General features: G+C 48.9%; 4 protein-coding genes across 5 annotated transcripts; 3 read left to right on the top strand and 1 right to left on the bottom strand.

Moving 5' to 3' along the window:
- The first annotated feature begins 27,925 nt into the window (after window positions 1-27,925).
- On the top strand, window positions 27,926-30,842 carry npy8ar (neuropeptide Y receptor Y8a). The gene has a single exon (XM_036530004.1). The coding sequence runs from the start codon at window positions 27,926-27,928 to the stop codon at window positions 29,051-29,053; it is 1,128 nt and encodes a 375-aa protein (XP_036385897.1). The 3' UTR covers window positions 29,054-30,842.
- A 9,517-nt stretch (window positions 30,843-40,359) lies between these two features.
- Window positions 40,360-46,321, bottom strand: march5l (membrane-associated ring finger (C3HC4) 5, like). Of its 2 annotated transcripts, none has more exons than XM_036529139.1 (7): window positions 46,219-46,321; window positions 45,344-45,440; window positions 42,863-43,065; window positions 42,608-42,738; window positions 41,988-42,171; window positions 41,315-41,478; window positions 40,360-40,751 (listed from the first exon to the last, which is right to left on the bottom strand). In XM_036529139.1, exons 2-7 carry the CDS (start codon window positions 45,370-45,372, stop codon window positions 40,578-40,580), a joined length of 885 nt encoding a protein of 294 aa, XP_036385032.1. In that variant the 5' UTR covers window positions 45,373-45,440; window positions 46,219-46,321; the 3' UTR covers window positions 40,360-40,577. The 2 variants fall into 2 exon arrangements, with proteins under 2 accessions (XP_036385032.1, XP_036385030.1); XM_036529137.1 differs by having other exon boundaries at window positions 46,232-46,321.
- Window positions 46,322-47,548: 1,227 nt separating this feature from the next.
- On the top strand, window positions 47,549-53,899 carry actr1 (actin related protein 1, centractin). The gene is made up of 11 exons (XM_036529326.1): window positions 47,549-47,730; window positions 49,026-49,090; window positions 49,216-49,291; window positions 49,729-49,854; window positions 50,255-50,379; window positions 51,005-51,221; window positions 51,861-51,953; window positions 52,338-52,512; window positions 53,035-53,096; window positions 53,177-53,217; window positions 53,759-53,899. The coding sequence occupies exons 1-11, from the start codon at window positions 47,683-47,685 to the stop codon at window positions 53,859-53,861; spliced, it is 1,131 nt and encodes a 376-aa protein (XP_036385219.1). The 5' UTR covers window positions 47,549-47,682; the 3' UTR covers window positions 53,862-53,899.
- Window positions 53,900-55,813: 1,914 nt separating this feature from the next.
- kctd9b (potassium channel tetramerization domain containing 9b) lies at window positions 55,814-62,866 on the top strand. The gene is made up of 12 exons (XM_036529287.1): window positions 55,814-55,944; window positions 56,540-56,661; window positions 56,916-56,959; window positions 57,109-57,208; window positions 57,635-57,693; window positions 58,013-58,141; window positions 58,431-58,498; window positions 59,071-59,166; window positions 59,339-59,488; window positions 60,823-60,928; window positions 61,084-61,217; window positions 61,747-62,866. Exons 1-12 carry the CDS (start codon window positions 55,897-55,899, stop codon window positions 61,861-61,863), a joined length of 1,173 nt encoding a protein of 390 aa, XP_036385180.1. The 5' UTR covers window positions 55,814-55,896; the 3' UTR covers window positions 61,864-62,866.
- The last annotated feature ends 7,831 nt before the right edge of the window (window positions 62,867-70,697 follow it).

The following is a 70,697-nucleotide window of genomic DNA, read 5'->3' as shown; positions in this document are numbered from 1 at the left end:
CAGTTAGATATACATGCTGGATATGCTCTTGAATGTTAAGTATATGTTGGCCTGTTGTAACTGTAGCAGGCTGTGGTGTGAAACCTGATTGACTGTGCATTTGACAACACAAGTCTTTCTGTGTGTAACTGCTCAAATCCTTTTAAAAATAACGGCTGAGTGCCGCTTTAATGAGCTTCGGCCGTTTAGCGGCTGATCTCAGGCCAGCACCCAGGACAGATGCTTCTGAAGTGTGTTTCGTGCTCTGCAGTAGGAGGGGCAGAAATGATTGACGGGTCTCAGACAGGAAATGGAAGAGTCAGGACCTCCTGATGACTGCCTGCAGCTCCAGTCAGTTCTGAGGAGCTCGATTTCAGCGGCTCCCTGACATCTCAGGCACAACAAAGCGGGTCAAGAGTAATCACAGCACAGGGAGAGAGTTTTCCCCGTGTAAAGGCAGCCGTCCTCCGTCCTGGCCTCTGATCGGGGACGGCCGGCGAGCGGCCTGCCAGACACCTGTCCTCCTCTGCAAAGCGCAGATTTCTCCCGGCGGGGGGGCCAAACGCACGCAGTGGGATCAGGTGGGAGAGGCACCTGTCCTGACTGGCACCTGCAGGGAGGGCGATGAATGATTAACGCAGAGCAGGTGGGATACCTGTCGCTCCGTCTCTGAGCTGGGGGAAGACGGCGTCTGAGCCAATCAGAAGACAGGAGTCAGGAGACAGGAGTCACTTCCCCGTCAGAGGCGGAGCCGGCCTCGGTGCTGACCCCTGGTGGTCAGGGGGAGAATTTATGGAGTGTGTGGGACACAACCAACCTGCCACCCACTGGCAGCCTCAGAACAATTAATAAGGAGACAGAGAATTTACCTTTGAACTGGTAAGTAACCTGAACTTGGTTTTCATCTTTTTTTCACTTGTTTATGAGCCCGATTCAGCAGCTGATTCCTTGTCAGCCTCACTGTGTGAATATTGGATATTATGGATGTGAATGTGAAAGCATATCAGAACTGAAGCACAAAAGCTGTGTGTGCATTCATGAGGTGTAACCGATCCTCCTCCTTAGTTTAAACAGGGGGACTCTGACATCCTTCCCTACCTCTGTTCCTGCCTGCTGTGAAGAGGCCTAATGACCAGCCACTCGTTAGCGTAATAAAGCTGAGCACCACCGCTTTCCCTGTTGAGTCATTAAGATTCATCTAAGAACTCCAGTGTCCATTAGGGCACAATGCCTCTGATGTCTAAGATCATAAGCTGTGGAACTTGTTATATAGCAAAGAACCAGTGGAGTGTAGCGGTCTCAAGCAGAGAAGCTCTCTGGAATTGCCAGGCAATGGTCTGCCGTAATGGCCAGGCAAACGTCTCCGTAGTGTTTAACGGATGATGAGCTGAGAGGCTCCCTGGCAGCACAGCGGGCTAGGGCACCAAGTGCAGGCGGAGTCCCACAGCTCTGACCCCGGCGGAGTTCACCTGGGCGGAGTTTCACCTGGGCGGAGTCCCACAGCTCTGACCCGGGCGGAGTTCACCTGCCAGGGATCTTTCAGCACCGCTGCCAGCACCATCTGGTCTGTCCCGGCACACGTGAGTCACTCAGATGACATCAGGAAAATGTCCCTATGCTCTATTCTCTCATGGTGCACTGTGGGACTTGTAGTGTGAAAAACAGCTGCGGTTGGTCTGTGTGTGTGTGTGTGTGTGTGTGTGTGTGTGTGTGTGTGTGTGTGCATTAGAGGATTGCATTTGCTACGCCTCATTGCTCCAGTTGCAGAGAGTTAAACACATTGTAATGACTGTAGCTCCTAAAATGTGCAGTCAGAGTTACTGCCAGAGGCAAGCAAGAGAAGGCACACGTGCTTGCATAATAAGACACAAATAAAAGGTAGAGTGAGAGACAGAGAGAGGAGAGGGAGAGAGATGGAAGAGGGAGAGCGGTAAAGAAAGGGTGAGGGAAAGATGGAAGATAGGATGTCACGATGACATGACCCTGACGATGACCCCAATGTACCCTCGATTTTGAAGTTAGGGGTGAAAAAGGGGGAAATGATAAAGAACTGCCTGATGCCCTGAGGAAAGGCTTTTACACATGGAGTGACAGCCAGTTGTGGAAAAATGTATTTTATTATTTATTATTTGTATGTGAAGTGTCTCTTCCTGGCCGTCTCCTTTTTTTCCTCCGTGTCCTGCAGACTGCACTGTGAAGCCCTCCTGCTCTCCCGAGGTTGCCAGGTCTGTCTGTTTGTCTCAGGCAGAATCCTGCAGACCGTATATTGTGAGCCCCTCCTGCTCTCCCGAGGTTGCCAGGGCTATCTGTCTCAGGATCGGAGGCCAGACTGTGCCGGCCTCAGTCTGTACTGTTCCGCATTGTTTCTCTGTCAAACTCTCCCAGGTGACAGGTAGTCTGTCAGGGTGTAATGGCTTTTTGGAGGAGGCTGATATCTGTCTCTCTGATGCTTAACTCTGATGCTGTTGTGTTCTGTTTGGAAATTCAGGTTGTTCTCCCTCTCTGACAGGTTATCACTGATGCATAGGAATGGAGTGTGTGTGTGTGTGTGTGTATGATTGAATGATTCATGGTTCATATTACAGGATGTTTTGGCTCTCGCATTTTGTTGAATCACCTCCTCTTGCTGATGTATTCCTCCAGGTTCCACGACCACCCGCCGCACCTGATGCAGGTTCTGCATAGCGGCGGCTGGCTTGGCGGTAAACTGCAGGGTGACGGCAGGGTGGGTGAGTGAGCTCAGCGCTGTGTGAGGCGCGAGGTGTTAGAGGGAGTGACCTCAGGGAGAGCCGGGCCTCTGCAGGGCAGCGGGAACATGGCGGGAACGTTCAGTTCTGCCACCAAAACACAGGGTCACCAAGGCTGGTGGGAGAGGGAGAGAGAGGGAGGGAGGGGGAGAGAGGGAGGGAGGGGGAGAGAGGGAGGGAGAGAGAGAGAGAGGGAGGGAGGGGGAGAGAGGGAGGGAGGGGGAGAGAGGGAGGGAGAGAGAGAGGGAGGGAGGGAGGGGGAGAGAGGGAGGGAGAGAGAGAGAGAGGGAGGGAGAAAAAGAAAGAACGGGAGAAAGGGACAGAAGGTACAGAATCTGTCCTCCATGGAGAACAGACAGTGCTCACACTGCCACCACCAGCAGGCTGGGACTTCATTACAAAACGGGAAGAAATCAAAAATTAAAATTAAAATTAATAAAATTGACATGAATAAAATCCACTCAGAGAGGGATGGCACATACAGCACCATCCTTGAGCTCTTCAGGTTCACATCTGAGACAGTTTTGTCTGTGATTGTGTAACAGAATAAGACTGATGGAGTCTGCTTATGAATGTAACACCACTGTTTCCTCCAAAGGACGTATGAATGTGTTGATATAGACTTTAACAGGCGCCATAGCCTGTGGTTAAAGGTGCATGCTTTCAGTTTCCTACCTGCTTGTGAAAGGAACGGTGAAGGAGTTTAGTTCCCTGGTAGCCTCTATAAATTTAACACCGTCATTTCAACACGCACCACCTTTTTCTGAGGGTCTGTCTCCTCCTCCCGGGACCACAGAGGGGAGAATGGACAGACGGATGGCTCCAGTGTTAAGTGAAAAATGCATTTCGTTTGGTCATTGAAGTGGGGCTGGTGGAAAATGCATTTTGTTTGGTCATTGAAGTGGGGCTGGTGGAGTGGGAGCTGCCCTAAGCAGCTGTGCATGTCTGCAATGGCTCACTGCCTCTGCTCTCTGATTGGTCCAACCTTGAGTTGCCAGATTGAGTGCGTTTTTCTTTGATGAGAGGATGACTCATGGCATTTAAAACTCAACTGCCATTTTGGCATGCTTTTTAATTTAATTTAAAGTTTTTTATAATTTATTATTATTTTTTTTTTTGTTTAACCTGAAGCAGGATCACAGCATCCATCCATAGAAATGCATTGCAAAAATCACCCGCAAGCAAATGAACATGAAGTCAGGGTCTCTGGGTCTACACCATAGTAACCAGGTGCCCTGAAACTCCAGTCATGAGGTAACTTCAGAGTGTGACTTTTAACATTTATTTGAGTGGATTTTTTCATGAACTCTACAGGTAGGTGTGAATCTGGCAACCCTGGACTGGTTGAGGGAAGGCAGGCAGGCAGCCCTGGCTCTGCAGGCCTCTCCTGCCATCTGCCCCACAGATTAGATCACTGATGCAGAGCGTTGTGGCTCTGACAGGCGGCGGCAGCCCCTCGGACAGCAGTGTGCCGCTCTCTCTCACTGAGCAAATTCCCGGGCGAGTGGATCCCCCAGAGTAACGGCAGTACCACAGTTTCACCACTAGATGGCAAATGCACTCATGTCGCTGATCATTTGTACAAATTATTTTGCAATCAGACCAAATTCCTTGTGCTACAAAAGCACAGTTAAACAAACAACAAACAAAAGAGAATGAGGGATGCATAGGAGGAGACAAAGGTACCGTCCCAACACGCTTACAGCAGAAACTCTGAGAGGGAATCAAACAGTTATTTTTAAATAACAGCCTTGCCTTAGTGGGAGATTCTGGCTGGTGCAGTTGTGACAGCAGCCTCACTGTGCTGTCTGAGGCCAGGGAAACAGGCCAGATGTGAAGCTGTGATTGTAATTAGAAAAAATGACCCTCCTACAACACGCCTGACACCTCCCCTCAAACCCAGAGTGGGCAACTCTCCAACAGTCACCAGGCCACAAAACACTCTGCGATCAAGATGACCGGAGACCTGCAGTGACAGCACAGTCACTGGCGCTGCTGACCGCGCGTTCAGTAATGCTCACGGCTAAACCTCAACGGCACAGGTCACAAAGGCCGCTTTCTGTCTGGACATGAAAACACAGCCACGATTAACCTTCTTCCAAAAACTGATTATGGGCTCCCACATGACTCTGACTTCCTGACTGAAAATGGCATTTTGTTCAGTTTTGATGACTGTAGGCTGTGAATCACCCTCTTGGGTTGAAGGAAATTCAGATCTGATATTTTAACACATTCATTTTGGTCCCTTGAACAATGGGATGGAAATACATCTTGAGGGAGTGAGATTTTGGGAGCGTATTTTTAAAATGTGCAGTAGACAGTGGCAGCTTAAGTGTCCAGCACACCGACTGAATCTCTCCATCTGTCTACAACCACCAGGGTGACACAAAGGAACTTCACTGCTACTATATTTTAAAAAAACTGAGTAAAAGGATGAGCGGGTGAGCAGGTGCTTGAATTATTAATGTGGCTTTTGAAAGCAGAGGAAGGAGGAAGGAGATGCAGAAAATTCATCTGAGTTACTGGAGGAGAAGCAGGGAGTTAAATGTGAGCCGAATTGATCCCAGCTATCACCCGGGCTGCTAACTCAATTAGGAGCTAATAAAGACCCATCACAGACTCCTGCAGGGCAGGTCTGGCCTGACGGGGAGGAAACTCTCCTTTCATACCCGTCTGCAATGGTGAAGCAAAAACCACGTTCCCCTGCCCCTGCAAGAACACACACACACACACACACACACACACACACACACACACACACACACACACGCACACGCACACTCACACACGCACACGCACACACGCACACGCACACACACACTCACACACGCACACGCACACTCACACACGCACACACACACACACACACACACACACACACACATACACACGCACACACACACACACTCTCACACACCAACCCGAGGGCTTCCTTCACCTCACAGAATCGCTGTTGAAGAGCTCCAGGGGGATGCTGTCTGTAAGAAATGATCAGTGGGTTGTGTGACAGCTGTCACTCAACTTGTATGCTTACTTGGGACATGGAACTCATTTAGGAGTCTGAAAAAATTTTGCAAATAACACCCCTAGGAAAGAGCCCAGTAAAACAGTCTCATTGCTTACTTAAAAAGGAACAACATGTCCAACAGTGCACTTTCCCTGGGTTTTTCTAGCTGGTTTTTCAGGTTGCGCCCCGGTCAGTGCTGGCTGCAGAGCTACAGATAGAGCCAGAGGATCTGCTGGTACTCGACCAGTATCCCAAACACATTTCTGATTGTTTTGCACAATTAACAAACAAGCAAATTAAAATGTGGGCCACCTGTTAAAATCGGTGACATTTTAGTCATGGTATAAAGTATTCAATCTAACCCAGCCTCTTTGCCATAACTTAACATATAATTAACATATAATTTAACATAAAGAGCACAGCAGTAAAGCCGCTGGTGGCCAAACCTTGCAAGTTTACAGTGCCAGTAAAACTAGCAAACTTGCTCCTCGCTAAAAACTGTACATCGTACAACATGTACGTTGGGGTGCAGGTGAGCAGCAGGTGTGGCACTGTGGTACAGGTGTGATGGCCCAGGGGCTGTGTGAAGGGGCAGATTCTACCGCAGCAGTGAGTGGAGTTACTCAGAGTGATGGGGTTTCCGTGGTAACAGTCTCTATGACACCCTTTAGATGAAAGGCACAGCAGCGGATACGATTGTTTGAGGTCCTCGGATTGTAGACTGGAGCTGGTCCTGTTTTCACCAATCACCTTCTCTCCCTGTTCACCACAACCTCTCACCTGTCATCTGAACAACCCCCGAAGGTCTGCTGAACTCCTCTTGAGCCTTAGAGCCTCACAGTGAGCAGATGGTTTAACTCTTTGGTTACTGCACATTTTGATTTCAGGTTGTTATGGCCACACAGAAATGAAATACATAGCATATCTGCAAAATATGTTTTTCAGCCCAAGAATATATTTCAAATATAATTAAAATATGCTAATTCAAATCAGAAATACATGGCAATGTACCAAAAAAGCAATAAAAATGGCACATATTTTAAATATATAGACTGGGCTAAAAATATATATATGTAGTTGCCATGGTTATTCCATGAATGAGTTATTTATGTACTGGCAGTTTTTGCTGTGGCAAGTAGTGTTTTGTTTTTTTTTTTTTCCGAGCTCAAATATATTTTCTTATTTTCTGCTGTAAAATGTAATCAGATCTGGCAGACATTTTTTTAATATTGGCTCTCAGTGGAGAGATAAAGGGTGTCTACTGTTATGAATGCTATTTTTCCCCTGTTAAAATTCTGGCTGGCAGGACCCTGGCTCTCAGAGCTGGAGCGTCAGGCTGTTCTGTGTGGAGGGAGCTCGGAGGGAGAGGCTTCTGAGTGCAGGCGGCTCTGTGCTGATGCTGACGGCACAGGTGCGGGGAGAGTGCAGGCGGCTCTGTGCTGATGCTGACGGCACAGGTGCGGGGAGAGGCTTCTGACTGCAGATCACTTGCACATGGACAGCGTGCATTTCTCTCCTTTTTCCAGAACACAGACACACTGGATCCATCCCCCCCTGCCATCTTTTCTTTCTATATGTGTTTCTGCAGTCCCAGCAGGGTCATGGCCAGCCGTGCTCACCGTGTGCAATGCTGCTGCACAGGGGGGCAATGGGGCTCTCAGCTGCCCCGGGTCCCACAGGTGTCCTCCCCACAGGTGTCCTCAGAGCAGCCTCTGCACCCGAGTCGCTCAAGGGTCCCCCCGCTCGAAAAGAGGTGCCGCCGGCCCTCAGAGCCAGGATCAACAGACTGAGCCGTACTCTCTGTCCATCTCTGCCTCCGTCTCTGTCTCCCTCTTTATCTTCTTCTCCCTCTCCGTCTCGGTGGCGGCCTGAGTCTCAGAGTCTGCGCTGGAGATTAAGCAGGGGGATGATCTCTGGCATTCTCTCGCTCACAAAGACAGAATCAAAGACAGACAGAATGAAAGGATCGACTGGGGGAAGGAATAAAGGATGAGAGGGAGGGAGATATGAACACACTCGACATGGCCGCTGTGGAGGAAGACGTGCTTTGTCACAGTTACACGTCCACATTTTCATCTAAATTCTGTCCCTGAATTTGGCACAGGGTGTTCATTTCAAAGGTTCAAGCTAATTTCCCGTTCAGCGGTTAATTTGGCAAAAGGTTCATTTCAAAGGTTTGTGTTAATTCCCTGTTCAGCGACGAATTTGGCACAATGTATTAATATTCAACATTTGGATGAGTCTCCTGTTTGACACTGAATTTGGCACAAGGTGTTTATTTTCATGGGTTGAGTTAATCTCCTGTTTGATTAATTGCTTCAGCAGTTTTGTGGTTGGGGTGTCTGTCTAGACACCAGAAGGCAGTAAATCATATCCACAGAGAGGCTTATAAATGATGTCCAGGCGCTTCTCCACTTGACCTTCAGTGGAGGTTTGTAATGCCTCTAAAATGGATTGGAGTTTTTACACCTGAAACCACTTCCTGCTGCATGATTTGAGATGCATGATCAGCCAATCAGATGTCCCTCTTTTTATATCCAAGGGACCAAGGTGAAATATATGATGGTAGTTGTGAAGTCTCTGTGAATGTTTTCATTGAAATCCTATTGCAGCTTTCATTCCAACTCTGTTGGAGAGACACTTGCTGGCTGAAGTCTGAGGGAACATACAGTGATTGTATGTGAATGATGATCATTGAACCCCAGTCTATAATGAGAGATGTTAGACGAATTACTCATAACTACTAAAGAATACCTGAAAAAAAAAGGCAACAGAGAAAATTTAAGGTGAAGGTTAGGGTTAGGGTTAGGGATAGGGATAGGGTTAGGGTTAGGGATAGGGTTAGGGTTAGGGTTAGGGTTAGGGATAGGGTTAGGGTTAGGGTTAGGGTTAGGGATAGGGATAGGGATAGGGATAGGGTTAGGGATAGGGATAGGGATAGGGTTAGGGATAGGGATAGGGTTAGGGTTAGGGATAGGGATAGGGATAGGGTTAGGGATAGGGATAGGGTTAGGGTTAGGGATAGGGATAGGGATAGGGATAGGGTTAGGGATAGGGATAGGGATAGGGATAGGGTTAGGGTTAGGGATAGGGATAGGGATAGGGATAGGGTTAGGGTTAGGGTTAGGGATAGGGTTAGGGTTAGGGTTAGGGATAGGGATAGGGTTAGGGTTAGGGTTAGGGTTAGGGTTAGGGATAGGGATAGGGATAGGTTAGGGATAGGGATAGATCATGCTTGAGTTGAGGTACTGAGGTGTAGCCTCCCTCTTTGGCCTGTGATAGAGGATGTCCAGCTTCTCCACTGTTCTGACTGCAACAGGAAGCTTCTTCCACCGCACAGATGCTAAGACAAAGAGTCCCCATTATCACCTGTGCCTCTCCCACTCCCTTTCTCTCACACTCCCTCTCTTTTTCTCTCTCTCACTCCCTCGTCTCTCTCTCTCACCCCCTCTTTCTCTGCTACTAGTTCTGCTATTCTGAGAACGCACAAAAATAACTCACAGAATGGGATTGCTCCCAGAAACATAAATGCTGCTCTTATACTCACATACACACACATACACACACACTAATGCAAACACACACTTACCATGTCACAAACACACACACACATGCACGCTAATGCAAAAACACACTCACAAACACATACACACACAATCACATTAATAAACACACATTCACAAACACATACTAATACACACATACACACCTACACATACAAGTACAAACTAATACACACACTCACAACCACACAGTAATACACACATGCAAACTTTAACAGACAACACACTCACAAACACATGCACACACACACAAACAGTGAAAATGACTTTTGTCAGATTTCAAATATTATTTTGGCACCCTGAGAATGACAGTAATAACTGTAAACCGTAACAGCAGAGATACCTGTGTCTGTCTGGGAGCGGTCACACCAAATCATCCTTCCTTTCACTCAACACGCTCCGCACTCCCTTCCTCTAACGCACTCTGCCTCTCACAGATCCTGCAGTATCTTTCTCAACAGCCACTGCTGGGTCAGATCTATTTTAATCATTGGAGCGATAAATACTAATATCCCCCGAGAGCGTTCCTATCTGCCGATATCGTGGGCGGTCACTTTTTGGTGACATCACCACGGTGGATGGAGCAGAGGGGTCATGATGTCGTCCGTCTCATCAGGGCCAGTATTGTCTGCACCTCCTGCAGGGTGGGGTCCTGAGTCTGCAGCACCCCCAAAAGCACGCAGCCAGCCCCACCCTCTCACGCCTGCACCCCGCCCTCACAGAGTAGCGCCCTGTGACACCCCTGCCATGCAGTGCGTTCGGCACCAGAGTGTTTAACAAGAGACCCTCGCTGTTGCAGGGCCAGAACTGAGCTTGCTAAGCCTGTGTTTCTGCCTTTGAACACCGCCATGCATGGCCAGGGCTTTGGAAAGTTTCAGTCAAAAAAGGAGAAAACTGAGAAATGTTGAATTGTTCTGCAGGGAAAAGGTTTTTCTTCTGTTTTAATTGTGATTCTGGAGATGTTGGATGCGATCTGTCTGTAAGCTGCAAGTTTAAATCCCTGCTCACCACTATTTAATGAAACATTCTATTAGAAAAGCGCTTTTTCACAGACAAGAGCTGCTCTTTGTGATTTGCCTCTTTCCACAGTCAAGTTCAGCCTGTTTGCAAGAGCAATTTATTCTCTCTTTCAAAGGGTGGACTCAGAGGGGTTTCTCTCTCATTATCTCTCCTTCTCTCTCTCCCTCTCTCTTTTAAACTCTATCCCTCTCCACCTCTTCTTATCTGTCCATCTCCAGCACTTTCCTTTGTCTCTGTCTCCCCCTTGTCTCCTCCCCCTGCCTCTCTCCCTCCCTCTCTTCTCCACTCCCTCTCTCCTTCTCCGTCTCTCTCGCCGTATGCAATTTGATGTATTTCTGGCATTTGAGAACCTCATTATATGAGCAAATTGATGCAGTAGTCGGTTCTGATCAATGCGGCAGTGCAATTTTCCCTCGTCCCATTTATTCTAAAGTGCACTTTTGCCACCGGTGAGCTGTGCAATTTACAACAAAGGCTGGACCAAATTGGAGGAAAGAGGGACTCTCCAAAGAAGATTAGCCACGGTTTGTCGCCTTTTGTTTTGTTTTTCTCTTGTTTTTTTTTCAGAAGAAAACAATGTAACATGGCAAGCAGAGATCTGTGTGACCATGAGGAGGAGAGAGGTCATCCGAAAAATTCTTTCAGGAGGAAATGTCTGGCAGACTAGTTCACCTCGTGTGACTCTGTGTAACACCTTAAAACACAGAGGGTGAAAAATATGGAGACATGCTGAGCTGTACTAACACAAACGGCAGTTCTGGCAGGAGAGAGTAATATAGTGCATCTTCCACTGGCCGAAGGCTGCCTATGAGCTATGAAGCTATGAAAAATAGGATACAGACCACCACAGAGTGTGTGACTGAGAGTGTGTGAGTGACAGCGCGTGAGATTGTGAGCGAGTGTGTGTAAGTGAGAGCGAGTGTGTGTAAGTGAGAGTGTAGGTTTCCCCAGAGATCCCCCTGCTCAGTGCTTCTGCCTGTGATCCCCACAGCCCTGCTGCTACACTACCCCCCCCCCCCCCCCCCCCCCCCCCACACGCAGTCACACCAGGCAGGGTGAGCTCTGAGAAGCCCCTCTACATGCTATGTAACCCCCGGCCTCTCTGGGGCTGGTCGTGTCCCTCAGAGGCAGGAGGTGCAGGAGATGTGGGAGATGCAGGCGACAGGCAAAAACCTCACGTCGTTCTCATACTGAATGTGAGTCATTGACACAGCCCCCCCCGCCCCCCCCGCGCTCTCGGAAGCTGCAATCTCGTGGGACAGACGAGCGTGGGGCTCGTGTGAATCTGCCGTGAGAAGCCACCTGCGTGTCAGCAGAGCTGTCTCATGTCCCACGCCTTTCCACGTCACTAACACGCCCCCCCACCCCCCCCCCCCCCCCACCGGCCGACAGACACAGGACCCTGGAGCTGAGCCAGCAGGTCTCCGTCAGAGGAAGCAGATGCCAAGCGGGAGCAGCACAAACAGGCTGTTTCCCCCTGCCTCCCTGCAGGAAATGCCAGCATCGGTGTTTCTAAACTCTGGGTCCTCACTTCAACAGGCCACCCTGATATTTTTCCCCTCATGTCCACAATGGGAAAGGGGTTTAATGACGTAGCCTGGTTCCAGCTCTACAGTGGGAAAGAGGAATAATGAGCCAAGCTGCAGCTCTACAGTAGAAAAGGAGATAAAATTAGCATGCTACCTGCAATGGACTTACTGCCGGCACACAGAGATAATTAAGGGGTAATAAAGAACTTCTAAGCTAAATGATTAGGGATTACCTCCTGTGAGGCTGTGAGTGTATACAGATTTGCATCTGCATGGATTATATACTGAACATGGTAAACAATGCATATTTTACACACAGACTGTTTGCACAACATATACATGTATACATACATAAATTCATTCCTACATACATACATACAGTACATATAATATACATTTTTAGACTGTGAGAAATGTCTAATAATGCAAAACATCACATGAGTGCGTCAGTGGAGTAAATCAAGAAACAGGCCAGTCTGAAGCAAAAATTATTAGGACGACCTCAGCCGTGGTCACACTGCTGGGCTGTGGTGGTCAGCTCCCACAGAACGAGCACTTCAGATGGTGGTTATAACCAGGCAACAGAAAGCCCTGCGGGACCCTGGTGACAGACCTGAGGAACGGCCAGGCAGCGGCTGATCAGCACTGAGTCCACAGACTGCAGGATGTATTTGATTTGAGATAAACCTCTCACAGAGAGGCTTTTCTGCTGGATTCACTTCACATCTGCCCAGAACTTTCACACTCAAATAAAAGCCTTATTTTATATTCAGAACAAACACTCATTTGTTTGTGGAGAGTAGAAGCAGAAAGAACACAATCAGTGTGCGAAATACGCGGTGGCAATTGGGGGGGGGTCCCCCCTACCCATACCTGCCAACATTTAGGTTTCAAAATACGGGAGGTTTTGTCAGCAGCGGGGGGGGGGGGTGAACGTGATTACTTCAGTATGTACAAATATGTGACTAGCATCATTACAAAGCTCTGGTTCCACTCTTTCTTGTGATATGTGTTCCATATCTATGCAATGACAAGTTCATGAGTAATTCAAACAAGAGTAATGGGTGTGGAGATGGACGCAGAGCTGTATGCAGATTGTAACTATGATTAAATTTGATGTAAATTCAAAATTATTTTTCTCGCCAACACTTTGTCGCATAGACAAGCAACTAGCATCATTAGCGATGAATAGGCTACTTCATGAGCAATTCAACCGAGAAGAAGGGATGTGAATTTCAACACAGGCTGCATCTGTCAGGCTTTAAGGGTTAAAAGACATTTTTAGTGACAATTGCAAGTGAAAAATAATTTTTTAAAGAGTTTTCCAGAGACCCCCCAAAATTTTGCTGTTGAGGCTTTCAGGGGATTTCAATTGTCAATCGAGGGGTCTCAAGGCACCTCATATTTCATACCCTGAACACAATCCAATCAGGGCTCTGATACCTGCTAAAAAAAGACCATGAGGCAAAGACATCTGTCATTACCACAGTCCCTGGGGCACAGAGGTATTGCAGTTTAAACTGCAGCAATACAATCGATTCTGCTTTTATTGCTTCTTGGAAAAATACACAGCAGTGAAAATTGACATCTGGCCTCTTTCATAGTCAACATTCAACCAGCCTGCGTTGAAGGACATCTTACAGAGACCATTCCTTAGCAAGGAAAGGCTCTATTCTCTGAACCAACACAATCTCTCAGCATGCTGAGTCTGACTGGCTCCGGTGTGGCACATGGGGGGGATGCTCAATGATGTATGAATAAAAAAAGACAAAGAAAATACACAGATAAACAGATGCCTTTAGCCGTGAGAGGATGCAGTCTCAGTAGACAGTCTTTTCCCAGAACATTTAGATTCCAAACAAACCAGACTATACTGACCACTCATTGTCATTTCACATTCCACAAAATATGACCAATAAGATATTGTAAATGAGTGGATATGATCCATGTTCATCTCCTGCTTGTTTCAGTTAAACTGTATTCACCTTTTTCCAAGAGCACCCAGACAGCAGCAGTCAGAAAAGCTCTTAGTTTAATGGCAGTAATGGGGACAAAAAACACACAGCAAACATACTTCATGAACGTAAAAAAGAAACAGAACATAATTCCTGCCTGTATGTGTGTGTGTGTGTGTGTGTGTGTGTGATATACAGATCAATGACTGGCCCTCAGCCCAAAGGTGTGGGTTTCTAAATTCAAACAGGCTTTAGTAAATATTAGCTTGGATACTGAAAGGCTGAAACTCTTTTTAAAACGCAGGGTCCTGGGGATCGGAGGAAGGGACGTGCTGTCATGTATCATCTTACTTTCTGCCACGCGGCTGAACACAGGAAATGAAGAATAGTGTTTTTGACTGCAGAGGGATTCTAAACTCCCATCCACCATTATTTCACCGGCTGTATTTCAAGGCCAGACAGAGGCGGTGACCCTGCTGTGATTTCAGTTACGTCAGCCCGTCTGCTAGGGGTACAGATAGGAGATCCACACGGTTGTGGGGTTGAATCCCAAGAGGCGCACGGGCGTTACACCGAATCTCAACTGCTGTAAAAACAATAATTCTGCCGGCACAGTCGGTAGCATTGGTCAAAGCAACCAGACTGTGAAATTTTTAAATGGTGTCTAAGAAGATCTGAAGAGGTATACTTGTAAAATCATTACGATAATACATACTGCGACTTTGAGACTAACACTCAAACGCAATAAATGACATTATCCCCAAATTCCCAAAACCTCTGCGCGCACCGAAACCTCCATCTTGTGGTCCACCCACAGGAGTAGCAACGGCCATGCGTATACTACTCAAACGCACAGCACTGCGTCCCAAACACCGCTCGGTGAAATAGATTGCCAAATAGCATGCCTTCATCTTACTTAGAGACTGCTACTGGCTTCACCGAGAGCTCTTTCTGAAGGCAGAGATTAAACTTGCGTTTGTAAGCAGCTTCCCTTGGGAAATGAAGGAAATTAACCTACTGCTTCTAATTCGAAGCTTTTGAACTGGTGTGTTTGGCAATTTACTAAAAGGATAGACGACAGTGTGACTTATTTGTGTTCTTTGAAGATTTTTCAGATAAAGAAGTGATCAATAAGAGCAAAAGACAAGCAAATGCTTAATGTAGACGGTGATTGAATTATTGTTTTATTTCTGTCCCACGAAATTAAATTAAGAGGAGGGGACCAATCATATAATTGAGGACGAACATTATGTGTTATTAAGAGGTCGTCATGGCTATAGCGCAATGCTCTGCTTCGTTCAAGAGATCTGAACCAGATCAGCATCCATGAATGCCCCCAATGACACCGTAACTTTGGAGATCTATTTTCCGGAGTTTCGCTCACTGCCTCCTTTCCGTGCACACCACATTGCTACGGCGTATTAGCGTAACTGCTCCGCGATGGACTGACGCGCTGTCCAGGGGCGTGTTTGTGTGTCAAGGTGTTCCACGCCATTGACGGATAAACTGACAGTTACTGGGCTTTGGGCGAGGTTGCGCATTTCACTTTGTTTCCCTTTGATCGCCTGCGACACGGAATCTTGCGAAGAGTAAGACATGCAAAAGAGAGCCGCGTCTCTTTAAGATAATGCCGTCTGCGCTTGTGTGATGCGCCCCCCCCCCCCCCTCCCCTCCCCGTCGCTCTCTCCCCCGAATTTACCTGCGTCTCAGAGCTTGCTTGAAAAGACGCGTTTTCATCCCAGACGCTGGAAGCTCCCTCGCTCTTACCGGGCGACGCCGGTACTCTGTCCGCACGAAGCCGCATTCAGAGGCGCAGACTCGCGTTTTTTGGGAAATAATTTTGTTGTGAAAGGTAAGTTGCAACATGCAGGCGCCTTTCATTCACAGACCGCACAGCAGCCTTGTTAGCGTTTGTTTTCCCTCAGGCTGTTTGTTAGCGTACCTGCGTAAACTGCTGTTTTGAACAGGTGTGAGTGCGCTGTGAGCAGACGGCTGTATTTGTGGGATGAAGTGTTGTTATAGGACATTGAGATACATGTATCTCATGTTGTTGTGACAAAATATGAAACTGGTAATCTTTATAGCTTAATTGATTCAGCAAATTTGTGAAAAATAAAGATTTTGTAGAAAGGAAGTATCTATGACAGCGGGGTTCTCCGTGAGGGTCTTGCGGCTGATTGACGAGGCTGATGAGGATCTTAAGGCTAATTTTATGATTGTTGCGGTCGTAGAAATTTGCTTGTGTTCAAGCTTAATGTCAGATAACTCAGGTTATCCTAATATAAATCTACATAAACACTTTAAATCATGTTAACAAAACCATTAGTTTTAAGATAGTCGTATGAATTAATTAGAAATGTGACACCTGATTTTTTTTCCAGTTAAGTTCTTTTTTAAATACGCCCTGACCTCCTTCGCTTGCCACGGCTGAGTTCGCTATTGGCGTCATCACAAATGTGAATGACTTTGTGTTTGCCATTTTCCATTCCATATAATTATGTTTTGTTGATTGCTCTCTCTCCAGCCGTAAAGTCGAAGCCGCCATGAGGAAAGTAATGTATATTAATTTTCAAATGCATTTACTGTATCCTATTTAAATGTCTCACATGTTCCATAGATTTAAAGATCAATGCACTTCAGCAATAATGCCTATATTAACAATGGTTCAATGTTTTACATTTTGCCCGTCAGAAGAATTATGCATTTTGCAGCACACATTTATAGAATATGCTATTAGTTTTCAAGAAAAGAAATGACAATGACAACAATGTAAGGTGCTTTGTTTCATGACCAAGCACAGGGGTAAGATGAGGTAAAAAGGAGCATGTGACATTTGATGCACAGAACATGTGATTTCTTTGATTTTATAGGCTGTTGGCTAGGGCAGCATCACTTTTCATGTAATGGTGAAACGGTGACCTGCTGGTCCACGCAGAACTGTGGCATGTCCTGGCTGCCACTTCAGGATCTGAATGTGAGGATCCTTAGAGAGGACAGCTGGACTGATCTGCAAGTGTCCTTCTGTCTGTAGCCCTTATCTAAGAGCAGAGACAGGCTCTGCATTAGGAGACAGCGTTCTGCGAGGCAGCTCTGTAGATCATTGGTGTTAGTTACACCTGCTGCAGGCTGGGGTAACTCCAGACAGCACCCAGCTGGTGTAATTAAACGTACTTATCCCTCTGTGATTAGTGATGTGTATTTAAACATGGTTCCTTAACCACTGCAGGTATAATGTGACCAAAACAGAGGTCTGTCTGTGCAGGAGACAGAGTGACAGAGTTTTACGCTGCATGTACCTACAGGACAGGCTACACTGCACTGCAGCATCACGCATTTCTATTTGCAAGAATTGTACTTTACTCTGCTTGTACTTTACTGTACTTTAATACTTTATCTCCATCATAACAATTAATTTTGAGATCTCATAGGTTTCATCATATGAGTTCTGGTGTGTTATGCATTTACATTACATTAAATTACATGCATTTAGCAGACGCTCTTATTAAGAGCGACTTCCATCACAATAGAATATGTGTATGGATTCAATATGTGTATTGAAAACGAGCAACTATGTCAGACCCGGCTAACAACACTCCCAGACCAGTGAGTGTGAGCATAACACTGTTCAAGCCCTACCACAAGTTAATATGACAAAAGCCAAGTATACTCTATATGATACAACTCTCCCTAGAACACAAATTCATAATACATCATAATACTACACGTAAAATTACCATCAAATGCAAGAAGTAGCAGGTTTTAGGGGGTGGGGATAGAAGTGGAACCGAGATGCAGTCTGAACAGGTGGGTCTTCAGTCTGAGTCGGAAGATCACCAGTGATTCTGCTGTCCTAACCCCTGTGGGGAGTTCATTCTACCACTGGGGGACCAGTACAGAGAGGGGTCATGGCTGAGAAGAGTGACTCTGTTGGTTCGGGACAGTCAGTTGCCCTGTAGATGCAGAGCACAGCGGTCTTGAGGAAACCTAGGGTTTGAAGAGGGGTCGTAGGTACATGATATTTTGTTTATTAGATGCATGCTGCAGATTTTTTTCCCTGCTGTTGTGTGTGAGTCCTGGAATGAGAATAAGAGGTGGAAATGAGTTAAATGTGAATTTTACACTCACACTAGGGAGTATTTGCTTTGTTCAGAGAGTCACATTTAACAGCTGACCAGGACTCACAGCGAGGCAGAGACCCTGTGAGCGTTCCAGACCACACGCTGGACTACAGACACGCCCTTTTCTTATCGTTAAACTTATTATGCTCTTACACTCTTACATACTATAATCATATGTTAAATCTGTTCTTTGAGAAAAATAAAATTAAGCTGAAGGTTACAGCAGCTGCTCTGGATGTGAACCCGTGAACAGCCATCCACGAGACAAAGCAATAGACATGGCCTCTGTTATCAGATCTTCCAGAGTACTCCAGACTGCGCTCAGCCTAGCCCCCCTACACCCCCCCCCCCCCCCCTTCCCCACTCAGTCCCAAACCGAGCTGCCGTCTCAGATGAGAATCTGCTCCCTGCTTATCAGGCCAGAGAGAGGCGGTGATGGATGCTTTAATTGCAGGGCTGCTTTCGAGCTGGCAGGAATGGAGATGACTTTTGACAGGCAGAAGGTGACTAAAGTCAAGATCAATAACGGTCTGCGGAAAAGGTGCAAATAACGTAAACCCACAAGAATAAAAAAAAGGGATAATAACTGTGACTCATCACAGAGCAGACGCGCTGTACAGGGTGCGTTGCCTGACCTCTGTGTTTGTCTCCACACCAAAGCGCAGAGGCAGCGGCACTCTGTAAGCATGTTAGACACTCAAGGACACGTCTGAAAGCTTCACAGTTTGTGTCCCTTTTCCAGGAAGCTGTTAAAAATAATACAACCAGGAATCCCGCTGGCAGGCTGGTTGCAGTATGATATTCTTCATTGATCTAAATGATTGTTTGTTTATTTGAAGTAGGGACCCCATGCTCCTGCATTAGAAACAGGACAGAATGAGATGGGGATCACCTACATGTGGGTGAAACTGGCATCTTGATTCATATAAACATCAAACTTAAATTAATTGCATTCCATTGCATTCTTGGCATTTAGCAATGCTCTTATCCAGAGCAACTTACATCAGTTACAGTTTTTTTTTCTTTTCAATGTTATCCATTAATACAGCTCGATATTTATTAAGCCAATTGTGGGTTAGGTACCTTTCCCAAGAGTACAGCAGCAGTGTCCCAGTGGGGAATCGAACTGGCAACCTTTCAGTTACAAGTCCTGCTCCTTAACCGCTAAATTAATCTTACCAAGTTCAAGTTTATGGTGAATCAAAGTTCTCTGCCTCGCTAATTTCTTGCTGACCAGCTGTGTTAGAGTCTTGGCCCTCAGCAGGTGCTGTTATACCGGATGCTTTGTCATCGTTTGACACAGAGGGTCAGACCTCTGACCAAGCCCCTCCCACTGAATCGCTACATTGAATACTGATGGGCTGGCTAAGTCATGGGTGCTGGCTGGGTTCTGCCATGGACTGTTTGTGGAACTGACTCTCAACCAGAACATTTTTGAAGGAGAATTTTTGAAAGAAAATCCCTTTGCTTTTCTTCTTCTCCCAAGGACTTTAATGTTTGTGCATCAAAAAAAATCACGGAAAACTCTCGATTAATGTGGGAGATGAAACATTGTTCAAATACTCAACCATGTGACTAAACATTGATTGGGCACAGAATCTGAATGCTTGTTAATGTACAAATGAAAACTAAAGAAAATAGGACATTTTGTTCTTCCTCAGTTGGATTTATTGACTATCATTCTTTTTCCATCACTAACAGTGTTAGTGATGGCAGATCTTTTTCACAGTGAGCCATTATTCACACAGACACCTGGAGTTGCACAAAGCGCTTGATGTAACAACAGCAAGCCTTGATTATTTGAATATATGATTTTGGGAGCTGTGGAATATTCATATTACAAATTAGTCTCCGTATATATGCCTAGTTATTACCATGCAATGTTGCGATCAGTAAAAGCATGCAATTGATGTTCCAGCTGCAGTTCCTGATTCCTATTTTAATACAATTACACATTCTGTTAGAATGTACCAACATTGCTACAGTGGAATGCAAAGGAAATGAGAATTGTATAGATTCTGGAGTTAATATGCACGACGGTACTACAACGCACTAATGAAAGCCCGCATGGAGAGCGTCAGAGGAAGGGATTTCCTGGCTGGGAGCACAGTCACTGTGAGTGATCTGAGAACAGCTGTGTGAGAGAGGCGGTGGGGACAGGATCCATAAATGAATAATCTCGGTGAGAAACGAGTGATCAGTAACACGAGCAGGCGGGCAGGGCCGAGAGGGGCCTGATGGGAAGGGAGAGGCTTTCGGAGACCCGGGAGTGACGTTGGCGAGGACCCGGCGCGCCTCCAGACGCCCTGTGTTATTAGTGTGTGGGATGAGAGGCGAGCAGCGGGGTGCAGCCTTTCGGGAGCCCCCAAACTGCGAGAGCACAGTCTGTTTAGCATGCAGTGCAGAGAGCCTCCGCCGTACACCAGCGGCTCGCTCTCAGAGTGATGAAGGGGGCTGATTATCGCAAGCAACAGAGAAAAAGCCCACACTCTCCCACTGCGGTGTGATGACGAGGGAGAATGAATCTGTGCACTTTTTTCATGCGTTTCGTTTGGAGAACTTGATTGCCTGGGCTGAGAGTGTAAGGCCCTCTGAACACCCTGTGCCTCTCAGAGCTGCTCCCCTTCTGTGGGAGAAATGAGCTCACGATTGTCTATCTTCCCGCGTCTCACTGAGATCAGCGCCCTTGTGTGTGTTATGTGAGGGTTTCACCATGTTGTGTCCCGAGGTGGCTGTGCGGTGTTTCGCGACGTTGTGCATTATTTTTTGATGTTGTGCTGCGTTGTGTCGGGTGATGTAGCGCTCTGCAGCGTTGCGTAACATTACAGTGTACAGTTGTACAGTGTTGTATAGCATTGTGTAGGGTTGTATATTATTGTCTGGTGTTTGTAGCATTCTGTGGTGTTGTAAATTAATATGTGGTGTCTTGTATCATTGTGCAGGTGCAGTGTAGTGTGATGTTATGTTGTATTGTGTAGTGCTGTGTAGATATCCATCATTTTGACAGTTTTTTTTTTTTTTTTTTAGCTGTTTGTAGTTGTTTGCACGCTGTTTTTACAGTTGTGATGCTGTCACTTTCTGTCACTGCTGTGAATTTCAGCTCCTGGGAGAGCCAGTGGGACAGCGTTTGATAGTGTAGCACAGAAACCCACAGATGGACATATTTACAGGGATTAGCAAAGATTTGCAACAGGAAGGACACTTCACATGAGACAGACTTCCCAGAAGACACATCCGTGACTCTGCTCTGGACTGTGTTGAGGATGTTGAAAACGGCATTTTCTAAAAACGAAATAGACAAACTGAAACAAAAGCATATGAACTGGCTGGATATAATCGTCAGTGATAGAATGTCAAACCACATCAGTTGCCTGAACTTGACGTGTCTGGTCTGGCACGGGTATCTGAGGCCGTGCTGACTTGATGCTGATGTTGGGGTCACGTCAGTGTGGGGATCCCCTCCCCCAGGGATCGGCGTGTGTGGATATTGGATACTGTTTTATTCCACCGCTACATAGTGGTTTCCCTCCTGTCTACCAGCATTTCACAGGAGCCATTTTGGCTATTCTCTGTGACTCCAGATGAGATGAGGTCTGGCCACCAAAGGCACATGCTGGGATCAGAGGGTATACTGCTGTGAGCCGAAATGGTGCAGGACCCAACACTAGTCAGGTAGAGGATATAGAAGTGAATCTGAAGTATTTTCTTTCTTATTGCTTTTTTATACATAAGATAATGTGTCTAAACCCACTCGTATCCAAGCGGATCTGTCCAGCCAGAAAGGGAAAACACAACAAGCATGCATTTTCTACACTAAAACATTAAAACATTCTTAAGTTTGAATTCTACTCTATCTGAACAAAATGGACAACACCAAGAAGTAAATACTGAAGTAAGTTCACAAAGCCCTTGGTAGCCTATTTCAAGAGATGTGGTTTACCTTTAATGCCCAAGTTGAATAGCAAGATAGTTTTTTCAGTCCTGAAGACAAGTGCTGCATGTGAATGAGGTAGGGTGTAACAGAACCCCAATCTTAAAACGCAGTTAGTCATCTGTACGCTGAGAACAGCCTGGGGGGGGGGGGGGGGGGGGGGTCTGAGCAGTCTGACCTCCCTCCAGGTGGTTTAATCGTTTTTGAATCAATTGTTTGCTTTTTGCTGTGATGTTTGGGGACAGACTTTTAACTGAACGGCTCAGGTCCCGGCTGAGACACTGCAGTTGTACCCTCGAGCAAGGCGCTGAACCTGAATGACTTGGGTGAGACAATCCAGCTGCACGCTCTGCCAGTCACCCCAGATGAGCCCATCTGCTGAGGAAAGGGAGTGATGTTTCTGTCACTGCGGGGAAGGGACCTGTGCTGGAGAGGTGAGCCAGAACAAAGCCATGCCTCCCTCTTTAATCCTCCCCTCCTGTAGCTTTCTCCCAGTTTCATCATCCCCTCAAAGTTTGGGAGAGTCTCCGGCTCCAGCTTCCGCACGCTTCTCACTCCATACATGGCATAAACGAGCTCCAGCTAACTGTTAGTCTGGATGATTAAAAAAAAGAGACAATATCTCGTTTTGCATTCAAACATCATAGGCTGTTTCCTGTCAGGAAACTCAAGTTTAAAAGTGCTAGATCTTTCTGTGGGAAATGCCTCACCTTGTTCCACACTGGAGAGGTTTGGCCTCTGAGTCTCGGTTCCTTTTCTGCACTGTAATAATGAAAAACCAACAACGACGACGATAACAACAACAACAACAATAATAATAATAATAACAATCAGGAGCCAACAGCTTATGACTGTGAAGAGCAACTTTATTAAAGCAGTTGCCGTGGAGACGGTGTAATGGGCTCGTTATTGAAAAAATTTAGGGTGATTGAAATCTTGGGAAATAATGGAGCTGGGATCGTTTAGAGGCGAGCTTTGTCACGGAAAGCCATCGCAGTTATGACTGTTTTTCTGTTATTGTTGTTATTGTTGTTGTTTTTTTATTTATCAAGGTATGGCAGAGGCCCGCTTCTCCTGCAGCAAAATATTTTAATTTGCTGGAAAAAATTCAGGAAAAAAAAAAGTCAGGAAAACATTATGACAGCGAGCGTCATTAAGGTTTTGAAATTAGCAGCAGAAATTGCTTTCCTGTGAGACTGGCCGCGGTGCTGTAATCATTGCGTACCAGCAGGGCCTGGCCTTCGACGGCGAGCGAGAGATGCTCTGCCGTCTGCCTCCGTCTTCCGTGCCTGGAAACACCGGCCACCGTCCTCTCCCCAGGAATATGAGGGACTGCAGTGTGTGTGGTGGGTGGGTGATGGTGTGAATGTTGTACAGTGTTGTATAGCATTGTGAATGTGTGACATGTTTGGTATTATAAATTCCCCTGTGAAAATCTGATAGCAGTGCATGGTACTTTCATCCAGCTTTTAACTAGACCAGCAGTCATTTAGTGTAAACGGCTATAATGTTTAACTGCTGGTGCTGGCATAAGTCAGGTAAAGGGGAAGGTATAGGTCACCTTATAGGTGACAGTCAAAGTGATTTGTCGTGTGTTGTTTTGCACATCACTGCTAATGCAGAAGTGTGCGTTTTGATTTGGTGAAAAAGGTCACATGTTCTCTCTGGCCAATCACACAGAGCAGAAGGGAGCAAGAGGGAAGCCAAGCTGTGATGATGGGTTTTTTTTTTTTTTTTTAAAAACCCATTTCATTTCCGAACAAGCGATTTGATCCTGAAATTGTTGCAGCAGCCAGTCACACTGAACATTGCATACAATCGACCCTTGAGCCCCAAAACATTTCCCCAGCAATGTGCTGCACCCCAAACTCCCTGTGATTGGCTGAGAGTGGAGAAAGTAAAGGTGGGCAGAGGAAGAGGAAGGTGGGCGGTATCTGCCCCCCGCCCCCCCAAGGCATTGGTAACACCCTGCTGCTGACTGGCAGCCAGGAACAGGCGTCGGTTCAGAAACAGGCAGCAGTGCTGAGGAGGAGGTTCAGCTGCAGAGAGCAGATTAATCCAGCCGAGGAACCAGCCAGGCCCCTGCAGAGGGGACAGCACTCACCCCCGGGCTCTGCTCAGCTAATGGGAAAACAGCTAATGCTAATGGGAAAACAGCTAATGCTAATGGGACAAAAGCTAATGCTAATAGGAAAACGGCTAATGCATCAGATTTTTTTTCCAAATCTCTAATTTTTACTTTATGAGCTGGTAATGGGCTTGAGATTCAGTTGTGTGTGTGAAAGTTTGTGTGTGTGTGTGTGTGTGTGTGTGTGTGTGTGTGTTTATGGCTTGCTTTTGGAGTAGTTACTCTGGTATTTTCTTGTGGACATGTTTTTTTTTTTACATGGATATTAGCTTCCATGGTCAGGCAGGCCTCCATAAGCACTCTTCAGCTGGGTATCACCCAGAGTCAGCTCACTCACACGGTCTCTGGGGCTCCTAAAGAGCGGCTAGCTTCACTGAGCATCATCACCAGGCAGAAAATGATGTTTTGTGTGTTCATTGATGCAGATCTATTTAAAAAGCTGTGAACAGCCAGAGAAGGGGTGATATCAGTCTCCCGTCTCCCGTGCCCCATCCCCCGTACCCATTTTCCGGTTGCCTCAACGTTTCTTTTGAGCCAGTCCGGTGGCGATGAGCTGGTGTTCACAGAGGAGAATAAAGTGCAAATCCGTTGATTGTCTGCCGAAAACGCTGGCAGGCTTTCAGCCAACAGACAATAGGGAGAGGCCAGAGTGTTACAATTCTCAAACTGTGCTTTATACAAAGTAGGCAAAGTAGGTATGACATTATACTATAGTTAAATGATAAGAGCCGGGTGATGGATTTAGGATCAGGGGAAAAGGTGAGGCTGGAATTAGGGACAGGATTAGATGTAAGATGAGGGCTATTCAGGTAAATTTTGTGAGCTGTATTAGTTACATGCTCAGAACATGCAGATTCAGAGTAATTACATATTAGTTATATTATAGTTACATTTTAATAACGGATGTAAATTACTTTTTTAAAACAAAGTATTATTCTGTATATTCACAAAAATTGTAGATGTGCCTGCTAGCTATAGTCCACCTTGTCAATCAGTGATAGTGGCTGCATAACATAGTACCACCTAGTTTTCTAGGCTGTCTTGTTTCAGATTAGCACAAGTTAACTTGTGGTTGGGCTTGAATGGTGTTCTGCTCACACTCACTAGTCTGGGACTGTTGTGCTGGGGAGGGGGGGGCAGGTGTGTCGGAGTGTCAGATCTCCATGGTGCCAGCCTCCTGGAGAAACCGCTGGCCATTGTGGTGAGCCTGGCCGGGAGGCTGGCTTGGCCGATTCAAAGGAGGCATGCAGCTGGGTGAGGTGCGCTTTGAAGTGCTATTTATAGAGCCTGCTTTTGCAGGGGTGCAGGAGGTGTGTGTGTGTGTGTGTGTGTGTGTGAGAGAGTGTGAGTGTGAGTGTGAGTGTGAGTGTGAGTGTGAGTGTGAGTGTGAGTGTGAGTGTGAGTGTGTGTGTGTGTGTGTGTGTGTGTGAGTGTGAGTGTGAGTGTGAGTGTGAGTGTGAGTGTGAGTGTGTGAGTGTGAGTGTGTGAGTGTGAGTGTGAGTGTGAGTGTGAGTGTGTGAGTGTGAGTGTGAGTGTGTGAGTGTGAGTGTGAGTGTGAGTGTGAGTGTGAGTGTGAGTGTGAGTGTGAGTGTGAGTGTGAGAGTGTGAGAGTGTGAGAGTGTGAGAGTGTGTGAGTGTGTGAGTGTGTGAGTGTGTGAGTGTGTGAGAGTGTGAGTGTGAGGGAGGGGGTGGTGTTCAAAGCGTGGGGGTATCACGCCAGGCCTCTCAGATCTCAGACTGCAGAGTGCTCCCTCTCACCCAGCCGGGGACACGCAGGTGAGGCCAGTCGCTGATGTCACCATCACTGCCACGGGTCAGAGGATCAGAAACGCCCCCGAGGGATGGCATGAGACCCTCGACACCGCCCCGCAGGTGGCATTCACCTGCACCAGGTGTTGGCAGGTGAAGATCTGGGGACAAGGGCGCTGACTGACGCTTCAGAACACATTAGACCCTGCGCTCTGCTACCTCTGACTTGTATCTAAAAACGTCTGCTTTTCTTACAGACGCAAGTCTCACTTCATCTGATGTATTTCTGTTCTGTACCTGTCATCATTCTGCAGTGTTTAACATCCAACCTAAATAACTTCTCATTTGATTTCAAATAATGGGGAGTTAATAATTAATTCAAAAGATGTTTTTGGTTGGTTTGTGTTGGAAAATGCCCACAGTTATATGCTCTGCAACACTGTGATTTTAAATGGTGAGAGAGCGAGACAGAGAGTGAGAGAGAGAGAGAGAGAGAGGGAGAGGGAGGGAGAGAGAGAGAGAGAGAGAGAGAGAGAGGGAGGGAGACAGACAGAGAGAGAGTGAGAGAGTGAGAGAGAGAGGGGGGAGAGGGGGAGAGAGAGGGAGGGAGAGGGGGAGAGGGGGAGAGGGGGAGAGGGGGAGAGAGGGGGAGAGGGAGAGAGAGGGGGAGAGAGAGGGAGAGACAGACAGATGAAAAGAGAGATAGGGGGGTTTAAAAGCAGTGCCTCAGAAGAAAGGCAGAGTGAGGGAGGTTTCTGGAGAGAGGTGTATTTATCAGATTACAGATATGGAGGAGGCTGAAGCCTTCAGCCCTGCTGTGTGGACAGTATTTTTGGTGAGGGAGAACCGCACGCTCGGTAACACTCCTGCCAGCAGAGCGTTACCCGGTTCTCTGGCACGGGGGTGTTACACAGTTCCCTCTTGCAGGAACACGCTGCCAGGATGACCCAGGAGAGCGCGTCTGCCCCGCTGCGCTGGCCGTCTGTGCTGTGGCTCTGTCATAAAACCAGCGGTGTCGCTTTGCATCGGGTTTAAATATTTCATATTTAAACTGTCCGCTTCTCACTCCTTCCTTTGTTGTGATGTCTTTGTGTAAAAGGGTGTAAACGTGATGCTCTGTGGTGAGAGAGGATTTTCGAAATGTCACACCTGCATTAGAGGAGGTGAAAAAACGGACCTGTTTCTCGGGCTTTTTCAGTCGCTAAAGAGCCTGTTGAATGTTTTTTTAGCTCCCGTTTGTGAAAGGAACAAAACTAGCAGCAAGGACGAATCCTTTCAGGGGATTTAAAAAGATGACCTTTTAGAAGAATGCCACGTGTAAGATCGCCACTGTTCCCTTTTTAAACAGTTGAAATAATTAAAACAACCTTTACTTGTGCAGCCTCCTGAGTGCGTGGGTGGATGTGTTTTCGTGAATGTGAATGTGTGTGTGTGTGTATGTGTGTGTATGTGTGTGTGTGCGCGTGTGTGTGTACCCATTTCTGTGTGTGTTTGTGTATGTGTGTGTGTACCTGTATGCATGTGTGTGTGTGTGTGTGTGTGTGTACCTGTATGTGTGTGTGTACCTGTGTGTGTGTGTACCCATTTCTGTGTATGTGTGTGTGTACCCGTGTGTGTGTGTACCCATTTCTGTGTGTGTCTGTGTGTGTGTGTGCGCATGTTTTTTCGTGTCTGTGTGTGTTATAGACTTGTTAGACATTTGCAGTATTACAGACGTGCGGTCTGGGACGCAGTGGGAGATGATGGATTGTTGCTGTAAAACAGGTATCCATCAATTATCTGTCTCTGGAGGATTTGGGCACACAGAGAGGGAGAGAGGGAGTGAGGGAGAGAGAGACAGTGATGGAGAGCACTCCTGCTTCCAGCAGACAGCCTTGGCTCTGAGCGAATGAGGTCTAAATTACCTGCCACTGAGGTCCAGAAACAACTGTCACATTCCTCACTCCGCAGACATTTCATCTGTCTGAAAACTGTAAGCCGGCCTGTCTTTCCCTCCTCTCAGCTTCTTCATATTTAACAGTCTGTTGTCTGTTCCTTCCCGTGCAGGAGTGCGGCACTCAGAGGAAAGCAACCTGTGGCCCCCACGCAAAGCATGATGGGATATCCACCCAGCGGGAGACAGCAGAGGAGGAGAGCGTAGAGCCGCGTCACCCATCGCTTCAGACTGCACACCTGAGGGACACACCTGTCCCAGGATCCATGGAGAGTGCCCTCGCAGGTGCCCTCCCTGGCAACAGGAGTGTGGAGGGGTGGGGCGAGGCCCCGTGGGGCGAGGCGGGGCTGTGCCCCCCCTCGGTGAGCGGGACCACCCTCCTGATCGTGGCGTACAGCACGGTGATCGCTGTGGGCCTGATGGGGAACACCTGCCTGGTGTTCGTCATCTGGCGGCAGAAGGAGAACCGCAACGTCACCAGCATCCTCATCGCCAACCTGTCCTGTTCCGACATCCTCATGTGTGTGGTGTGTCTGCCCGTCACCGTCATCTACACGCTGATGGACCGCTGGATCCTGGGGGAGGCGCTCTGCAAGGTCACGCCCTTCGTGCAGTGCATGTCCGTCACCGTCTCCATCTTCTCGCTGGTGCTCATCGCCCTGGAGCGCCACCAGCTCATTCTGCACCCCACCGGCTGGACCCCCGCCGCCGGGCACTCCTACCTGGCGGTGGCCGTCACCTGGATGGTGGCCTGCTTCATCTCGCTGCCCTTCCTGTCCTTCAACATCCTGACCAATGTGCCCTTCCACAACGACAGCCTGCCCTTCAACCCGTTCAGCGACCACCTGATCTGCATGGAGCTGTGGCCGTCGGAGAGGAACCGCCTGGCCTACACCACGTCACTGCTGCTGTTCCAGTACTGCCTGCCGCTGTCGCTCATCCTGCTGTGCTACCTGCGCATCTTCCTGCAGCTGCGGCGGCGGCGAGACATGGTGGAACGGGCGCGGGAGGCGCGGCGCGCCAAGCGGCCACAGCGGGTGCAGCGCGTCAACGCTATGCTGGCCGCCATCGTGGTGGCCTTCGCCCTCTGCTGGCTGCCGCTCACCGTCTTCAACACCGTCTTCGACTGGAACCCGCAGGCGCTGGCCACCTGCCAACACGACCTCATCTTCTCCGCCTGCCACCTGACCGCCATGGCCTCCACCTGCGTCAACCCCGTGGTCTACGGCTTCCTCAACAGCAACTTCCAGAAGGAGCTGAAGTCGACGCTGCGCCGCTGCCGCTGCTGGGGGGCGCCAGAGAGCTACGAGAGCTTCCCGCTCTCCACCGTCAGCACCGACGTCACCAAGGTGGCCTCCCAGAGGCAGGGCTCCTTCAGCGTGCGGGCAGAGTAGCGCCCCCCGGAGGAAACATGGGGGAAAAACACAGGGAGGGAGAGGGATGCGGGGACTGTTTCCTTGGCAGTGTAGCGGCAGCTGGGTGCTGAAGGTGTCCGGGGTTTTCTCTTTAAAAGGACCGTTATGTCAGTTTACTTTAACGTGACATCAGCAGCGTTACTGGTCAATGTCCCTGGACAGAGTGGGACCAGCTGGCTGCCACGATCAGCGGTGGTGGGGCAGGGGGTTCAGGGGGTGTCCTGCGTTTCGTCTTTAAAGAGATTTTAAGATATGTGTGCTCTCGCCTGACGCCAGTGCCGCCCCATGCAGGCGACACCATCCAGCCGGGGGGACGGGCACCGGTCCCGCTGACTCAAACCCGTCCTCGCCAAAGCCGCGTCGCACCCTCAGCTGCCACCTGCTCCCGGGTGTCCGTGGGCCGAGTGACGCAGATGGGGGGTGCAGGAGGATCATGGGTACAGTGCCAGCATGCGGGGGAGGGATCAGAGACGGATGTGTTCCCTCCTGGCAAAGACCCGACAACAGCGTTAGAGAGTTTCCGCCACCAGAGACCACGGCTGGCCGTCGCACCCGGGACCGTGAGCCAAATAAAGACTACTATTCCGGAAGCAGCCCTCTGAAGAAGCGCTCAGATGGGACAGTTTTCACCAGACTGCTGAGGGCTGGGAGCCAGCAGGATCAGCGTGTCCCCCTGTAACCCGGAGGGCGGGTAAGTGGGACGGCGTCCCCGCTGGGGTCTGCAGTGTTATCTGTCCCCTGCCTGCCGAGGCAGACCTCTTCCCCGCGCTCCTCTCCGGCTACCCTCGCTTTGCGCTGTGATCACAGCTGCTGTCTGAAACACGGCTGGACTCTCACATCTCCATCACTGCAGCCTCTGAAGCACCACAGAGCTCTCCTCAGCCTTTCCACATCGTCTGCAGCAGATCTGTGGTGCTGCAGAGTTGATACAAAAAATCAAAAATGTCTCATCGTCTGAGAGAGCTTCTTCTGTCTGCTCTTCTCACGCACTGACAACGTCTTGGACTGAAATTACAGACCAAGCTCTCAAAGAACAGTGCTTCTTTGGCTTCCTGTGGCAGATTAGTGTTGCCTCTGTGATTGGCTGAGTCTCGAGTCTCCACCCAATCAGAGCCCTGGACCATGAATACTTTTTTTTCAGGAGAAAATCACTCATTTTTTGCACTCATCCCAGAGAAATTGTCTGTGCTCCATTCCACCTGAGCGCGCTCTCTAGCTGCGTACGGCGCAGCCAAAGATTCAATTTCAGACTCCGCAGACTGACGTCTGAAATAAATGGGTCATTAGAATTTAAATCACTTTAAACCTTGCATTTTTCCATTTTCAGCAATTGTGCAGGAGAATTGCATGGCTTTTAGTCGTCAGTGCCATTACCCGAGGAAGCCTCACGGGGCAGTACTGAGCTAAAGGTAATTCCCAGAGTGACATTGCAAGGAGAAGGGGAAAATTATTGCCAGCTGATGTACCGCTTTCATCCGCCACCAAGATTGATTAGAGCAATTACCTCGCTCTCCGCCAGACGTATTTCATTCTTTGCTGCCCTCGGGCTGCTGATCTGCCTTCTGCCACAAAATGTTAGAAAATGCCAATCTTGTGTTACATGTACTATGAAAAGCTACTCCACCCTGCCAGGTTATGCTATTAGCTGTACAGTAAGCGTTTGATGTTCACTGTTCTGTTCCCAGCTGAAAGGAACACTCCGACAACGTGGCCGCGCTGCTGTGATGTCACAGAAACATTGTGAGATCATAACCGACCGTTATTGGAATGTCACAGGAACATTCCGCGTCAGCTGGATGTGTGTAACTCTGGCTCTCATTAGAATCTGTTTGCTGTTTCCTGGAAGGTAGAGAGGCTCATATCTCTATGTGCTGCTGCCTCACTGCAATCTGGGAGCAGAAAAGCAAGCCTCATCGTTTTTTGGGAGTCCCTGGTCGACGCTGAGCAGGACTCTGAACACGGCCTGGGACAGCGATGAATGTACCTGCAAAAACTACGAAACTTTTCACTCGAAGCCAAGACTCAGAGGCCTCGCCTCATCTCTCTGGCCTTTGTTTGGGAAAGAGCCCCATATGCAGAGTGTGTACAGTATTGTGTTTTGTATTTGAGAACAGTGACAGTGTTGCCTTGCTTTGTGGATGTGTCATGTTTTAACTGTGTTTTTGCTGACTGACCCACTCACACAAAGCATGATGGGTAAATCTGCCATCTTGACTTGTCTGTTGTTTTTTTTTCTGGATTTGTTCCTGTAAGCCCTGCAGCTTGTTGTGATTGGTCCAGAGGACTGCACTGAACATTGCCTTGCATCTTTTGTGCAACGGTGGCCTTAACACCACAGTTCCGTGAGAATACAGGTCTGTAATGCATTCTCTCACTCTGATGGGAAAAAAAAACTCCAACTAGCAATTACATTTGATTAGGTCACTTTAATGTCCACAAATGACAATATATTTTCCACTGCCCCTACAGCTAATAAGAAAGGCATTCAGATAATGGCACAATACATAATACTGTTTGAGATGTGTGATGTAACAGTAAAGCTCAGTAGAACAATAACCAATAATTACAGACAAAAAAAGTCCTTTCATCTTTCATTCAGTATGTTAGAAAAAGATAAAAGATAAAAAGCTTTTGTGTATGTGGGTGTGTGTAGGGGTGTGCGCCTGTATGTGTGTGTGCGCGCGTGTGCACGTGCGCGCGAATGACTGTGTGTGTGTGTGTGTGTGAAAGCTTTGATCCATCACTAAGCAGAGGCAGAATTCCCTTATGACTGCATAGTTAACCCTCTGTGAGCTGTACACGTCTCACCCCGCATCACACGGCCTCGAAGCCGCTGCGAAAGCTCAGTCTCCCGCTGTGATGCTGGCGTGTCTGCAGAATGAGCATGATGAGCCGGATGTGCTGGGTCTGAAACGCAGCTCTGTCACCCAGCTTCCTCCCTGACAGAGCTGGGTCTCCCGCTGTGATGCTGCCGTGTCTGCAGAATGAGCATGATGAGCCGGATGTGCTGGGTCTGAAGCGCAGCTCTGTCACCCAGCTTCCTCCCTGACAGAGCTGCAGCCAGTTCTGCCCTCTGGCAGGGCTTGCCTGGCTGTCTGAGACACTGCCACACACGTTTTAGCTTACTTTAAATACATTAGTGCGGTGTACAAACATGAGTATGAAAGTATGATAAATGTGTATTTTCCTCTTTCTAATAAACAACCCTCAAATGCAAGAACCCCCCCCATCTCTCTCTCTCTCTCTCTTTCTCTCTCTCTCTCTCTTTCCCCCTCTTTCTCTCTCTCTCTCTCTCTCTCTCATTCTCCCTCTCTCTCTCTCTCTCTCTCACACACACACACACACACACACACACACACACAAATCCAAAGCATTTGTTAGCAGATACTGTTATTGGCCATGCTGAGCATTGGTGTTCTCATTCCACAGAGATTATTCCGGGCCATTTGCTTCAAGAGCTTGTAATAATGTTGTTGTTCATGAGTGAATTTCCCTGATTTAGTCCTTACTCCTTAAGTCCTTGTACCCTATGGAGGGTCGTTATCAAAATTAAAAATGGAAAGTGAAGCTGAAACAGCAAATGAGGGAAGGAAGTGGTAAAACTGGAAAATAATCATTTTTGTTTCTTTTTTTAGTTTTTTTTTCCTTTTCTCTCGTTTGACATTCTTTTCTAAGACGGTTGTTATCCTCCTTTTAGAGTTTCTTTTGCAATTGAATTTTTTCAGTTCGTTGTTTGGATGTCTTTTGCTTTGTCGGTATTGATATTTCTTTTGAATTGTGGTAAGAATGGCCCTCCACAATTTGTAGAATATCTTCTCTTTGAAACAGATGTAACTTCACAAGACAGAAAAACAAGCGATTAAAACCCTTGTATTCGGAGAAGGATTTACTTTGTATAGGGGCCTGTACTGTACAGTACATTTCAGACCTGTATTTGTGTAAATATAAATGTATGTTATCGAAGACTCTGGCTGCGTGATTTGTTTCCGTGGTGTGCTTTTCCCTGGTTTGGTCTGGTGTCTGTATCCCCCTCCCCGGGATTCAGGATAAGCTTGATCACAATGTGTATTAGAATGTTTTCAGGCATTAACTTTGTCTAAACCTCATGAGCGTCACCAACTGGTCCAGGGGACCATGACAGCCCAACACAAAGCCCTTTAAAAATCAAGATACTTGATGCTATGTCAGATGTAAGTTCACCTGCCAACCAGACGGGAGGTCAGGAGGCTCAGGAGCTCAGGAGGTCAGTGTGGTGAGGTTGATGGTGCTAACGCCCATCTGTCGCCCCCTGTCTGTGTAGTAGAGTATTGCTGATAATGCAACAACTCTTTTGTGTCTGGCTGGACTGACCCAGGTGTGCACTCACCTGTCCCTCAACACAAACACACATGCCAAAAGTCAGGTGCTGCAGTTTATGATTATTATTTGTTTCAGGGAAAAAAATCCTAAGATATTGCTAGCATAATGCTTCTCAACACATTTTTTTTTATATTCACACAGACAGAAATCCTACAGCCTGTGTTGATGATGTCACAAACCTTGGTCTTGTCCTGCTCCACCTGAAGGCCTTCTCCCTGTCCTGGCTGATGGAGGCGTGTCCTGACCATTCATCTCCATGCTAAGGGCAAATGTCTAGACCCGTGATAACGTGTGCAGGATGGCATGGCCACAGAGACGGAGGAGAACGAGAGCGACACCACGCCCCTTCCTGTGCCCCCTCTGTGACATCACTTCCTGGCTCGCAGGCCGACTGGTGTCCCTGTTTCTGCCAGATGAAGCCCCGCTGGCTTGGCTGTCTCTCTACGCTCATGAAAGAGTCATGAGCCTTAAAATATTGAATCCAAAGTATTCCTCCTATTTTTGGTGTACTGCAGATGAAAGGAAATCGCAAGTGAACTGGCTTCCACTGCCTTCATATGAGACACCTCTGAGCTGCTGTGTGTGCGTATGAGCGTGTAACTCTGTGTATCTGTGCGTGCATGTGAGTGCATGTGTGTGTACGTATATCTGTGTGAGCGTATATGTGTGTATGTGCGTGTGTGTGTATCTGTGTGTGCATGTGAGCGTGTGTGTATGCGCGTATATCTGTGTGAGCGTATATGTGTGTATGTGTATGTGTGTGTATATCTGTGCGTGCATGTGAGCGTGTGTGTATGCGCGTTTATCTGTGTGAGCGTATGTGCGTGTGTGTGTATCTGTGTGTGCATGTGAGCGTGTGTGTATGCGCGTATATCTGTGTGAGCGTATATGTGTGTATGTGTGTGAGAATCTGTGGGAGAGCGTGTATCTGTGTGAGTGTGTGTGTATGTGTGTGTGCGTGTGAGTGTGTATCAGTTTGTATGTGTGCATGGGGTGGGGTCATATTAGACGGGTATTGTGGAGGCTGCTGTTAATATCAGTTATCTGACCACATATTCCATAACCACATTAGCTCTGTAGCTGCAGGCAGTGCTGTGCTGTGATGGGGAGCAGCAGGGGTTGCCAGCTTTATTCCCAGGTGGGCCGCTGCTGTTGTGCCCTTGAGCAAAGCATTTAACACAAATTGCTTTAGCAAAATGTCTTTCTGTGTAAATGCATCTGAACTACGAGGTGCTCAGTAACAGCATGTAAGCCTGACCCAACCCTAACCCTCAGCAAATACATTATGCAGGAGTGCAGATGTAGTGATGTAGTAGTAGGTAATAATATAATATATAATAATATATATAATATAGCTCTTCATGCAGAACAGAGGCGTCAGTCTCAGAGGATGGGATCGGTTTCCAGGAGGGGCGGTCTCTCCTGTTTTGGTCGACCCTTTGATTGCTCTCACATCTAACGGCTGAAATTCATCACTTCAGTCCCAGAATAAGGATGTCTGCGTTTGAAAGCGCATCACTGCCAGCAGGTCGGACAGGGCGAATTGCAGAGGGGCAGCTTAGCCCATTAGAATTCCCACATCGTGAAGCACTGTGTGTCACACAATGCAAATGAGCTCACAAATGGGTCCCCCGCCCCCATTGCTTACGGCGGAACATGGTGTTCGTTAGAGCCGTAATGGCGTCCCCCGAGCCGCGGTGGGGTCCTCTGAGGTAAACACCTTGAGAGGGTGAAGGACAGGTGTGAAGGCTCCAGGCACCGATTCCACCTCAGCCGCCTGCTTCAACAAACCACCGGCACGATTCTACCAATGAAGCCATCCTTTATGGATGAGCAAGATTTCTGGCGAACAGAAGACGTGATGTGCTGTGGCCTTCTGGGATTGGAACTGTGCCTCCCTGCAGTGGAGAGGGTGGTGAAGATTCGTGTCTCTTTGTGCTGCTAGCCGGTTTGACCCAGCTGTGGGATGGCACGGATTCGCTTGGTGGGCAACAGTTACATTTTTCTCCTGCTCTTTGAAAGCGTCTTTCTGCTGCTCCGGGAGGTGCTCTCCTGGTGTCGCGTGACTGTGTCACTGTGTCATGTGACTGCGCTGCTCTCTCTCCTGCCCCCGAGAGCGGCCGTCTACACACTGGCCAGACACACACACAGTCGCGGGGTGTGGCAATGGCTGTCTGTTTTTTCTGTGTGGCTTGGATGACGTGGGCGGCAGTGTAGCATAGTGGTTCAGGAGCAGGACTCGTAACCGAAAGGTTGCCGGTTTGATTCCCCCCTGGGACACTGCTGCTGTACCCTCGAACAAGGTACTTAACCCACAATTGCCTCAGTAAATATCCAGCTGTATAAATGGATAACATTGTAAAGAACTGTAACCTATGTAAGTTGCTTTGGATAAAAGCGTCTGCTAAATGAATAAATGTAAATGTGGCTCAGCACGGCCATGCTTGGGTGGGCTAAACATGGCTTAGTTTGGCTTGTCCTAGCTTGACTCGGTTTGCTGTGTTTTGGTTTTCTGTGGATTGGTTTTCTCACATTCTTACAAAGCTCTCAGTGATAGTCTACACCAAATAAAAATTATGTGATTGGTTATAGCTTGTGTTGTCAGGATGTGTTATGATCCTCTGCTTTATGCACTTGCAGCTGGAATTTGAGTGCATTATTTTAATTTGAGTGTGTTGTTTTAATTCGAGTGTGTTATTTTAATTTGAGTGTGTTATTTTTCACTGTTGCCACTCATGTTAGCCTCTGTTTATCTGCAGGCACTGAGGCCATTCATCCAGAGACAGTAAGCAGGGAGCAGGCCAGTACAGCTCATAAGAAGATAAAGACCTATCATCATGCCCATGGCCACGGAGTATATATGTATATCTATATACATATATATATGTGTGTGTGTGTGTGTATACACTGTATATACACTATACAGTATTTGTACAGTATTTGATGCGTGTATGTGTATATACACACACACACTCACTCACTCACTCACTCTCACACACACACACACACACACACACACACACACTCACACTCACACTCACACTCACACTCACACTCACTCTCACACACACACTCACTCACTCTCACACACACCCACACACACACACACACACACACACACACAGTATTTGGTAAACACATAGACAGTGTGAGGAAATACGCCTTGGCTTCCTGGATGAGTCTCTCTCTTCTTGGCTTGTATTCGCACTCTCCTTCCACCATCTGTAGCAAACTCTTCCATAATTCATAATACCCTTCCATTTTTCCAAAGTCTCCCAAAAAAACTCCCTAAAAGATCAGAGGCTTGGTGTTGCGCTCATTTATTCATGGGCAGCTCCCTTGCAGGGCGATCTGTGGATCCTGCAGAAGGCCGTCTGGGATCAGCCCGGGGGTCTGGGACTGCGTGGGAGTCTGGGAGGTGACAGCGTGGAGGGAAAAGGTGCTCTCTGTCCCACAGAGGAAGGTTCCCCCTCACCTAACTGCTCTCCCTGCGACATGTCACAGAGACAGGATTCACAGAGAAGAGGGTTCACAGAGACGGGGGCTCACAGAGAGAGGGGTTCACAGAGACGGGGGCTCACAGAGACGGGGGCTCACAGAGATGGGTTTCACAGAGAGGAGGGTTCACAGAGAGGAGGGTTCACAGAGACGGGGGCTCACAGAGAGAGGGGTTCACAGAGACGGGGGCTCACAGAGATGGGTTTCACAGAGACAGGGTTCACAGAGACAGGATTCACAGAGAGGGGGGCTCACAGAGACGGGGGCTCACAGAGACGGGGGCTCACAGAGACGGGGGTTCACAGAGACGGGGCTCACAGAGACGGGATTCACAGAGACAGGGGTTCACAGAGAGGAGGGTTCACAGAGACAGGTTTCACAGAGACAGGGGTTCACAGAGACAGGGGTTCACAGAGAGGAGGGTTCACAGAGACAGGTTTCACAGAGACAGGGGTTCACAGAGACGGGGGCTCACAGAGACGGGGGTTCACAGAGACAGGATTCACAGAGACGGGATTCACAGAGACGGGGCTCACAGAGAGGGGGGTTCGCAGGGTTCACAGAGGGGATCGAGAGCTACTGGAGGCACAGAGACCAGTAAAGAAGCCAGGGCTCTGTTCTCTGGTGTCATCACCCAGTGGAACAAATTCATCCTTATTGTGCTCAACATGTTGAAGCTGCAAGGAAAACTCAACCCAGCCCCCCTCCCACCAGCCCCTGCCTGATTCGCCATGGTTACAGCACACGGCCCTTGAACCAGTATAAAGCTGACCTTCTCTCTTCCTAGGGCTGGCCAGGCCTTTGGAATGTTGGTCCGGTTGCCTGGCAACCGCCTCTGCCCCCCATCTGTGGCCGTGAGCCTCTCTCTCCCTCTGTCCCTCTCCCCCCCCCCCCCCTCTCTCTCTCTCTCTCTCTCCCTCTCCCTCTCTCTCCCTCTGTCCCTCTCTCCCTCTCCCTCTCTCTCTCTCCCTCTCTCTCTCTCTCCCTCTGTCCCTCTCTCTCTCTCTCCCTCTGTCCCTCTCTCTCCCTCTGTCTCTCTCTCTCTCCCTCTCCCTCTCTCTCCCTCTGTCCCTCTCTCTCTCTCCCTCTCCCTCTCTCTCTCTCTCTCTCTCTCCCTCCCTCTCTCCCTCTCTCTCTCAGGGTCGCGCTGTTTGTTCTGGGGGTGGAGGAGAGATCACACACAGTGATGGCATTACAGATGCTACAGGTGTCATTGTTTTTCACTGTCTTTCTCTGTCTCAGCCGGATTCAGTGGAATTTGCCAAGCATTCGTGCTGCTGTAACATAGGAAATAAAAGGAAAAATAATGATACCATAGCCAACACTACATCATAAAATATCCCTGGCCATTAATTTACAATGACAAGAAATCATTACAAAATGCAACAGAGGAAAAATACTGAAAATACAAATAAGTAAAATACTACATTATGCATTTATGGGATTGTGTGCGTGTGTGCTCGTCCGCATGTGTGTACATGCATGCATACATGTGTGCACGTCTCTCATTGGATGCTGTAGTGATGAGTGAGTTCAGCATCCCTGCTGCTGGTCTCAGTCCCTCGGTGAGGTTTACCCCTGCAACGTGTCTGTCTGTCTGTCTTCATTTTCACTCCTGCTGCCCAGCTGCGGCTGCATCCGATCTCTGAGAGACCAATTACAACCCCACACCAAAGCCGCTGCCGAGAGAGATGCTCAGACCTTCCCTTTACAATGCGTAAACAGCCTGTTTACCTTTCCCCGCCAGGCTGACCATGGCCCTGTGGATCCTTCTCTTTCATGGCCTTTAATGCAGATGTCTGGAGCCCCCCTTTTTGAAAAATGATTGTTGCCATTAATTCAATTACAATGATACAATATTAGCTCCATTCCCAGCCTTCCACAGGTGCTCTGATGACATCCCCTGCTTCTGAAGCAATGACGTCCACATCCGGCTCTGGCATCCGGCTGTAGTGATTACATAACATTTGTGTATCAGACTTTTTTATCCGCAGCAGCTTATATAACTCACAGGCTCTGCATGGGTATTTACTATGGCAGGTTGGGTTAAGCACCATCTCCAATAATACATTAGCAGTGTTCCACCTGGAAATCAAACCCGCAGCCTCTGGGATAGATGCGCAATGCACCTTACTGCTATGCTGCACTGGGGTTCAACCCGGCAACCTCTGGGACAGGAGCCCTGCTCCTTTCTGCTGTACCATGCTGCTGTGGTGGTGCAGTGCGGTGCTTTTTGGTGTCTTGTTCTCTCTCTCTGTCTGGATATTCTATCAAAGCTCCATTAGCAGCAAAGACAGTTTCCAAAGCCTTTATTATGAGCGATCATCAAAGTCAGCAACAGAACGGGATCAATGCGAAAGCAGCAAGTCTCTGAAGAGGAAATATCTGTAGGGCAAAGACCTCTGGTCTGTTTCTCATCAGACGAGTGGCAAACCTTCAAAAGCTAATTCCTCTGTGAAGATGAATCAGCAGGAGAATGGAACACATCCCAGAGTGCATTTTACTGCAGGTTTCTGACAGACAGCTAATATTTTGCCTGTGTTGTTATTGGGTCCTCACCGTGCTCCAAAGCTGTTAATATCCTGTCACTAATCATATAGCGACATCTGGTGGCCAGGAAAGTTGTTACAGTTCAGTCTACAAATTGCACAAATCGCATTGATAAGATTGTCTGATCACCTCATTATAAATCTTTTCAATGTTTGTTTTCATCACAGCACACATCACTTTGAGATTTTGTTCAGAAGGATTCTTTATCAGCCATTACCACTGTAACACCCCCCCAGAATCTACGACATGAGTTCAGTGTGTAACAGAAGTGTAGAGTCTGCACCTGTGGGACTCAGCGCGTTCACACAGCCAGTCGGATTTCACACATCCGAAATTCATCACCTGGTTTCCTCCACTGCACTGGTACAGACATACTGAACACTCCACAGACCATAAAAATGCTGCCTTCCTCATACAGCCATCTGAAAAATTGCTCTCATCAGTACAGCTGGACCGAGGACAGTGAATTACATTTACATTTATGCATTTGGCAGGCGCTTTTAACCAAAGCGGAATACAAGGCAGAATACAATACCAACAAAAAGCCACATAAGGAGTTACTGAATCACACCTTTGCTTCACTGCAATGTAAATGCGTGCCATGGGGTATACAGTATGTCACTGTTTAACAAAGCTACAGTTACAAGTGTAAAAGCCAGAACAAGAGTAGTGGGTCAGGACCTTGTGACCAGTATGTTGCAGGTTTGAACCTCTGCTGGGACACTGCCTCACACCGGCCAATAAAGTGCTCTGCACCCGTCTGCCCCGGTGAAGCATCCAGAGTAATTTAACAACTGCTGCCCAAGGCTACTGATGTGCTTCTGGGAGTAAAACTGAACCTCCGGTAATCTGTGACAGATAATAAAACAAACAAGGAGTAATCAATCATACACTTTTATTAATAAATAATAGAACAGTAAAAGTATGAGTATTCTAAGTATTCTAAGCACATTTTGGGAGGGGGGGGTGCAAGGTGGGGGCAGGTCATGAAAACATAAGTGCAAAATAAAACGGTTGATTTGAGATCATACAATCATCTGGTTTGATCGGGGAATACGGGCGTGTGGGAGGAGTTCGATAGGGGGCGCTGCTGCGTTCACTCATTGCCGCTGTCCTCGTTGTCCTCCTCCAGGGGGCTCTCCCCCTCGCCCTCCCCTTCGCCCTCTCTCTCGGGGTAGTTCAGGATGTGCCGGTTGGCCTGGATCAGGTACTGCTGCTGTTTGAAGTACACCTTCAGGATGCCTTTGATCAGCACGAAGGCGATCCCCCCCTGAAAGACAGCCACAGTCAGAGGGGGTGGGAGCAGAGCGGCTGACTGACAGGCCACTCCTGCCAATGGGACACTGCCCACAATCTCCATGGAAACCCCTAACTCTGGACACTTACAGAGCAGTGACTCAGCAGAGGTTATGAACAGAGAACTGTCAGCAGGTCATAACAACACTACAAATCACACACACACACACACACACACACACACACACACACACACACACACTCTCTCACACACACATTCTCTCTGTCTCGCTCTATTCTCTATTCCTTCTCCCTCATTGGCTAACTCTCCCTCAGGGGTATGCTGTCCACTTTGCTGAGGCCAATGAGAGTTTCTGCAGACTCTCCACCTCCACTGAGTGTTCAGAGCTGCTGACCCATAAGTCTTTGTGCCACAGTCAGAGACAGCTCAAACTACTGACCTCTGGTCCTTCTTTCATCATCCTCTTCAACCCCCCCCCTTCCCCTCCCCTCCCTCTCCCTCTCCCCCTTCCTCTCTCTTCTTCTCCCCCTCCCCCTTTCTCCCGCCCCCTCCCCCTCCTCCCCCTGCCCTCTCACCAGTATAGTCCTCTGCAGGCTGGAAGGCACCCTGCGGAACATGAGGCGTCCGGCGAGGTTGGCGATGGTGGGGAACACCAGGGCCCCACACAGAGTGCGTGACACAGAGAGGTGGTCACTGCCGTACCCGTCAGCGGGCACGCGGGGAACGGGCCGTCCAATCCCTGCAAGGGAACAGAGAGGGCTCCCATAATGCACCGCAAACACGCACACAGCTCCCTGCTTCTCAGTTTGTGTTTAAGGAATCAAATCACCCCATGGTGCCTTTCAGACAAGTACATGTACAATGTGTTTAGTTAGTCATTTACTCATCAATTTTCTTTGCAATTTGTCAAACCAAGATACAATAAAATGGCTCCTGTGCTTGGAATAGAGTTATTTTTATGGCTGAGGAACACTTACAGGCATAAACTAAAAGCACATGATGTTTCATAATCACGGCTCATTCTGTTGCCAGTTCTATAATGGGAATCATGGGAAAACTGAATGTGCTCTGGCCTGACGCCCACAGTGCATCAGCACCGGCACCCTGTGCAGCCTGCCCCACCCCCTGTCCTGCCCATCCCGCCCGCCCCGTGTCCTGCCCATGCCCCGCCCCCTGCCCCGCCCCCTGCCCCACCTCACTGCGGCTGTCCCGCCCCCTGCCCCGCGAGCCCCGCCCGCCCCGCCGCACCTGGCACGATCCCGCTGAGCAGCTGCAGCTTGGCAGAGTGCTTCTGCCACAGCCGGACCACGTAGTCCTCCCAGCGGATCATCTTCCCCAGCACCAGCATGACCGGGATGGTGGGCAAGCCCATGAGCAGGAAGAGTGGGTCGGCCCGCTCCATCACATCCAGCCCCTTCTTATGGCCCACCACCTGGGTGTGGGGGGGGAGAAGAGAAGCAATACTCTCACCATTGCGCATCCTGCCTGTCGCATGAGCCATGGCATCTCTCCACAGGGCTGCCATGCAGACTTTTTCTCTGCCACACCTCCACAGGGCTGCCATGCAGACTCTCTCTCTGCCACACCTCCACAGGGCTGCCATGCAGACTCTCTCTCTGCCACACCTCCACAGGGCTGCCATGCAGACTCTCTCTCTGCCACACTTCCACAGGGCTGCCATGCAGACTCTCCCTCTGCCACACCTCCACAGGGCTGCCATGCAGACTCTTTCTGCCATACCGGCAGCAGGGACAGCGGCCAACTGCAGCAGGGTGACCGCTCCCCCCACACACCCGCACACACACACAAACACACACCGCCGACATGATCTGTGCTCAGGTAAACCGTCCTGTCCGTCTCCAGCGTACCTGCATGACCGTGACCGCCCCGTAGGTGACAGCAGACCAGTAGACCGTGCCCACCACCACTCCGGCCGCCGCAAAAGGACTGACCCTGGAGAGAGCGCGGTCAACCTGCTGCAGGAAGTACACCAGCGGGCCTGGGGGAGGGGGAGGGAGGGTCCCAAATGAGTAAATACAGAGAGAGAGTGTGTGTGTGTGTGTGTGCGTGTGTGTGCGCGAGTGTGTGTGAGAGTGTGTGTGTGCGGGCGTGCGCCGCCGCACCCATTTTGGGGAAGACGATGCGGTACTCGGTGCCGCACTGCGGGCAGCTGACGGCCCCCGCGCTGTTTCCTTTCTGTTTCTCATCCAGCCAGCGCTGCAGGCAGGCCTGGTGGATCCACTTCGTGCAGCCCTTACACCGGCAGGGGCTCACCCACTCCGCCACCCGGTCCTCCCGCTCCGTCGCAAAGCACACCCAGCAGTGCCTGAAACACACACACACACAGGGTTACACACACACGCGCACACACACACACACACACACACAGGGTTACACACACACGCGCACACACACACCACACACACACACAGGGTTACACACACACCACACACACACACAGGGATACACACACACACACACACCACACACACACCACACACACAGGGTTACACACACACACACACACACAGGGTTACACACACACACACACACACAGGGTTACACACACACGCGCACACACACACCACACACACACACAGGGTTACACACACACACACACACACACGCGCACACACACACCACACACACACACAGGGTTACACACACACGCACAGGGTTACACACACACACACACACAGGGTTACACACACACGCACAGGGTTACACACACACGCGCACACACACACCACACACACACGCGCACACACACACCACACACACACGCGCACACACACACCACACACACACACAGGGATACACACACACGCGCACACACACACCACACACACACACAGGGTTACACACACACGCGCACACACACACCACACACACACACAGGGTTACACACACACGCGCACACACACACCACACACACACACAGGGTTACACACACACGCGCACACACACACCACACACACACACAGGGTTACACACACACGCGCACACACACACCACACACACACACAGGGTTACACACACACGCGCACACACACACCACACACACACACAGGGTTACACACATACACACACACACAGGGTTACACACACACGCGCACACACACACCACACACACACACAGGGTTACACACATACACACACACACAGGGTTACACACACACGCGCACACACACACCACACACACACACCACACGAAACACACACAGGGTTACACACACACGCGCACACACACACCACACGAAACACACAGGGTTACACACACACGCGCACACACACACCACACACACACACAGGGTTACACACACACGCGCACACACACACCACACACACACACAGGGTTACACACACACACACACACACCACACACACACACAGGGTTACACACACACCACACACACACACAGGGTTACACACACACGCGCACACACACACCACACACACACACAGGGTTACACACATACAAACACACACACACCACACACACACACAGGGTTACACACACACGCGCACACACACACCACACACACACACAGGGTTACACACACACGCGCACACACACACACAGGGTTACACACACACGCGCACACACACACCACACACACACACAGGGTTACACACATACAAACACACACACACCACACACACACACAGGGTTACACACACACGCGCACACACACACCACACACACACACAGGGTTACACACACACGCGCACACACACACCACACACACACACAGGGTTACACACATACAAACACACACACACCACACACACACACAGGGTTACACACACACGCGCACACACACACCACACACACACACAGGGTTACACACACACGCGCACACACACACACACACACACACACACAGGGTTACACACACACGCGCACACACACACCACACACACACACAGGGTTACACACACACGCGCACACACACACCACACACACACACAGGGTTACACACACACGCGCACACACACACACACACACACACAGGGTTACACACACACGCGCACACACACACCACACACACACACAGGGTTACACACACACGCGCACACACACACAGGGTTACACACACACGCGCACACACACACCACACACACACACAGGGTTACACACACACGCGCACACACACACCACACACACACACAGGGTTACACACACACGCGCACACACACACACACACACACACAGGGTTACACACACACACACACACACAGGGTTACACACACACACACACACACAGGGTTACACACACACACACACACACACACAGGGTTACACACACACACACACAGGGTTACACACACACACACACAGGGTTACACACACACACACAGGGTTACACACACACACACACACACAGGGTTACACACACACACACACACACACACACACACACAGGGATACACACATACAAACACACATTCCATCTTTATTTAAATGAAAATGTGTGCGCGTCACGTCATTCTCCGTCGGCGTTTGCCGACACACTGGCTATTAGATGCAATACATGCTTTACTTTAAACATCTGTAATAAAACATTTACGTGAATGGAAAATTCGGTGCTGGATTCGCTTACTTCTCTGGGGCTTCCTCCACACAAGCCATAGCGCGTCAGGTCGGGTCACCTCCAGTGCGTCTCACCATGGGTCACTGAGAACCGGGCCTTCACACTCCTATACCATCAACATAATCAACAACAAGCGCGCGCACACACACACACAAATGATCAGTATTAAAAATGATCACACACGCGCTTCCTGCTGCCGTTTATATCCGTCCTTAAAATATTGTTCATAATGTGAGACGCGGCGACGTTTTTCACGCAGTGTTTTCCTTAAATCGAGTGAGGTCACATCCTGTAGAAGGCAAACGGAGTTTTTGTGTTGAGATTATTAATAAAAATGACCACATTACCACATTCGATTTGTTTAACATCCATCAGTAACGCTGCACGTTTAAAAACATCTCGATCAAACACGATTCCCATTTCAGTTAAACACGTTAACATTACAATAAAATCACACGCACACACACACACCACTGGGGTTTACACAACACAGCTTACTTTCACTTTTGACGTCCGGCTCTTACGGCAGAGACATACTGCTGACTAGCGGTAACGTTGGCAAAACAGCTGAACAACATTTGAAAAGGACACTTTTCACGTTTAAGCTCGACTGATTTTCGCCAGCGTACGAGCCACCTAGCAGGCTAGCCTCCTGTTGTACTCCACGGGGTTCCTGAAGATTCTTAGCTGGATCATTACTCTCCACTTAGCTCGCAAACTTTGGTAAACCAGGCTTGCTCCCTGTCTAGCTAACGACAGCTAGTTTAAGTTTAGCTATGTTGGACTGATCTCAAGCTCACATTTCTCTTGTAGTTAACGCTAACTATCTACCTTTAGCAGACATACAATGACAACCAAGCTTAAACAGTGACAAGTTGGTTCACCTCGTCTTCTTACCCTTTTCCAGATTAATAGATACTGAAATCGCGGGACAGATCGCTGCCGGGCTAGCCACTGCTACCTCATCAAAGTGTTGACATCGACTCGCTTCGCTAACTTACTGTCGTCCAAAAATAAAACTTGCACTGCTTCCGCGGTCAGGCCTCGGTTCGCTTTGGGTTCACTGCCATTGTGATCTTCTTAAAGGGGAGTACTGAACAGAAACTACTTCCGGTGTCAGGAATCGGTGTATCGCCCTTGATAGCTTCTTAAAGGGGAATGCAGCTCGTTGACAGGTAGCTGAAAAGTATCAGGGATGGCCAGCCTGACCTGGAGAGCTGGAATATACCTCTCATTGTCAAAGCGCCATAAAAATGTTCTCAGTACTTCAGCATTCGATTCTTCTATATTGTACATAAATGGATCCAATATTTTAGGATCCATTCATATCTGCATATGTCTGTGAAATCTTATTCTATTTCATCCTAGATGTTAGGGGAGGTGATGGAACGGCTAATTTGTCAAACAGATGTTGCAGTTTCGCCGGTCCTCTTTTCTCCGTTTCTGCTCAGATGACATGAAAACTGACCACTTCTTGCTCGGGCGACCTCATGGTTTTCTACGCTGTAGCCGTATTCTACACATTTCACGGGGCCGATAACGTCATCATAACAATATTCCATCTCGTAATGGATGCGTTTTTATTTCCTGTAGGGGACACACATGAAGCTCTGAGGATACAGGTTGTCTCCCCCGTATGTACTCTGTCCTGTTATAGTTTTTCCACTTATGAATATAAAGATATATATTCTTATTTAAAATATATTATTAAATATGTCACGAGAGGAATATTTCACAAATTTACAAGCCACCCTTTCAGAATAAGACGTTTTCCACAATCCATGACAGTTGTAAATGAGCAGTCCATGTGTCAAGAAAAATCTCACTTTTTGAGGGGTCAGTGCTAACCTTTAATGAAGTGAAAACAATAAGCGTTGACGATGAATTATCTGGCTGAATTAAATAATTGCTTCTATTAGAAAGTAATTAAAATAAGAGTTATTATTAATTGACTTCTTTTCTATGTTTAAATCGTCACACCATTCGGGCTACCTTCGGACAAATTAGCAAAACTAACTTTGAATCTAACGTCACCCGCCCATGACATCATAATAATGCTGCGCTGACAACCACACCAGAGACTGGCACCCCGCTTGCTTGTTTCATTGGTAAATATATGACTTTGTCACGCCCCTCAGTGCTGCGTCTTTTCCATTCTATTGGCTAATACACTGTCCGTTGAGCTGTGTCCACGCCCTGTTTGCCAGCGTGTTCGATTGACTCGCAGAGAATCGCTTGGTTGCCTGAGCCTAAAAGTGACAGCGATATTTTACATGTTTGGATGCAACGCAGGAAAAAGCAGCGAAACAAGAAATAATAAAGCGATATAACTACACGAACCACTCACCATGGAGTCGTATGACATCATAGCTAACCAGCCTGTTGTCATTGATAATGTAAGTACAGGATCTCCCGCATCCACGCCCTAACGCTTCCTTAACCGGCCGCTAAATGGCTGTTATTGCATTGTTATTGATTCTGTACGCTGCATCCGCAAAGCCTTTACAAAGAAAATAACCTCACATCAGTCTGAAAACACTCTCGTTTAATTTACTGAAGTAGTAAGCTTGCAAACTATTCCAGAAACGGAGAAAAGGACGACCGAAAATGTGCTTTTCTCATACAGCTGATCGCCGGTGCTACACTAGTTAGCTAGCTGCGGCCATTGTCATTTTCATCGTATTGATCTTCCTGACCAGAAGTGCTGCAGGCAAATCTGTAATGTAATTCTACAGCATGGTATTGAAAGCGCCAAGCACGATCTGAATATTTAGTTCGCTTGCTGGCTAGCAGCGTTCCAGCTCTTAAATGTAAACTGTTTTGCTTGCTAGCTAGGTGCATGTATGCCTTGCGGGAGACAGACCCCGCCTAGCTAGCAGCAGGCTCATACCATTACAGTATAGCGAACGTAAGTGAATCAAACAGCTAATGTCTGTATGACAACGAGAGCTGAGTGAAATAAGCGTATCAAATCAAAGAAAACAGTGTATGTGTGACAGACGCGGATCAGATTTTTTATCTGATCTAAGAAGAGATTACACATTAGGATAAGATGATTAGCTAGCTGCACAAAATGAGCTGTTGTCCAGCTGCCTGGATGCATGGGGATTCGTCCAGTGCTCACGAAGAGAGCAAACTGGCAAGTTTGCCTGATACACATATTTTTCTCTAAAGCTCGCCATGCATGTATCTAAAACGCAGACCACCTTCAGTAACAGTCTGTAGGACATTACGCGACAGGCACAGGACATCCTCGTGGCCTTTATGCAGGCTTGGTTTGGAAACAGGCTGCAAAAATGCTGCTCGTCTTGTTCCGTTAATGTTGAAAAACTCATAGCGCTACATGCTAGTTTGTGTACCGACCTCTGTAACTCATGCCTAAAGATTACGGTAGACAGTTATTCCACATGTGAAATCTTTGCTGTAATTTTAACATGAGGTCGGGCAGCTGCTGTGAGCAGCGGCTTTGCGTGCGCTGGCCCGGGGAGGGCGGCTGGTGACTCAGCTGCAGGGGACTCCGTGTATCTGCGTGGGAGGGGCTATTTAGGAGCTGTGGGTTAACTGTGTCCTGAGGTGCTGTCTCATGACTGGGCCAGACAAGTGGATCATTGATGGCAGGGGACAAATGGAAATAAAACTGGATCAGATATCTGGCGAACATCTGCCTGCATCGTCTCTGTTTCTCTTTCAGGGTTCAGGCGTCATCAAAGCTGGCTTCGCCGGAGACCAGATCCCCAAATACTGCTTCCCAAACTAGTAAGCCTGCGTTTGCAAACCTGCTTTCACACCTGTCTTTGACTGTGGTCCATCCCGGGGTGATGGGAAAAGGGGAAGTTTTGGGAGAAGATAATGTGACTTATCCTTTTCTGTTATGTTTCCAGTGTGGGACGTCCCAAGCATGTACGGGTGATGGCGGGTGCCCTCGAGGGCGACCTCTTCATTGGCCCAAAAGCTGAGGTAAAGTTTGTGGCCCCCCACTTTCATCTGTGAACGGACCCCATTTTTGAGAATTTTAGCATGTCTGGTTATGACGTCTGCTTCAGTGGATCCAAGAATGGAACCGTTTAGGAGACTACCCCAAACACACAAGCCCACACATACACACACACACACACTTTCATGACATGAGGATCTCCAAAATCCACTATACAGTGGATTAGAGGTCACATTTTATTCATTTTAGCTAGTTTGTATGACCCGTGCACTAGGTAGGAAATGCACCAGTTTTTAAGAGCCACACTGATTTCACATGGAAATAACTCCTTTTCTGTTTGAACATAGTAGAGTGACCTATCAACCTTCTCTCTCACCCAGCCCATTCTCATTCTGCCTCTCACTTTCTGCCCCTCTTACCTGGTCTCCCTCCCTCCCTCCCTCCCTCCCTCTCTCTGCAGGAGCACAGGGGGTTGCTGTCAGTGAGGTATCCTATGGAACACGGCATTGTGAAGGACTGGAATGATATGGAGCGTATCTGGCAGTACGTGTACTCCAAGGAGCAGCTGCAGACCTTCTCTGAGGAGGTGAGGCCTTTCGCAGAGCTTCTCTCAGTGCTGCTGTTGTCACCTCACGGCGACAGCATCCCTTTGCTCCCCACGCACTTCTCCTTCTGTGCCACCACCCGTCCTCCCTGGGACCAGACCTGATTGAACCTGGCAGTGTGGTGCTATATTTACCCTCTCACACCCCACAGATTTTCGCATCAGATATTTCTGATTTTTCACTCCACCCTCTTCTACCTCTTCACGCAGCTGCAGAAACCTTTTGCAAAGGGCAGCAAATCCAGATCAGATTTTACTTTTTTCTGCTGATATCTGTATCGCTCAGTGTTAGTTACTAGCTGGAAGTTCTGTACTCTGATGTGTGATGCATTCCTGTTTGACATGCTCTATCTCTCCCTCCCTTTTTGCCTCCTTTTCCAAGCATCCTGTGCTTCTCACAGAGGCGCCCTTGAACCCCAGTAAGAACCGGGAGCGGGCGGCCGAGGTGTTCTTCGAGACCTTCAACGTACCGGCCCTCTTCATCTCGATGCAGGCCGTCCTCAGCCTGTGAGTCTGGACCTCCCTGCCCTGTGGTTACAGTGGTCCCTTCAGACACAGAGGGTTGTGGGTTCAATGCCCGACCGAGTCAGCTGTAAACACGGTGCCACCTTCTACATTTCACTTCACCCCAGTGTTCCCTCCTTCCTCTACACGTCCTTGTTTAGGACGTTTCAGTTGGTAGCAGGAGGTTCAGGTACTGCTTGTGTTGCTGTGCAACCTGCAGATGTTCTGTTTTAGTCCACGCTCCTTCAAGAACATTCACAAAGAGACAGCAAATCAAAGCACTTGTAGCTGCAACAGTGGCAGAGACAGAGCTTTCAGTGTGGAGCCCGCAGCGCTGAGTGTCTGGCCCGTGTGTAGAATATCTCTGCAATGGTACCTGCTGCACCTCTGCCTTGTGCTCAGCATTAAAGAAGAGGGGGTTTGTGGGTAACGTAAAGACTCGTGTCATGCGCAGGGCTCACAGCTCCAAAATCTGACCCTGTGGGTCATCCAGTCCGGGGTGCAGCTCCAAAATCTGACCCTGTGGGTCATCCAGTCCCGGGTGCAGAGGGGATTGTGGTCAGTGTGGCAGGCTGTTGCTAAGGCTGAAGGGAAGTGTAATGGCCGAGTGGGGGTGATGTAACTGCAGGTACGCCACGGGGCGAACGACGGGTGTGGTTCTGGATGCGGGCGACGGGGTGACCCACGCCGTGCCGATCTACGAGGGCTTCGCCATCCCGCACTCCATCATGCGCGTGGACATCGCCGGCCGTGACGTCTCCCGCTACCTGCGCCTGCTGCTACGAAAGGAGGGCTACGACTTCCACACCTCCGCCGAGTTCGAGGTGGTGCGCACCATCAAAGAGGTGCGGGGTGCGGCGAGGGGGCTGGATGGGGGAGGGACGGGGGCGGGAGCGGGGCGGGGTGCGCGCCTACACACACACACACACACACACACACACACATGCTTACACCCTCCCCCAGGACTCTGCACTGTAAAGGGTCTCATCGGTTAGCCAGAGTCAAGCAGGGTCCTATTCCAAGTATTGCCTCCCCTCCTCCAGCACCGAGCAGACAGACGTGTCAGATACAGCTTGTAGCTGTAATTTTCTTATTTAGGTGCTAATCAGAATTGAAAGGAACTGATGAACATTGCAACAGAACCGGTAAGTTGTCAGTTTTTAGGATGTTGCTTAGAATTGTGCTCCATCTCTGAGGTGCTGATCCTCTTCCCCCAGCTGGATGCTCTGATGCTCAGTGATGTTTGTTCTTGTTGCTTGTGCCACCGACGGCCTTATACAACGGCCTTAATAAGAGCGTCTGCCAAGCAATTTAATGACATTATTATTATTACTACTACAACACAAGGCGTAATCATTACAGTAATGAGTGTTGTGGCTGTGATCAGGGGCACTCAATAAGCAGAGGGTGGAGTCTCACGTCTGCCACCCAGGTAGCCTCTGTGCAGGTGTGAGAGTGACCTGGGTGCCTGTGTCCCCTTGCAGAGGGCGTGCTACCTGTCCCTGAACCCCCAGAAGGACGAGACCCTGGAGACGGAGAAGGCGCAGTACACCCTCCCAGACGGCAGCACGCTGGATGTCAGTGCTCGAACCCGAGTTCTCACCTGTCTGCATGCTCGCTAACATGAGCCCCTTACACATACACACTCCATGGGGGGGGGGTGCCTCAGCTGCATCCTCCTCCAAATGTAGCTTTTATTTATGCATTCCAGTTATTTCCTGTCCTGAATGTGATATGTGATGCTTCTTCTCCACAAAGTATAAATTACACTCCACAGTCATAACAGTTTACATACAAAGTAATGGACATCAGAGTGGTCAGACACTCGCAGCTCAGGTGACCTCATCTTCACGCACATGGAGTTTGACTGCATCGCGTGAGGCTGTCTGGGCCTACAGGACTCTCAGACACTCTCTGTGGGAGAGTGTTGGTTCCGACTTCTGCATTATCCCGTCCTGCAGATCGGACCAGCTCGCTTCCGTGCCCCAGAGCTGCTGTTCCGGCCGGACCTGATTGGGGACGAGAGTGAGGGCATCCACGAGGTGCTGGCCTTCGCCATCCAGAAGTCAGACATGGACCTGAGACGCACCCTCTTCTCCAACATTGTGCTGTCCGGGGGCTCCACGCTCCTCAAAGGTGACTCCGGCTGGCTGTTCCCACTCCCACCTGCTCCCTCTGTCTGTGTCCAACACACCTGCCTCTCTTTGCTTCTCCTCTCTCTCCCTTCTCTCTCTCCTCTTCCTTTCTCTCTCTCTGCTGCTGTTTCCTCTTTTCCCTCCCTCCTCTTCCTCCTCCATCTAAACCCCCTCCTCTCCCTCCCTCCTTTTCTCTCCCTCCCCCTGCCTCTCCTCTACCCCTGTGCTTCACCTCTCTGCTCCTCCTTTGCTTGCTCCACACACTTTTTCCGTACAGAATGGTACTCAGTTCCTTCTCTGCCATATGAATAAGACCAAGAACAGTGACCTGGGCTACACTGATGTGCACGTTATGATGATACGTACAGTGCCGATGCAGGTAGAAAGCGTGGTTTGGGCATTAGCAGTAATCCACAGCGGTGTGATATGAAATGAGCAGAAGCAGACCTCTCTCACCCGTGTGCAGGAGAAAGGCTTCGGTCTCTGGGTGAAACATGCTCATCTCCTCTCTCTGTTTCTGCAGGGTTTGGGGATCGCTTGTTAAGTGAAGTGAAGAAGCTGGCACCCAAAGATGTTAAAATTAAGGTACGCTAATGAAGGTGGATTCATGTTAGTGAAGGATGTCTCAGAGATTCTGTGCCTTTAACCCCTGTGTCCTTCTGTAGATCTCTGCACCGCAGGAGAGATTGTACTCCACATGGATTGGGTAAGACCCCAGAATCCTCTCTTATCTTGTCTCAACCACAACCACAAGCATGTTGTGTGAGATTATTTTATGGCGCCCCCGCTGGTGAAACAGATCTACTACCATGTTCACACACTTGCCTCAGAGCTCTGGTAACAGGATGAAAAATAGCTGGTTTTCAGTGGGAACTTTGTAGCTGAGAGCATTAGACTCTGCTTTGTTTTAGTGTAGCGAAAATAGACTTGGGATAAGTGTTCTCTCCACTTCCCTTACTTCAACCACTAGGAAGACACATCAGCCAATCAGGAGGTATAGCATTTGTGCTGTAATCTATCTCCATAATAACCTAACCTGTGGAATACAGTGTATTTGCTTATGTGGGGGGTTGGGGGGACCACTGTAAAGAATTTCAGCTGAATTGGTGAGCCAGTGTAGTGCCACCCCCAGCATGGTTCAGCCTGTGTGCTGCTCTGAAGCTTCTCTGAGTGTGTCATAAGATGAGCCACGTCGTGTGGGACTGATGTGATCCCCCCCCCCCCCCCCCCCCACACACTTCCTGCAGGGGCTCCATCCTGGCCTCGCTGGACACCTTTAAGAAGATGTGGGTCTCCAAGAAGGAATACGAGGAAGACCGTGCCCGTGCCATCCACAGAAAGACCTTCTAACCTGGGACAGGGTGCACTGAGTCCCCCCCACCCCACACCCCACACCCCCCCTGCCCCCCCCGGATAGAGATAAGCCAGAACCCGCCCGTGCGCAGCCCGGCACGCCTTCTGTAGCCCCACCCCCTTCTGCTGGGGTCACCAGCCAGGACTGGCAAAGGGTTATGGGTAGGCAGTCTCAGTCAGACATGCACTCCCACTCCCCCTCGTATCCCTCGTCCCCCTGACCTCTGCCATCCCCTAAAAGATAAACACAGGTGCATCTCCAGCATTCTGGGCTCCACTGAAGATAAATACAATGCCATGTACCCAGCCCAGTTATAAAACCTTTACATCATCATATCTCCTCTCTCCTTAAGGCAGTGAACGGTGAATGTTTTGCTCTGGCTGTGTGAATTCCATGCCCAAGTCTCCTCAGATCATCGTTGTCTCCTGAGCACTCTTGGCCCTCACGGTCATTGAAGGAAACAGTCGCTTTTTGTTCTTCTGATTTTATTTGAGTTCCCGTGTGTTCACATCATGGTTACATGTTCTGGATATGATGAGGTTGAACCGTACTCGCTGCTAGACGGTAGCTCATTGAATTGATGTCTTCATTTATTGACGCTATTTTCATGGTTTATAAGTCTCAAGGGTGCATCCCTCTCAGTCAGGGGATAGGATTTGCCAGCCCGTACGCCACTCAGAGCGGTAAATGGCATATCGGTCACTGAGCACCGTGTGTACAGCCAGCTTCTGCAGATGCTTCACGCTGGGTGTAGAGCCTGTTCCTGTGTCAGCATGTAGTGTCCATGCATTCCTGCCGTAAGGCGGTTGGAGTTCTGGGGAAAAAAAACTACATTGTTATTAGAGTGACGTAACCTGGGTGGAGTTTTAATTTGTGGGGCAGAAGACCTGTGTGATCCATGAAACTCACTCACCTTGATGGTCAGACCTGATGGGGTGAGCATTCTGCAGCACTCTGACGCGGTTCTGATCCAGAATAGCATTGGCAGCACAGGTGAGCACCTGCAGGCTCTTTGGAGAAGACCAGGTAAAGGAGCGGAGAGGTCTGATCTGATGCACCTTCAGATGCTATAACGGTTTTTTTTTTTGTCCGGGGGAAGAGGGGAGATGGGAAGTGATTTCTGTCCAATCCTCCAGTCCTATTGTCATTGCTCCTTTGTAGGGGGATTCTCAACCTGTGCACCTGCATTGGAAAGACCAACCTGCCTGGCTGTTTTTTTTTTTTGTTTATTTTTTGTTAAATTTTTAAGGTTATGAAATTCATCAGCCTTGTGTACAGTGGATTGCTATTTAAAAACGTCATGAAAAAGAAATCGCAAAACAGAGGACTAAAATGTACAATACCGTTTATCTGAGTGTGGCTAGCACTTTTAATTTTGTAAATTCATTATAATAAATGAAGTAATGACTGCTGTCTGACATGGACTTTCGTGTTTTTATTTGTTGTGAACTTGTTCGCTGAAGAAGACATGAGATGTTTTTCAGAAGTATTTGATCTGGTGTCCTCTCCACTGCGTAAGCACGAGTGAACTATGCTGACTCTGTATGTCCAATCATTTGAAAATGATCAACTAATACTTTTAATATTTAGCTGTATGTTTTAAGTGGGTTATGTGGGTTGTTCGTATTCTTCTGAAAATGCACCTTAAAAAACTGGTAGACAAAGTTCTTTACTATCTGCACAAGCAAAGAGCTACCAGGCGTTTTCTATAAATTCATGAGAATATAGGGTTTTCGTTAACGTTCCATAATCCTGTACAAATGGAAATTCCAACACATATTTTTATAATTTGAGGTAACCTCTGTGAAGATAGTGTGGGAATCAGTGTACTGATGGTGGTCCTGCCGCTTCTGATTGGTTACATTTGCGCTTGCGCTCTGCGCTCTCGCTCCGTGATTGGTCTGTGGTGGTCAGTGGCTCTAATCGCCCTTCAGGAAGTGCTGTCTTCCTGGGTTAAGTTGTGGCAAACAAGCTATCCTCTTAGCCAGCGGTTTGTTTTTATTTTTATTTTATAGTAAAGTTTCCGCAAAAATGAGACGGGTGACTCTCTTCGTCAATGGGAGCTCCAGGAACGGCAAGGTATGTCGCTGAGAAAACACGGCTGGGATTTAAGCAAACCTGCTAACCAGATAGCTATCTGTCCCCAAAATAAGACCAATGCCTCCAGCATTTACAATGGCAGTATCTCAAGCAAACAGCACCGAAGGCGATTAAGATTAGTAAAATCGCTGCTATTTTACGTGTTATATGGCGGCGTTATAGAGAGCTTAGTTAGGTAAGCACCGTAGCAAGCAGTGCTGTTTCTACACTCTACTTCCGCATCTTCAAAATGATCAAACCGTCACTAAACTTCTGCCGTCTAGGTCGTCTGAAGTCCTTGTAAATGCAAATGCAGTTTTGTTGTATCGGTCAGAATTATTAGCTGCCTACATACATCCTGAAGGAAAACGGCAATGCAGCCAGGTCGTTAAAGTGCAGATCGCAACACATTAACCAGCAGCTGTTGTTAGAGAATGCTCCTCATGTCGCAGCTGCTGTAACGGCACCGGGTGCGTTCACTGACGGCGGAATTCGTGGCTCGGTGCTCAGGTTGTGCTGGTTTTCCTGAATCCAGGTGTGAGGAATGGACCACAGCTTTTACAGATGCGGCGGTTGTTTAAATCTTCCGTTTCAGGTCGTGGCAGTGTACGGAACGCTGGTCGATCTGCTGTCGGTAGCCAGCAGTAAGCTGGGAATCAAGGGCTCCAGCATTTACAATGGCAAAGGAGGCTTGATCGACGACATAGCCCTCATCAGGTAAGGTTACGTGGGTAATATAGTGCCTGCATGTATTTAAAGATAGATTGCATTTGTAGATACTCTTCCTGCAGTTTGCTTAAACCCATGCACGCACAATATTAGTGTTAGTAGCTCTAGCAGTGTGTAAAACGGCTTTTTAACAAGAGTTTGAAGAAATAATGCGAACTGTTTTTATTAATGATCACGCATTCCTACTAAACCATGTCCATTAAAATTGTAGTTAAAAGTATTCGTGTTGCCTTTTGCCGCAGGGACGATGACGTGTTGTATGTTTCTGAAGGAGACTCCTTCGTTGGTGAGTTACTTCATTAAAAGAAAAGCGATTGGTGTCACCGTCGTGTGTTTGTGTCGAATCCGTTGAATTCTGTAAATCAGAATGTGGTTTTACAAGGTTTCCGCTGCCACGCCTCAGACGCTGAAGCTGTTTTGCCCGGTTTGTATCAGACCCGCAGGACGACGGCAGAGATTCCGGGCAGTTCGGGTTCCGGGCTCACACTGACTGGCTGACCCTGAACGTCGGGGGCCGCTGCTTCACAACCACGCGGTGATTAAACCATTAACAATATCAAATGACTGATTCATACCTGACTGCTACACCCAAAGAAATCTGGCCGGTAATGTTCATGAGCTTAGTTTTTAAACGGGAGTAGCACCTCGGTGGGGAGCAGTGACCCGTGACTTTATGGTTGACATTTACTTTACTTTATTTCATATTCAGGCAGAATATTTGGGCAGAATCTCTCATCCACAGTTACTTATGAAACGAAGGTACATAAGTGCCTATAATACATTAATGATTCTACAATTGAAGGTGGGAAAGGAAATCTCCTGATATATAGTTTGGTAGTGTAATGGTAGCGTAATGGTAGTGTAATAGTAGTGTCTGTTATGGCTGCATTGGTGCCTTGGCTGTGTGGTTGGACTGCTTGCTGTGACATGCCCATGTAATCTCTCTTTGCTCTGATTTCAGGAGCACGCTGATCAGCAAGGAGCCGGACAGTATGCTGGCACACATGTTCCGGGACAAAGGTCAGAGAATTTACTTGTGTCGCCATGGAAACGCCTCTTCTAGTGATATTTCGCATTCATCTTTCCATTTATGTGGTAGCCTTTGATTATATTAAACAGTAATGTAATATGAAGGTTTTAATGATGTTTGATTCTTTGGATATGAATATGTTCATTCTCCTGTGTATGATCACACTGAGCATGCATGTTGTGGTTTGTTTTCATTTCTAGTTTTTCATTGGTTTTTGCTTCATCTGAGTGTCCTAGATGCTGTGCGTATTCTCATGCGTGCAGAAAGAAAACCCAGGTTCCTTTGTTCCTCTCCCCTCCACCCCCGCAGATGTGTGGGGGAACAGGCAGGACGAGGGCGGGGCCTACCTGATCGACCGCAGCCCAGATTACTTTGAGCCCATCCTCAACTACCTGCGTCACGGCCAGCTCATCGTCAACGAGGGAATCAACCTGCTGGGTGGGTGTGGCCTCACAGGTGTACAGAGACGCGTTCACAGTCATGCATGGGCACACGTGCACACACACACACACACACACACACACACACACACACACACATGCATATATACCCACATATGCACATGACCCACTTTAACCTCTCAGAAAAAGTGCAGAAATCTATGCATACTCAAGAGATAGTCCGCTTCTGCAGTCTCTGTGGACGGGCAATCAGTGATTTTAAAGACATGCGCTTTGACATTTCACTCTCTGTGGAAGTGACTCAGCTTACTGGTTTTCTCACTCAGGTGTTTTGGAAGAGGCGCGCTTCTTTGGCATGGAGCAGCTGGCCGAGCAGCTGGAGGGACTTATAAAGGTAAGCCAGGTCACAGCTGTGAGGACGCACATCTTCTCTGCAGCTCAGCTGACACAGCGCCCCCTAAAGGAGGGGAAGTACAGTCCTGTGGGTGACTGAGGTTCCTTCTCTCTGTAGTGCTGCTATCCTGGATGCAATGCATAGTGCAGTTTACTCTCACTGCGGGAAGAGCTGTTACTTCAGTCTGGGACACTACAACATAATAGTGCATCCTTATATCATTGCTCATCTGTGATAGGATGACTTTTCTGTGCCATTTTCCAATCACAGACACTGAATTTCCTTGTGTATTTGCCCACCTTTTGCCCAGAGGCACATCTGACTAACAGGAAAGTAATAAATCAGACACCTTGTGTAGAATCAGAGTGCACAGTGGGCAAGATGTATCAGCATGACTCTTTCCAGTTCATATTACAATAGAGCAGTGAAACAGAAAAAATGTGCATAAATATCACTGCCAACATCATGGCAAGGTGTGTTCACATTACACTCCAGGTCTCTGTTCAGTTGAACACTTGTGACTTTACCTCATGTCTACCAATGTTTTGAGCCAAAATGTCTGCTTGTCCTAGAATAACCAGCCCCCGGATGACCACTCCCCCATCTCCCGCAAGGAGTTTGTGCGCTTCCTGCTGGCCACGCCCACAAAGGCTGAACTGCGCTGTCAGGTACGGGAGACTCCTGGTTGTTTTGCACCCAGCACTGGGAAATGTCCCAGTGTAGATTCAGGCTGATATTTGGGAAAGAAGCTTTCTCTTGCTGTCATCCTCAGCGGCATGAACATAAAATGAGCCACAGACTTTTACCCTTTCTCTCTTTCCCTCTGTCCCTCTCTCTCAGGGTCTGAATTTCAGTGGAGCGGACCTCTCGCGCCTTGACTTGCGCTACATCAACTTCAAGATGGCCAACCTGAGCCACTGCAACCTGACTCACACCAACCTCTGCTGTGCCAATCTGGAGCGGGCCGACCTGTCTGGCGCCAGCCTCGATGTGAGTCCTCGCCCACGTCTCTCTGTCTGTCTTTCTGTCTGACTGCACGGGTTAAAGATCTCCGGTCCCACGCCAGAAGTCCGGCGTGCAGAGATTTTAGATCAGGCAATGAATTATTACTAGCGTATACCAGACCAGAACGCAATTCTGTTAAAAACTATCACTGATGTGGTCTTTTTTCGGATGAGTTTTAACCAATGGTAGCCTGTTTAGGTGACTTACTGGCACGAGAGCACTGTTCTTATCCAATCAGCATCTAGTTTCAACTTTCTGTGAGGCGGTGCCAGGAATTATTTGCGAGGAATATGCATTGAAATAGACGGAGCATGGAAGCGAAAAACTTGTGAAGGTTGGCGCAGACACAAGCACAGTAGAACGGGGGGTGAAAAGTAAACGGCGATAGGCTTGGTTAGATGAAAACGGTAATGACGGACAAACGTTCAGCGTATGTTGTCACAAATTAAACGAGCCCGGGAGCTGCTTTGCACCGTGTGTTCGAAAAAAATACAGCATGGGACAAGCAGCAAAAGGTGTTGTCTCGGCATGATACAGATAACTCCCTCACACAAAGCAGCTGTTCGGGCTCTTCATTATATGTCAACGTTGCCGGGAGCTGCGGCCACTGTAGCTGCTGCCGCTTCATCCATCCAAGACCGCGTGTGCCATCATAAAGTCCGCATTTATAGTGGAGCATGACCTGTCTTTCAGGATAGTGCCAGTTCACTAGTTGACTTGTGCTAAACATCACAACATAAACAACGTCTGATTCTGTGATGATGACTCATGCTGTTGTAACACAACATCTTCCTACTCGACCAACTTTTATTGAAGTTGCACTTTTCATTTTTAATAGCATTTAAGAAAAAGGGAAACACTTTTAATTTGAGCACGGTAATACAAAATTGTATTAATGTATTTTTTTTTGTTTTACAATTTTGAATTAAAGTTGTTGTGGTAACACTAAATGTACGTGTGTCCCATTTTGTTACCCCTGCCTGCCCAAAAAAAAAACATTTCAGGCTTAGAAAAATGAGTTGCTTTAAGCCCTGTGCCTGTCTGTCGGTCTCTCTCTGTTTCCCTGCTGTCTGTCTGTCTGTCTGTCTGACTGACTGTCTGTCTGTCTCTCTCTCTCTGTCTCTGTTTCACTGTTTTTCGCCCTGTTGTCTGTACTCCTGGCTCCTGGTCACTGATTTTGTCTTAAAATGTGTTAAAATGGCTAACTGCCTTATTGGAATTCTGTCCTTTAGAAAAACAGTGCCTGTGTTCAGTTTTAGAATGGCGGTCTCTGTGATTCACTCACTGCCCTGTTAAAGCCTATACTCCTGTGTTTCCAGGGTGCTAACCTGCAGGGGGTGAAGATGCTGTGCTCCCATGCCGAAGGTGCTTCTCTGAAGGGCTGCAATTTTGAGGACCCCGCTGGGCTCAAGGCCAATCTGGAGGGTGAGAGTCTCTGTGATTCTCTGTGTGGATTAGCAGGACACTCAGAGCCAGGCTGAGATGCTGTGATTCTGTGATTCTCTGCGTGGAGCAGGAAGCTCAGAGCCAGGCTGTGGTGCTGGGCCGCTGTTCGGCCTCTGACTGCACTGTGCCCGCAGGTGCCAACCTGAAGGGCGTGGACATGGAGGGCAGTCAGATGACCGGCATTAACCTGCGCGTGGCCACGCTGAAGAACGCCAAGCTCAAGAACTGCAACCTGCGAGGAGCCACTCTGGCCGGCACTGACCTGGAGGTGCTCTCTCTGACATACCGCCCAGTAGTTCAGCTCTGACTCACCAGATACAGTGTCCATGCAGAAGGGTCTTGCAAAGAATTAGGTGCTCCCTGAATGTAAGTCAGTAAGTTTCCTAGAGAGGACACCAGGCACGCTATTTATGTACCAAGTCAGTGGCGGCAGGGTGGTGTGGCAGTAGGGAGCAGGGCTCATAACCCAAAGGTTATTGGTTCGATTCCTCACGAGGGCACTGGGCACTTAACCCAGAATTGCCTCAGTAAATATCCAGCTGTGTAAATGGTATTTTAACCTATGTAAGTTGCTCTGGATGAAAGTGTCTGCTAAGCAACCTAGTATAAATCTCAATGGGGTGAATTAGAACTGTGGGGTCCTTAGACAGCTGCATAGTTACTTTGAAGCAGGAGTCTTTTGCGCACGCCATTTCTTTGAACATGCGTATAAGATTGATTACCTTTTTGATACCATATGTTGGGCAACAGACTGAATGTGTTCTGGCTCTCTGTTCTCATTGGCTGCTGTCCTGCAGAATTGCGACCTATCGGGCTGCGACCTGCAGGAGGCTAACCTGAGAGGGTCCAACGTGAAGGGGGCGATATTCGAGGAGATGCTGACGCCACTGCACATGTCCCAGAGTGTCAGATAACACCCTGGCGGTGCCCGTGCCTTCCCCGCCCCACCCGCCCACAGCCAACCCCCGCGCACCCTGCGGACACGCCTCCATTTCCGCTAATGACATTGCCCAAGATTCTCTACCGTGCCAAGATGTTCTACACTGTGCGTTTCACATTGAAGATTCTGTCCGTAATACTGAGTGTTCCACCGGCGGCGCTCCGGAACTCCCGCGCTTCCATAGTGCCAGACCAGCTTTTTCCAAACCCGGAGGGAACGCAGAGAGTGCAGTGATCTCGTTTATAAACACAGGCCTCGGTTTTCCCAGTCTGTGTTGTCATGCATGTGTGAGGTGTCATACTCCTTCAAAGCCTCCGTCCTGCGCTCATTGTAGCCCTGAGCCGTTGGTCCTGATCATTGAAACAAGGCCAGTCTTTTCTTATTTGCTGTTTTTCAGAAACCCGAATGAATAAGTGTTACTGGTGGCAGTGCTAATGTCTGCTGTATGTGTTCAGTCAGTGGGTCCTGTCTGGACAGCTATACCTGCCAGTGGTTTGGACTCAGCATTTATTTTCTTTTGCCTTTGATCAAACTTGCACCATTCCTGTACTGTATATATGCACAGCAAGTCAACAGATCAGCTAACTTATAATGCAGCAGTGGTGAGTGTCTGTTTCTGCAGTAACCTGTAGCTTAAACTGGTTTGTATTAACTGTATATCCTCAGTTTCCAGTGTGGAGGGTAATTCTGTATTATATGGTTCCCCAGGAGGTAAGAACAGCCCTTTTAGATGCTGAAGGTGCAGGATCATCACCATACTGTATTTTCTGTTACCAGTGCACCTTGAGAAAACTGTAAATATGTTTTGTATTTTTTTATTTACAAACTAATTTAAAGTGTTTTAACATATTCATAGGCATAACTCACTCTATTCACTGTAAGTGTAAGTTCAGTGTTTAGGATTGGTTGGAAGACCAAGAGAACAGTGACTTCAGGAAACTCTCCACTGTGATGTCATAATAAAGAAAGAAACTTTACAGGCCACAGCATTTGGGATCATAAGATCACCAGGTCTCTGCTCTATGCTTTATTTGCCATTTCTGAGTTCACAAGGCCTTGCTCTCCTGTCTCAGTTCTGAGAGCTATTGAAGTACAGAAACCTGACAAATAAAGCTGCATTACCAATTATGAGCTCTAGAGGGCGAGTAGAACTGCATGTGGAATGAGAACCAGTGTCATAATTCTTTTTACCACCAGAGGGCAGCAGCCTATCAGCCAGTTGAGGTAGGGATGCTCTCGGGGATCAGACGCTGTACTTTGCATAGACGCCCAATCGGAAGTTCATATTTGAGGGTTTCGACACATATTCAGTGCTCTTTTCATCTTAAAATCAATTAATTTACTTTATGGATTGAATTTGTTGATGATACTTTCTATAACCCAGCATTTCGTTCCACTCATTGTCCCCACTAGATGCAGTCTGTGTGCGTGAGTGTATGTGTAGCAGGGGTCTGCGTGTGTTGGGGGTGGGGAAGCAGAGTGACTCAGGCCCGAGGCAGAAGTCTGCCTGTCAGGACGTGACGCGGTCTCTCCTGGAAACCTGCCTGACATGCACCTGAGAACTTTGAGTGGCTCTCAGTGCTGACTGAGACAGCCTGCAGGTGCTTTGGTAATGGCTGCCGCCTGGGATCAGGATGGGAGTTCACAGCTCGGCTGTGTTCCTGCCAGTGTTTCTCAGATAAAGTGTCACGTCGGCGAACGAAGGATTCTTTCTGTCACCCGAGGCTGCCAGCTCTGCCGCAGTTACCCGGAGAGGGAATTCCATCGAAATTCCTGCTCTCTCAGTTGCTTCCTTTTTTAAACTTGAGAATCTGGTAATCTGTGAATTACACAGCCCATAAAAACGTGATGCGGCCGCTCCAGACGTGTAGATCTGGTGAGGAAATGGCGAGGTTGGTGTCTGTGGTCCCGGAGGCGGCCGGGCCGCTCAGAGGGTCGGGATGCAGCGGGACAGCGACTCGTTTCGCACGCCGGGGTTGCGGTGTGACTGGGCCGGTCTGTGAGCGCGGTCGGACCGCGGGCGCTCTCTCTGTAGCTGCTCTCATTACCACCGTGTGTACAGACATCCTCTATGTACACCGGCTGCTGAACTGTTATTTTCATACCACCGAAATCCATCCCAGCTGCTCTGTGGCCGGACAGACCGGGCTTCCTCTCCTCAGGACTGGACCTCATTACAGGGCAGGGAACAAACAGAACCATTCTTCAGCAGTAAACAGCACAGAACCCGGCTCTCTGGGGTGAGCGGTACCAGCACAGCCACGTTCTGTGGGCAGGCCCGTTACACCGGGGGGGGGGGGGTAGTGTTTGGGTGGGGCCTCTCTGATTGGCTGCGGGGGGGGCTTGGATGAACCCAGTGACAGGGAGCCTTCACCTCTCCCTCACCTTCACTCGGTGCTGTTTGTGACATGTACAGATTCACAGGTGTGTGGACTCTGTATTTAATGTTAGGCAGCACTGTGGTTGGTAGCCCTGTGTTTGGCACCCTGAGTGGTGTGCAGATTCAGGGCAGAGGCCACTTTAAGGACAGAGCCTGTATTCATGATCATTTCGTAGTTATTTTCATAGCTATGTACCTTTCTCAAGAACACAATGGCAAAGAGCCACCAGGGAACTGGACCCATGTCTTTCTGGTTAGTGCAGATCCTGAGCCGCGCCGCTGCCTTGCCAGACTGGAGCGCCCCCGGGCAGCGTGCCTTCTCTCTGGTTGCAGGGTGCCACGTCTGTTCAGCTTGTTGCTCTACTGCCTCCTTAGGGAGCAACATTCAAACCGGCATTCATACAACAGACTCCCTGGGCACCTTCATGAGAAAGCTGACAACTCATCTTTTCATGCATCTTGAGTCTACCTTCCTCTCTATCTATCTCTGTCTATCCCTATTAAATGTCTGTGTGGGTGTGTGAGGCTGTGTGTGTGTGTGTATGTGTGTGTGTGTGTGTGGCTGTGTGGTTGTGTGGGTGTGTGAGGCTGTTTGGGTGTGTGTGTGTGTGTGTGTTTGGGTGTGTGGGTATGTGAGGGTGTGTGTGTGTGTACGTGCGTTTAGGTATGTGAGTGTGTGTGTGTGTGTTTGAGTGTGTGTGTGTGTGTGTGTGTGTGTGTGTGTGTGTGTTTGGGTGTGTGTGTGTGTGTGTGTGTGTGTGTTTGGGTGTGTGTGTGTTTGGGTGTGTGTGTGTGTGTGTGTGTGTGTGTGTGTTTGGGTGTGTGGGTGTGTGTGTGTGTTTGGGTGTGTGGGTATGTGAGGGTGTGTGTGTGTGTGCGTGCGTTTAGGTGTGTGAGGGTGTGTGTGTTTGTGAGTAACGTCTCTGGTTCAGAGTCAGCAGCTGATGTTTCCTCCTCTGTCTGACCCGCTGATCTCTGCAGCAGAGTGCTGGTGAAACACAGGGGAGTTCCTGGAGAGGCAGACGCTCCTGTCCCTGCAGCCGGGAGCAACAGACACAGCAGTGTGGCATCGTGGGTAAGTAACCGAAAGGTTGCTGGTTTGATTCTCCGCTGGGGCACTGCTGCTGTACCCTTGGTCAAGGTACTTAACCCAAAATTGCCTCAGTAAAATATCCAGCTGTATAAATGGATAACATTGTAAAAAAACTGCAGCTCATAGCAGTCATATTTAATAACATTAATTAATAACTGCTACTGTTAATAAGAGTTAGTCATTCAACAAGCGCAGCAGTGCTCACATGACGTTATCACGTGGACAAGCTCCGAGCCACCAGAGAGTGCGGTTAGTGTCATATGCTGCTTTAAAGCCTCTCTGTGGTTTATGAATAATAATAAAAACATGAAAATAACGTAATAAAACCACTCAGAAATAAGGGCTGTGCACTCTCTGGCTGGAGCTCTCATCTCAGACAGACATGTGACTCACAGTCAGGCCAGTCCCACAGTCCAACTGCGCAGCTTGGAGTGTGCCTGCAGTCAGACTGCGCAGCTTAGAGTGTGCCTGCAGTCAGTCTGCGCAGCTTAGAGTGTGCCTGCAGTCAGACTGCGCAGCTTTGAGTGTGCCTGCAGTCAGACTGCGCAGCTTTGAGTGTGCCTGCAGTCAGACTGCGCAGCTTAGAGTGTGCCTGCAGTCAGACTGCGCAGCTTTGAGTGTGCCTGCAGTCAGAATGCGCAGCTTAGAGTGTGCCTGCAGTCAGAATGCGCAGCTTTGAGTGTGCCTGCAGTCAGACTGCGCAGCTTTGAGTGTGCCTGCAGTCAGAATGCGCAGCTTTGAGTGTGCCTGCAGTCAGAATGCGCAGCTTTGAGTGTGCCTGCAGTCAGACTGCGCAGCTTAGAGTGTGCCTGCAGTCAGACTGCACAGTGCTAGGACGCAGTGGTCAGTGGCTGCCTCCTCTCTCTTCCTCTCTGCTCTGATCACACCCCCCCCCCCTTCCTAATGGAGGCGCCTCACGTTGCTGTCCGCGCGAGTGCCCCCCCCGCTCTGCCCACAGACGGGTCAGGGCCCCAGCCGGGGGCCGGGTGTCCCGGAGACTGTCCCCTTCCCCACCCTGTGGGCCCGTCACACCTGACCGCAGGTCCACCCCGCCCTGATGGCCATCTGGTGCCGATTACCGTCCCTGCGGCCTGTGGCCTGTGGTGTTGGGGGTGGGGGTGGAAGGAGCTCCATGAATGAGTGGTGGTCACAGTTTTAATCACACTGAGTTCCCCCACAGAGCTGCTCACTCCCTGGAGACTCATTACATTACGTTACATTGCATTACATTGCATTACGTTACGTTACATCGCATTACATTGCATTACATTATTGTCATTTAGCAGATGCTCTAATCCAGAACAATTTACATTACATTTACAGGTTACAGTTCTTACATACTGTCCATTTATACAGCTGGATATTTACTGAGGCAATTATGGGTTATATACCTTGCCAAAGTGCCCCAGCAGAGAGCTGAACCAGCAGCCTTTTGGGTAAGAGCCCTGCTCCTCACCACTGTGCCACACAGCTGCCCTTTTACCCTACAGATCACCGGTCAGGGACGTGGGTTTGACCCCTGACCAGCGAAAGTGAGACAGGTGTTTCTCCACCTTCTTCATTTAAAGTTTTTGTCAGCCTGTGGCTTTAAAGTAAATGAGCAGCACCGGTTAGTGTGCAGCCTGATTGATTGGGAGCTCGGAGAGGGATCCCTCTGCGGGGATCAGGGATAAGGGCGTCGCGTTTCCCTGTACGACGCGCGGTGGCTTTCCTCTCTGCGTTCTCTGTCACACACAGGTACCCCTCAGTTCCGCTCCCACAGGTGAGGCGCTGCGGCGGGGGCCGGGCGGAGCAGCAGGTGACCTCTTCGCTGCCGCAGCCCGTCGAGCTGTCAGGACGCCCGAGCCCGGCGGCGTTTGGGGCGCCCGAGCCCGGTGACGCGGGGTGGCGGCTGAGTGACAGGAAGAGGAGCACAGGGTCGTCGGGCGGCGCGTTCGCTGTCAGCGCCATCGCCGTGGTGACACGAGGGCCCCGGCGAGTGACAGGCCTGTCAGCGCGGCTCCGGGTTCGGCATGTCTCTGTCTGCATCCCATTCACTCGGGGCCCGTTTAAAGAGCCCTGGCTTTATGGAAACACCTCATAAATCCGGCCGATCCGTCATGTTTCTGCTGTTTTACTGCCCGCCTGCTGAGAGTCAGACACACGGCCCTGCTGAGAGTCAGACACACACACGGCCCTGCTGAGAGTCAGACACACACACGGCCCTGCTGAGAGTCAGACACACACACGGCCCTGCTGCCTCTCACTGCTACCCCTCTCCTCTCCTCTCCTGTCTCGCCCTCTGTCCCTCTCTCCATCAGTCTTTTTCTCCATTCTCTCCTCATCTCTCTGCTCTTTAGTGTGTGTGTGTGTGAGTGTGAGTGTGAGTGTGTGTGTGTGTGTGTGTGTGTGTGTGTGTGTGTGTGTGTGTGTGTGTGTGTGTGTGTGTGTGTGAGTGTGTGTGTGAGTGTGGGTGTGTGTGTGAGTGTGTGTGTGTGTGTGTGTGTGTGTGTGTGTGTGTGTGTGAGTGTGTGTGTGAGTGTGGGTGTGTGTGTGTATGAGAAAGAAAGTGTGTAAGTCTCTGGACAGGATCCACACACGCGGGCAGGGGGGGTTGCTGTCATTGGCATCGGCAGGTGGGCGGTGTTTTCCAGGGCCACAATCCAACCACATCCAGCAGAGGGGGGAGGGGCCGGCCAGGGCGGGGAACATCTGGAGCTCATTGGAGCTGACGCCACGCTGGAGTCGGGGGTGGGGGGGTGGGGGGGGGGTATGAGCTGAGGTCTCGCTGCATACAGAACCCAGGCCTCAGCACTCTCTTATTTAGGCGCACTGGCGTGACTGTGTACAGCCTTTCAGACCGAGCCATTATCACATAACCACCACATTCATCTGCTGCGCTTGGGAAGAGGCACCGCTGAGACGCTAATCTGGGGTGCGTCCCCATGCAGCACCTGAGAGTGGAGTGGAGCAGCGGTGACTCTGTCAGCCCTGCGGTGTGTGCGGACGCCTCACTGTGGTTTGGTGCAGATGGAGAGGAGGAAACCAGCTTTCCATCCCGACTCTGGCCACACTGTTCCAGACAGAGAGCCCCCCCTCCCCCCCAAACTGAGTAAAAGAGGCTGGGGGGCCCCACAGCCTCACTCCCTGCTGGGTCCCCCAGATTCTTCATGGACAAATCTGAGGGCTACGCAGATCCGCCGATCTCTGTGTTATAGGGGTGCTGACAGCACAACCGGCAACTGGAGATCTTTAGTAGGATTTGAGAGTTACAGAGGGAGCAACTCTTTGCTGTCAGTCCTGCGTGATGTAAGGACTTGTAAGGAGGTTTCCTCACACTGTGCTTGACGTAACCGAAACTGAGGACAGTCTCTGTTCTCTGTGTTTTGTGCACATGGACAGAGAGGGGAAAGAATGCTCGTTTGCATTAACTCAAGAATCAGAGGAGAATCGCAGATTTTCGCATGAACGCCAGCAGAGAGCGAGGTGTTTGTAAGAAAGTATCTTTGCCAAAGATACCAGTACATGCATTCAGTGGGAACCAGGAGTCCTGAAAGGTCAGAGGTTGGTCCACTGCTCTATAAGCTCTCACCCAGCAGCAGCGTTGCTGTGTGAGACGGTGTGCATGCTTCTCGGCTGCCCTGCTGTGTTTCATTAGCTTCAGACAAACACAATAAGGCCTGCTGCTCGTGGCTGGGCCTGCAGCTCTATAAGATTACTTTCCCATTAAATAATGATGAGAAAAAAAGGTTTAACTCCCTTTGTACTGCTACATAAGAGACTTAATCAAAGCCCAAGCCCGACTCAGTAATCTGAGTTACAGTCGGAGCTGCTCCTGGGCTGTTTGATATGCTGTCATGCATCAGGTTTTAAACTGTGTGCAGTCCTGGTTCACTGGCGTGGAAAGCAGTCTGTGCGTAAATGGAGCGGTTTTGCTCAGAGGCTGGGTGCAGTAAAACGATTTCCCAGGAGTGAGCTGTGTTGCTTCACTGCTCAAAAACAAATAAAACAACTCAGTCTTTCTTTTATAACCCCACAAGACCAGTGGGTTTGACATTGTCTGACAGTATTTTTTAAAAGGAAAAATCGCACTCTGTTATGCAGTCGAAAAACAGTTTGGATGTTGTTGTGTCCCATTCAAGTATTATAACAAGGCTTGTTGCTGTTGATCTGCTCTTTCACATTGTGTGGAAAGCTGGCCAGGTACAGAGAATAGCCTGGAGTAGCATAACCCAGTCAGAACTCCAGCAGTCCCTTTGTCTTTTTCTTTTGCCAATGGAAGAAGCAACAGTAGAAAGGGAGAGAATGGCTCCCTCAGCAGTGAGCAGTAGTAGCGCCCTTTCACCACTAGAGGGTGGAAAAGGCCTGCAAAGCCATCCCTGTCCGTGAACAGTCGTCATTCAGTTCTAGTTTAAACAGGGATGTGGGGAGCATGTTTATTTCTTTGGCAGGGTGGGGGTGTGTTTACTTGCTCTCAACCCCCTGCCCCCCTCTGGAAAAACATACGGCTCCTGGAAAAATAAACAGTGTTGATTGGACGGAGCCCCCTCTCCGCTCCGCCCCCTCCCTGCGGTCTGGAGGTGCCCATTGGTCTGCACACGTGCCAGCGCTACCCAGTGCTACCCAGCGGGCCTGGAAATCTGCTTTGCATTGCAGCATCTCACGAAGGCCTCTACAGACTCTCCACTGCGCAGACAAATCTGCCAAACGGGGCGAGGGGGGGCGGTGTGTGTGTGGGGGGGGGGGGGGCTGTTTGATAATGGGCACCAGTATGTTTATCTGGATGTGAGTCATACGAGCGGAGATCATAACAGGAATTACACTGCAGACCCCCGCCAAGCAGAACAGGCAGTGTGCTGTTTGTTTGTTTGAAACGGGGTCTGAAGTTTATTTCACTGAGTAAAAAATGAACTGACACGTGCCTGTTGTGTGTGACTGTGTGTGTGTGTGTGTGTGTGTGTGTGTGTGTGTGTGTGTGTGTGACTGTGTGTGTGTGTGTGTGTGTGTGTGACTGTGTGTGTGTGTGTGTGTGTGTGTGTGTGTGTGTGTGTACCCTTGTGCACGTGTGAATGAGTGCACGTGTGTGTGTATACATGTGCATATGTACTGTATATGTGATGTGTGTGCATATGTGTGTTGTCATGTGTGTTCGAGTCTGTGTGTTTGATTGCCTCTGTTTTTGAATGTGTGTGAGTGCATGTATGTTTGAGTGTGTGTTTGATTGCCTGTGTGTTTGAGTGTGTATGTTTGCGTGTGTGTTTTGCTGCATATATGTGAGACAGTGTGTGCGTGTGTATGTGTGTATGAGATGAATATTTGATAATTTTCCAGCTTCCCACTGTTTCCAGGGTTGCCT

Source organism: Megalops cyprinoides, chromosome 5 (genome assembly GCF_013368585.1).
Source record: "Megalops cyprinoides isolate fMegCyp1 chromosome 5, fMegCyp1.pri, whole genome shotgun sequence".
Classification (NCBI taxonomy): domain Eukaryota; kingdom Metazoa; phylum Chordata; class Actinopteri; order Elopiformes; family Megalopidae; genus Megalops; species Megalops cyprinoides.
Note: the sequence above shows the minus strand (reverse complement) of the source record. Positions and strands in the feature narration are given on the sequence as shown.

Excerpts from the sequence above, each read along its gene's own strand:
- actr1 (XM_036529326.1), top strand. The coding sequence starts at position 47,683 with ATGGAGTCGTATGACATCATAGCTAACCAGCCTGTTGTCATTGATAAT. Across the intron at positions 49,292-49,728 it reads TCATTGGCCCAAAAGCTGAG|GAGCACAGGGGGTTGCTGTC; the intron begins GTAAAGTTTGTG and ends CTCTCTCTGCAG. Across the intron at positions 50,380-51,004 it reads ATGCAGGCCGTCCTCAGCCT|GTACGCCACGGGGCGAACGA; the intron begins GTGAGTCTGGAC and ends ATGTAACTGCAG.
- kctd9b (XM_036529287.1), top strand. The coding sequence starts at position 55,897 with ATGAGACGGGTGACTCTCTTCGTCAATGGGAGCTCCAGGAACGGCAAG. Across the intron at positions 57,694-58,012 it reads ACACATGTTCCGGGACAAAG|ATGTGTGGGGGAACAGGCAG; the intron begins GTCAGAGAATTT and ends CCACCCCCGCAG. Across the intron at positions 59,167-59,338 it reads AGGCTGAACTGCGCTGTCAG|GGTCTGAATTTCAGTGGAGC; the intron begins GTACGGGAGACT and ends CCTCTCTCTCAG.
- march5l (XM_036529139.1), bottom strand. The coding sequence starts at position 45,372 with ATGGCTTGTGTGGAGGAAGCCCCAGAGAA. Across the intron at positions 42,172-42,607 it reads GGGCGGTCACGGTCATGCAG|GTGGTGGGCCATAAGAAGGG; the intron begins GTACGCTGGAGA and ends CCCCACACCCAG. Across the intron at positions 41,479-41,987 it reads GCTCAGCGGGATCGTGCCAG|GGATTGGACGGCCCGTTCCC; the intron begins GTGCGGCGGGGC and ends GTTCCCTTGCAG.
- npy8ar (XM_036530004.1), top strand. The coding sequence starts at position 27,926 with ATGGAGAGTGCCCTCGCAGGTGCCCTCCCTGGCAACAGGAGTGTGGAG.